The sequence below is a fragment of the Nelumbo lutea genome, chromosome 6, assembly GCF_056320005.1.
Source record: "Nelumbo lutea isolate HS-2025 chromosome 6, American lotus-T2T, whole genome shotgun sequence".
Taxonomy (NCBI): Eukaryota; Viridiplantae; Streptophyta; class Magnoliopsida; order Proteales; family Nelumbonaceae; genus Nelumbo; species Nelumbo lutea.
Window position 1 is genome coordinate 25151356 of NC_142689.1, and position 72089 is coordinate 25223444.

A 72089-nucleotide genomic window follows, 5' to 3' on the forward strand; every position below is an offset into this window, starting at 1 on the left:
TGTATGTGAACTTTTGAAGGCTATAACTTCACGATCAGATGTTCAATTGTGATGATATATTTTTTGGTAACTTTTTGAGATCTGTGTCGGAAGGTGCTTTTTTTTTGTTATTTTTGTGAAAAAACCTTTTTTGCTTAAATTGCAGTTTTTAATATTTTTTATAAATAAAAAGTTTAAAAATGAATTGAAAATATACATTAAATATAAAATAATGCACATATTACATGTAGAATATAATTATGCATTATTTATTGATAAAATGTGTTTATACACACATTTATAGTGATGATGTGGCATGTTTTGACCTGTTTGACTTGGTGGTCGAATTGGTGACCCATGAACTGGAGACAAAAATAGGGATGTCAATGGGTTGGGTCTGACTCGATGGACCAGATGGACTCGAACCAATTGAGCCAGTTTTGGTTCTAGGATTTGGAACCGATGGGTCGGTTTTAGGTCTTTATATAGTGTCTCAATTATTATCAGTTCGAAACTAGTTCCACCTAGTCTCGAACCGATTCAGACCTGACCCGAGCTATATACATATAATATATAATGTATAATATATAATATAATATATATATATATATATATATATTAAATAATGTGTATATATTATAATTGGGTCTGTTGGGTCAGACCCGATTGTCCTGAGAACCGACAATTCGGGTTTGAGTCTAAAAATTATATACCCTATTGGGTCCAGTTCGGTTCTGGGTCCTCAATATTTCACGTCGAGTCGGTTCCAGTTATAGTTGGTTCCAACCCAAGCTTGACCCGTTGACAGCACTAGGCAAAAATGGTTTGCCTTTCAGGTCAGTTTTAAAAACATTGGTCTAGAGTGTCCATCAGATGGCACACTCTTTACTTTCTATTTCAAGACTCAAAATTCTATTGTTTTCTTTTCAAGTTAAAAAAAAAAAAAGTGATCCCAACTTGGAATTTGTAAAACCAATAAAACTCATTTTGTGTCCCACCAAGACCCCTTATTCATGGTCGCCACCTATTAGGGTTGTTCACGGGGCGGGTTGGGTCAGTTTATTGGCGTTTTTTCAACCGACCCAACTTGGTCGGTTTACCTAGAAATGAAACCGAAGCCAACCCAATACTAAGTCAAACCGCCCTGGTCAATTTGAATCGGTTTGGGGCGGTTTTGTGAATGATTCTTTCAATGTGAACGGTAAAGGATTCAAGTCTAAAAAAGTAAAGGCTGGATGCCTGGAAATTAAAATTGATATTTTATATATCAGAAATAGTAAAACTGAAATATATCATATATATATATATATATATATATATATATATATATAAAAGTCGGTTCGAGTCGAACTAAACCATCAATTTATTTATTTTTAACCCGAAACCAACCAGTGATAAAGAAAAACCGGCCAACTCGGATTGGATCAGACGGGATTGATCAATTTGATCGGTTTGGATCTTGTTATGAACAGCCCTATCAGTGGCTTGCGTGCATACTCCTTCCGAAACAATCATTCATAATTTCTTCCAAATACTTATCTTGGGAATTAGAGTAAAAAACTTCACTTCCCAAGCTGCTACTTATCAATTGGGTAAGAGTAAGACCTAGATGCGCATCTCTCCATATCTTTCTAAAATCCCTTCTGATTTGCTAACCAAAGAGACCTTCCTTGAGGTACAGTTGGATTGAAGTATTGAACCAAGTATTTCTTTCAAAAATTTTGAAAAAACGTATATTAATTAGTAAATATTATGGTTGTTATTTCCCTCCCTTTTCTAAAGATGATAATGATACCAGCTTTTGTTAAAGTTTCAGGCATGACTATTACTCTTCTATACCACTAAATAAAATGTAGGCTGTAGGCATTTTATTTAAACACTGGCGGACTATACATGAATTCCCACACAACTCCAATATCTCATTAGAGCCGATGGACATGGGATTCCCACACAGGTCATCCAGACTAAATTATGAGCTGGGTGTATGTTGTATTTGTTGATTCCTTGTGTATTGGAAACATCTATGTTGTATTTGTCGATTCCTTGTGTATTGAAAGCATCTCCTCCATGAATGACAATATGCATATACAGAAGTAGCTCCTGAACTTTCCATTTACGGATGCTATCGACTATCAATTGTCAAAAAACTTAAAAACATAAGTGATTTTTAAAACAGTAGGGTAAGTTTTAGTCATTTGCTAAAATATATGGGATAGTTTAAATATTTTATTAATTTTTATATTATTAATAAAATTTGGTGAGCACTCTACTCCAAGGCCCTATTTCTTTTTCGATAAGTTATTTATCTGGGTAAATGTAATTGTTTGGGTAAGTTTTTTTCTAGGAAGCACTTGTACCTATGTTCTTTTATTTCTCAAGTAAATAAGATAATGACCATTTTAACCATAAAAATCCATTATTAAAAAGGGGCTTTTTTGTCTCATTCAAGTGTTGACAACTTTTCTCTAGGTGGGAAATAGGTATCACTTATCCGGATAAATGATATCGAGAAAAATAAACTTTTCCTAATCCTCGCATTAATATAAAAAAATAACATAAAATTCATGGTGAATGAAAACCAAAGTCCCATTCACCAACTTTTGCCCTCTTAAAATCCAAAGAAAAAAAAAACGAACGCTTGCAAGGGTAATTTTATGGTTAAAAAAAAAAAAGAGTTAATACCAAACGACCAATTGCATCTGAAAAGGAAAGTTTTTCAAGGGTCAGTAACTGATTTGGCGTTATTAAACGCCCCCAAGTCTAATTGACGAGACTGAATATTAACTAAATGTAAATAAAAAAAAAAAAAAAAGAGTTTTGGACTGCACTCCCCTCAGAAATCTTTTTTGCACTCTTCTCCCGGTCTAGTAGTAACCCCCTACAAACAACATCCCCCATAAATCTTTTTTGCAGCCCCCTCCTAATCTACTAGTAGCCCCCTATAAATCACATCCTGCCCCTGAATTTTTGCATCAATCCAAGAGCAGTCCACCCCTAGGTGGAGGTAGGTTTTATTAGGGGTGGACTGAATGTGGGGAGTGAAAGGTTTATTTGATAGTACAATATGTATATGATATGGAAAGAGTTTTGACCAATCAAAACCCACGAATTCTGATAAATAACACCTGGTTTTCTATAATCTGTATTGATGTAGCACAATCCGGACACTCCTAACTGGTTGTTGACCGCTGACTGGCTCCTTGTTGGCAATGGACGGCACCTGAGAAGATGGAAATGAAGGATTCCCGGGGATTTTACCAAGTGGGAATACTCCGATGCTTAAGTTAGAACGCAAGAAAGAAGGAAAAGAAGAGTCGGTAGCTAAGAGTGTAGGTCGCGCTTTATCATTATACTCGAGAGATTAGAGGTCTCAAGAAGAAGTTTCTCTTCTACCTTGAGGGCTTTTATAGGGGCATTCTTGTCAGATCAGGCATAATCGCCATTGGGCCCCTGCCACAACCATTACCTGTCAGGGCTGCACAGGTGGCCGTTGTGACGTACTCCTCGCCCGGGTGAGTGACACGTCTCCAAAGTGACAAGCACGCCTCCACCTGGTAAGAGACGTGGGTGCAGACTGTCGAAAGGACAGGGACTGCACCGTCAGTAAGGGACGTGGCGCAGTCTGATCGGTACGACCTGTTAGATAGAAGCTTCCTGAGGAATGCTCGTGCGGCCCATTTGCAAGCTACTTTGTAGTGAGCTCAGAATACTTCAGGAGTACCCTTAGTAGAATTGGTCCTCGGGATGACTTGTCTACTTGGGAGCTCGGGCGAGCTGGTTTTCTTAGCTCGCGAGCTAAAGTTGCCTCAGAATATCCCTTTAGAGGTAGCTCGGGGAACCCGGAGCTCGTGTTGTGGCGAGCTCCTCCTTTGGCGCGCTACGATGTAGCGAGCTGCCTTATGGGCCCGTTACTTGGTTGTACTGGGCCACAATGTTGAGTCATCGCTTATGTTGAGTCAGTGTCCATGTGTCGCCGTTTCATAGGTCGGGCCAAATCGTCCTCCATCCATTGCCCCCCACTCCTTGAGCTGAGAGCATTGCCTTAGCGCGAGCAGTTCATGAAGCGTGGTGGACTGATTCGATCGAAATTCAAACTTGATTGACTACTCACATTAAATGCATTTGCGGGAATCAAGAGATTTTCTGACTTTTTGGATTCCGAAAACGTGCTGAAGTAGCTCTTAACTCCGAACGTTGTACAACCGCCATTACCTTAATCATGGAAGACATACCACCAATCACCTTCGGTTTTCAAAAGGCGTGCGGTCAGTGCGCCTACGAGCCGTTGGATCTACTTTGATCCGGGCCGTCGATTTAGAGACGTGGGAGCTATAAATAGGAGGGCCTTCTAGGCCTCGTTTCCCTTCACGCCATCTTGCTGTCTTCGGATCCTGAGGTCGCGCACCTGTCAAGTCTACTCGAGTTCCTCAACTTATTTCATCTTGTCCCCTTTCGGTGAGTCTTACTTATTGTCAATCATGTCGGGATACCCGTACAATGTTTGTCACCAGGGCAGTGACCAGGATGATGATGCTCCCTCGAGCTTGGGGGGAGCTTGGGAGCAGGTTCTGGGGGCCAGGGAGGTCTCTGGCGAAGGAGCTTCCACTTCGCGGGGAAGGGAGCCCGATACTTTCGGCCCTTCCTCCATGACAGAGGGGAGACTTAAGTCTCTGATTAGCTATTTCCACCTTCCTAGGGACCTCCTCTACTGCATCCCCACTGGTAACTTTCCGTGGGAGCACGGTCCCAACGATATAGTCATTTACCAGGAACAGCTCGAGGCTGGCCTGCATCTTCCCCTACACCTCTTGATAGTGGAGGTGCTAAACCACTTCAATGTCACTATTGATCAACATCCCAATGCCATCCAGAACTTGGTTGGGATGATATCCTTGTGTTGGGAATACTATCTTCCCTTGAGTCTGGACAACTTTTCCGCTATCCTCTGTATAAAGAATGCCACTCTCAGGGCTCCACCAGAGAGGCGTCTCTACTACTTCTCTCCCCATCGTGGCTACAAGCTCTTGCATGAGCTCCCGAAGAAAATCCCCGCCTGGAAGCGGGATTAATTTTTGGTCCGCAACCCCGAAGGGTGGCCCTTCCCTACTTCTTGGAGGGGCGCCATCCTGGACTCCGGGGTCGAGCTGGACCCTGAAACTCAGAAAACAATGTTGTCCTGGGCATCAGTAGGCTTCCTCTGTTCGGACTACTTGGCCGAGGAGAAGCTCGTGCAGGCCGGCCTGAGCCCGGGTAGGTTATCCTTTTAGGTCGCGTGGTTTTTGTCACAACATTGTGTTCATATGCATATATATCTCATTCTTACCGAACTAATACTGTGATTTCTTCTTGGCAGCCATCATGTCTGGTATCAACTCGCACCGCCTTCTTTCAAGCAACCAGTGGACTCCCACCTCGGGGGGTACTGAATTCGGATCTGCCAAGCCGACTTTATCCTCCCCTCTTCCTAAGATCCCGCCGCCTGAAATCCCACCACCTCCATCCAAGGGAGCTAGTGGGGCTGGTCTCGAAGGGGGTGAGCTCCCACAGCAGGGGGTGACTCCCCATAACCCTCTCCAGCCATCCCCTTACCCTCCGTTCCCAGTGGGGAACTGGGAAGGGATGAACGACTATGCCATGGCTTGACGGAGGAGCTGGAAGGTGATTTGCAATGACGAGGTCGCCCATTGGGGGAATATGGAGACCGGGGACCTCGCCGTGTTTGCCTCCTCTCACTGCATGGTGGTAAGTGATTCTTTCCTTTCTTCTCTCATTTTGCTTCCTTTTGTTGTCCTCTGATCCTCTTTTTGTTGGCAGGTGAATACCACCAGCCATGCTATGGCCCTCCAGATGTGCCTCCACCACGTCGATGCCATCGACCAGCGGGATACTAATCAGAAGCTCCAGGGCGAGCTCGAACGGATTCGGGGCGAGCTCCATCACACTCGCAAAAGGAGTGAATCTCAGGAGCTGCTCGTCCGCGACCAGGAGGCTCAAATTGCCTGGCTTTCTGATGAGAGCAAACGAGGGAGGAGCCGTCGAGGGTGGCAGTGGAGAGGGAGCTCCTTCGGCAGCAGATGCAGGACTTAGAGTCCACTCTTCTAGATCGGACTCGAAATTTTGACTAGATGGTGGAGGTCGAACGAGAGAAGGTGGTCTGGGATTTCAAGGACTCCCAAGAATATCACGACCTCCCGGTGGAATATGGCTCGAGTACATACATCTCTGGGTTTAAGCTCTGCCGGTGGTTGGTTCGGAAGAAGTTCTCCGGGCTCAACCTCGATGGCATCACTATGAAGGGCCTGTCTCCCGAGACGACGGACCAAGTGGAGGAAGAGGAGCCTGACTCTCCGGAGGACGAGGATGAGGAGGCGGATCCCTGAGGCGGTATTTTTCCTGGACTTCTGGTGGCTCCCGGATGCCATAAACCCAGTCTTTCAAAGATCTTTGGTTGGGCGATTTTGCCCTATGGTTGTCAAACCTTCCCGAGCTGCTTAGCTCGGTTATTGCCCTGCCATTTTTCTCTTTCTTTCTTCTTCTCTTCCTTTTTTTTTTGAAATGGTAATGAAAGTTCTCCCTTTTTCTTCCAAGTATGATGTGCTCTCTTTATCTTTGCTAAGGCGATCTCAACACCCAAGCTATCAGAGCTACATACCCGAAGTAGGACTTCTCGATAATCGTTGTCTCGAACTGTCCCTTAAATCATTTAAGGCATCTCTATGGTGCACGACGAAGTGGTTACCACGTGTGCCCAAACTATACACTCGTCGGTTATTCTTTAGTTCAATCATCATACTGGAATGAGCTATGCTTGGCTAGGTTTAGGCCCGAGCTGCTCACGCTTTTCATACTTTACCCGCATCGTCAAAATGGCTAAGTCTTTCTTGATGCCGAGGTGTTGGTTAGCTCAGTGCCTTAGCCCATAATCCGGGGGTGACTCGTGGTCTGCCCTTGAAGTTCACCCGTCATGGAGATGATTGGGTCTTATTGCATCGAGGTCATGTTAGTTCGGCATTTTGGCCCTTAGGCTCTAGGAGTGACTTATAGCCCACTCTTGGAGTTTGCCCATGCCATAAAGGCGACTGGGTCCTACTGTGCCGCGGTCATGTTAGCTCGGCACTTTGGCCCTTAGGCTCTGGGAGTGACTCGTAGCCTACCCAATTATCACAGATAATATTGCCTTAAGTTGACAATGTTCCATGCCCGAGATACCTGTTTCCCTTCGAGAGTCTTGAGCTCGTATGTTCCCTCCCTGAGCACTCGTTTCACTCAGTAAGGTCCTTCCCAGTTGGACCCGAGCTTGCCAGTGCCAGGCTCAAGTACCATAACTTTACGAAGGACCAGGTCGCTCACGCAGAGGTTCCGCTTCTTGACCCTGGTGTTATAGTACCGAGCTACTCTCTGCTGGTAAGCTGCGGTCCTGATGTACGCGAGGTCCCTTACTTCGTCGAGTAGATCGAGGTTACTGTATGATTCCAGTCGCAGCGTAGGTACTTCGATCTCTACGGGGATAATTGCTTCGGTGTCATAGGTGAGGTTGAAGGGAGTTTCTCCTGTGGCGGTCTTTTTTCGTGGTTCGATAAGCCCATAGAACTTTGGGTAGCTCGTCTGCTCACAACCCTTTAGCTCGGTCCAACCGTGCCTTCAGTCTGTGGAGGATGGCTCTGTTTGTGACCTCTGCCTGACCGTTTGCTTGAGGGTGTGCAATTGAAGTAAAATTCTGTCGGATATTGCTTGAGGAAGCAATGAGTGCTGAGTTTTCAGAGAAAAAAGAATTGTGAAGGTTTAGAGGAAGGCTTTTAGAAGCGTTTCCCACAGACGGCGCCAAATGATGCGGCACAATCCGGGCACTCCTAGCAGGCTGCTGACTGGCTCCTTGTTGGCAACAAACGACACCTGAGAAGATGGAAAGGAAGGATTCTCGGGGATTTTACCCAGTGGGAATACTCCGATGTTTAAGTTAGAACGCAAGAAAGAAGGAAAAGAAGAGTCGGTAGCTAAGAGTGTAGGTCGCGCTTTATCACTATACTCGAGAGATTAGAGATCTCAAGAAGTTTCTCTTCTGCCCTGAGGGATTTTATAGGGGTGTTCTTGTCAGATCGGGCATAACCGCCATTGGGCCCCTGCCACAACCATTACCTGCCAGGGCTGCGCAGGTGGCCGTTGTGACGTACTCCTCGCCCGGGTGAGTGACACGTCTCCAAAGTGACAAACACGCCTCCACCTGCTGAGAGACGTGGGTGCAGACTGTCGAAAGGACAGGGACTACACCGTCAGTAAGGAACGTGGCGCAGTCTGATCGGTATGGCCTGTTAGATAGAAGCTTCCTGAGGAATGCTCGTGCGACCCATTCGCGAGCTACTTTGCAACGAGCTCAGAATACTTCAGGAGTACCCTAAATAGAATTGGTCATCGGGATGACTTGTCTGCTTGGGAGCTTGGGCGAACTAGTTTTCTTAACTCGCAAGCTAAAATTGCCTCAGAATATCCCTTTAGAGGTAGCTTAGGGAACCCGGAACTCGCGTTGTGACGAGCTCCTCCTTTTACACGCTACAATATAGCAAGCTGCCTTATAGGCCCATTACTTGATTGTACTGGGCCACAGTGCTAAGTTGTCGCTTATATATTGAGTCAGTGTCCACGTCGTCCCCATCATGTATGATTCTAGTTTATTGGTCACTTCTTTATCGGATATCATATTTTTTCCATATCATAATCGAACCCTAACATAAAATATGGCATTTCTAATACCAGTTTGTATGCGTATACAGTTTTTCTTCATGGAATGAGTATCGTGACGGGAGGAATTGCACAGGTAGTTTTCCACCTGTGCTTCTTCGCCACAGATCCCTTGAAAATCCTATATGATATTAATACTTTTGACCTTGATCATCACCAAAACAAATGGATAAATTGACTTCCCATTTTGCTTTTGTTGGACAGAATTGTAACAGCACCAAAAATAAAAAGGATAGGCTCACAAACATGTCATAAAGAAACAACTATCTATACATACAGGAGGGTGACGACACATGCACAAAAACTACTTCAAGAAATGGAACAATAAAAGCAATCGTGTTTGGCAAAAAACATTCCTTTTTTCCGAAGGGATATTTGAAGGTTAAAAGAAATTAGGGGTAGTAAATTCTTTTATGTCGGCTTTGCTTTTTAGCCTCTAAGCTCCAGTAACTTGAGGTTGTGGAAATGCTTTTTTTGGTGAAGTCTTACTACCTTCAATCTTTATTTCTCTCACATCACCATCCTCAATTTCTATATCTCTCACACCACTGCAGCTCTCTTCTACCACCTTGTCATCATCCTCGTCAGATTCATCACTTAAAGATCCCTTCTGTTGGAGTGCTTTCACCTTTCGATACTCGTCATAATGTGCTCTCCTCTGTTCCCTAAAGCTCAAACCGCTCTTATCAGTTTCAGAATCTGAGAGAAGGTCCAAACAAGCAAACAAGAGGGTTAAAAACCACAAACTGCTGTTTAGAAACAATTAACTCTGGCTTCTACTGAACTCCTATTCAAATAAAAAACCAAGTATAGATCAGTAAAAGAGGCATCTGCTTGATTTTCTTTGAGAACATTGAAACCAAGACACAGAACAGATTATCATTAAAAGCATGTCCATGCTACATCTTTACCAAAAAAAAAAGTAGTCAAAATAACTGAGTAAGAAACTTAATTCAGAGGATAACATGAACACAATATAAGCTTATGGTAAAGGACACAAATCATGGCTGTTAAAACCATTGAACAATCTGCTTGGTGAAATAGAATTGTTCAAGAGGTGAAGAACAAGTCAAACACAAGATCTATCATGACAAGGTAAAAGAAGGGTAGATGAGACCAGAAATGCGGTAAACATCTAGCTAATTCATAAAGTTGAAAATACTTGGCAAAGTTAAGAACCTTCATCTTGTTCCATGGCATCTGCCTCATCCTCAGAGGATGTCCAACCCCCAGAACGCTTTGAGTTATTTCTACTCGAGGAAGCTACATCGTTCAAAGCAGTTCGAATAGCTTCAGCATGCATAGCATCACCAATGCATTCAGCAAAACCCCTCTCTACAGGAGATAGGGAACCTACATGAGAAGACACTATCAAATTAATACTGACCAACACCATCCAATATAATATTCATGACATAGAGTAACTCAGTGGACACACACCATCTTCATCAATCATATGGTGGTATGGAGTCTTGGGCTCGGTGATTTTCTGCCTTACAGGTTTGTTCGCTTCAATTTCATACAAGTTAGTCTCATCCCATCTTACACGTCCTCTGATCCACCAACAAATATAAGAAAAAAGAAAGAATGTACTATTCCTTAGAACTGATTCAGAGATACAAAAGATAAGAGGTGGTTAGAAAACTAAAATACAAATCTCGCAATATTATGGATATTCAAGCAAAAAAAAATGTCTGGACAGTAGGCTTAAGGCACTATCAAGTATGAACTTTTAAATCAAGAAAAGCTTGGGTGTAGGGGAAAAATAGCCTGGGCTGTTTTGAAGATTTCTGAAAATGACATTTTTATTTGTGATGAATTGCAAATGACATGTTATCCCACTTAATTCTTTATTTGTCTTTTTAATTAAAAGAAATATTGAATGCAATTACTCTTTTAGCCCACACCCATGTTAACATGTTATGCACATGAAGCTTCTTCAAAACAGCCCAGGCTGGTTTTGACTTTTTTTTTTCCCAAACCACCAAACTTATATTCCCTTTAAATCATTCAGAAGTGAAATATCCTCTCAATTCACTAACACTTGCAATGAAATATTGAAAACTTGACCACCATGATAGCAACTGTTACAACCATTTCACAGGAGAAATAGAAAAGCCTAACCTTTTAAATAGTCATTAATAGTATTTATTCATGAACTTGGTAAGAATATGATTTTCATTGATGATACTTACAAAGGATGGCATGCAGGTCCAAGTTACCTATGTATAGATCTTGCACAATAATTCATACTCCAAGGTCATAAGAATTTTAAAGAGCCAAACCTTTAGATTAGACTGCGCAAGTTACCTCATTTCTTTTGAACACCAATATGCTTAACTGACACAGCAATCCTAAGCAATAGCTGAAGACTAGTATTACAGAAAAAAGATCAGTATGTCAGTTTCTCTTTTCCTGACATTTAAAAAAAAAAAAGACTATAATATATAGCAAGGTTTTCTATTTGCTAAATACAATCCAGATGCTAATAAGACAAGTTTACTACATTTTGCAGCTATTATGGCAGACCAAAGTCATTCGTGTGATTCTCCATTGCCTTCTTTATATTTGACAAATTTTATCCAAACATCCCTTGCACATGGGAAAAGACAATATTTATCCCTCACTTATCTCAACTCAAAGAATAAATAAAGGGGAGAAAATGCAACACAAAGTGGGTACGAAGGGAAAAACTGATGAAGACACCAACAGGTGACTAATTTAGAGGGTCTCTTATAAGATTAGCTATCTCTATAAGCATGACAATGCACCATTCTCAGAAAACCCCCTTTGCTGTAGGATCCAGTGCCAGTAAAGATTGAATAGAATGCATTTCCCCATATAGTAAACTATTCCTTCTAAAATTAGAAAAATTGAGATCCTTGCAATGATGAAAAAGCAAAAGTAACAAAACCATAAAGGAAAAAGATGTCTAAATGAACAAAAAAAATGTTTAAATGAAGTTATTAAGTGTCGTCTAAGTATGTATAGGAAACTTGAAAGCAGTAGGATTCAAACATAAGGAAAGAACGCAAAAAAAGACAAAAGATCCAAAAGTTTAGCATAATTCCTCAAATAATGAGAAACATTTAACCAGAATGTACACCCCAAATAATTAAGATAAGACATTATATGCCAAAAGTAGTGACTCCAAAGCTCAGTTTCAAATGTAGTACAAGCTTTTGATTTGACAGATTTTGGTCATTAAGTGCTCATGAAGAAACATCTATGGCTTGGTTATAAATAAATTGAATAAAGTTCTTATAGGTTTTTAGAATTAGAACTAATGCAAAAATCTTTCCAGTAAGCTCCACATCACTTCAAGGAGTTTTAGAGGCACCTTTCTGCTGGAACTGCAAAATAGTGCAAACAAAGGAATAAAAGAGCCAAATGCTAAAGTAAGAAAACTCTTTTCAATAGCATAGGTTGTACAAACTGTAATATAATGTACAAGATGGACATCAATAGGCAAAAAATATTAAAAGAAATTAGTGGTATCTTTCTTTTATTTCCCACTAAATTTCATGTCTGACCTGCTTCTGATGTTAATGTTTCTTCTTGAATCTTGATGCACCTGGATTTCTCCTGATTACCTTTTCCTTTTCTTTTTTCAGATAAACTAATGGATTATAATTGGTTTTGGGGTTCCAATGTCCTATTTATTTCTCTTACTGAAGAAGTAAATATCATCTTATTTTTCCTTTTTATTTTACGTATGTTCTGCCAATGCCCTATTTATCGACTAAAATTATTAGTGTTATTATTTTGCTGAATGTTGATACATATGTTATCCATCTTAAAGGGTTCTGAACTCCTTGTTGGTTTCATGGATAGTACACAATCCTTCTCATCTGCATACCTGTTGGATTTCAGATTGGACTCAGATGTGGTTAGATCCAATCTGAGTCCAACTCAATTACAGATCTAATGCAGATGACTGACTAGCACATTGTCAAGTTGAAATAGGAGAGGCAGCCATTACCAGAAAAGTCCTAGCTGTACATATAGGTCATTTCTGCTTTACACATAGAACCAATTGAGCACATCCTAATTCTCGTTACAAACAAGGATGCAGAAGATAATGTGGCCAAGAAAGTTCAGTATGCTATGAAGCATAGACATTAAATCAGAATCCTGAATCAAGAAATGATCATGAACGCTTTGATCTAAGAGCTAGTCTTCGCTCCAAAGCTGCTGCATTGGAGGAGCTGCACGGGCCTGTTAGGGAGGGCTTCATCTTTGATTGCTTTCACCGGAAAATCGTTTTCTTGGCTGAATGAAAGCATATGGGGGCTTTCTGGGTTTCTCACCAAACATAGATTCTAGGCTTTCTGTCTGAAGCCCACCTTGCAAAGCCAGAAGCCACTGTGTGAAAGCCCTCCCAAAAAGGCACTTTATGTCAATGGATGTGGGAAAGTGCCTGCAACCAAGAACACTCAGCAATGGACAGGAAGAACTCAGATTTCTAAAGAGATCAGCTTCTACTCAAACTGTTATGGCAACAAGAGAAGAATAATCCATTAAAATTTGGAGTCGGTGTAAATGCTGGCTTTAGAGCAAAAAAAAGGATGTTAGGACTTAGGACATTGCTCTCTGGGATGATGCCACTTAAAATTAATGGCCCTTCAGTCGAGAGAAATAACTTTAGTAAGAGAGTAAAATGAAATGATCGAATACAGAGAGATCTAAGTTAATAAAGAAAAAATTGAAATAGGATACATTTTATTCTTTATTAAATATTGGGTTACCTAAAGGCAGTTGTGTCACTTGATAATTTGAAGTTCCGATTTTGATAATTTGATCTGCTTTTAATGGTAGAGGCAATGGATGCAATAGATCCATAAAACATTTACCATCGAAGCAAAATGGAAAACAAAAGGGAAAATATGCAAATTTATTAAAAGAGAAGTATGGATTTGCAAACTCTTCCACCAAAAAATAAAAATAAATAAATAAATAAAAACAGAGATAGTGTATCGGGTGGAAGAACTGAAACAACCAAACTCCAACTTTCACAACGTTGCAGACAGAACAGTATACTTAAATAGGAATAAGTTAAATAACGAAGTTTGGAGGGGGAATCTGATCTAAGAAAAAGCCACGTTAATATCAATTGCCTGCAAAAATTTCCCGAGGAAACAGCTCAAAGCAATAAGGAGGAAAAAATGATAACTGCAACTTTGCGAATTCGAAATGAAAAGAAAACTGTTTGGCGTTTTATTCGGAACCTAAAAGGAGAAAACCCGAACGGCAGTGAGGAAACATAACACATGGAGATTCTTAAACAAGGCTAAAAATAATGGATAAGAATACTTGCTTCTCCTGAGAAATACGGCATAAAATTCGAAATACAGCAATATTAGACGTAAACATCTAATTTACAGCACCATATACCTCACAAAAGGCGTCTAAAATTCCAGAAAAGAAACACAACCAAAGCAGCGTCAGAAGAAACCCTACCTTTTCCAGAACTGCTAATATCCGATTCCATTGAAAAGAAATAATATGCATCCAAAATCCCAGAAAAAATCAATACTTTTCATGGATTAATTCTTTGTTCTCAGAAACCATACGTATGGGTAGAAAATCCATTAAAACAAATTTAGAATTCATGAACAACAATCTGTAACCCAGTTCAACAGATTATATATTTGGTGAAGTCGTATACAGACATCAATTACAACCTTCAAAGCCAAGAACGTGGAAAGTGAAATCTAAAACCCATGAAGTAAAATCTACAACCTTCAGAGAAACAGAGCGCGAAAAAACATACCTTGAAACAGAGAGGGAGAAATCTGGAGGAGGAATTGGAAAGAAATAGCCAGCGCCCAGCGGATACTTCAAATGGAAAGAGAATGATTATGAAGGATGACGTATCAACCCAAAAATTTGCCCTTCTCTGTTTCAACGGCCGTACTTCTTATTTCCTAAAATACCCTTACTCTTGCTATATAATGTCAGATCTGTCCATGATAACTGATGACTATTAGATGAGCATGGATGAGGTGGTGAAATTCAATCGAGAGGAGGGATACTTTCGGCATGATAAATTTGACACGAGGGAAATAGAACATTGAAGGATTTGTAGTCCAGAAGCCGGTAAAAGGAAGAGGCTTCTGAAATTTCTCAACATCTCATGAACCCGTTATTCCTTTCAAGGTATGGATCTGTGTCTCTTCTAATATTTCGAACTTTCAATTAACGATCAGTCTCCTGTATCTGTATTACCTCTTTGTTAATCTTCTTTCGACTTTTTTTTTTTAATTTTTTGGTTTTCTATTATTATGGTTCATGAATTTCGAATATTTAAATCGATTGTTTTTCCTTTTATTGCTGTTTACCTCTTTTGCTGGAATGGTTGGTTGTTTCCTTTAATTGGAATTTAGACAGTGATTTTCTTGATTCAACTTGTTGTGAATTGTTAGAGGTCTTGTCATATTTCTCATTTGTCCATGTGAATATTCGTGATTTTTATTTTCTTTGTGTCAGTCTTATCTTTCTTGGTGGAGTGCGGATTATGGTTGCATGTTATTTCTTGTTTTGAGATTCAGTTTCAAATTTCAGTTATTAGCAATGTTAATGGCAATAAATTATCTTAAGTACCATGAAACTATAAGCTCTCGAATGGGAGGAAGTAGCAATTTTCTGAACAAGAAAAAAAAGAAAAGAAAAAAAAAAAGAATAGAAAGTAACCATCATCTAATCTAATTAGCAAGGAAGCAATTGAATCCGAATGAGTCTAAAACTAGTAGTGAGCTAAAAAAGAAGCACAAGGGTATAGTGGAAAACCAAGCTCCACAATGCTTTTGAGGATGCAAAAGTTCAGATCAACCTTCACTATCTTTACCAATTTGGCTAGGACATAGCTTTATTTCTCTAGTTTCCATTTGATATGCAATTGAAAGCATGTGCAGACAAAATAATAAGTCGATCGTGACCCATTTGCCTTCAGAATTGCATTTAGAGTTGGTTTCTTCTGTTTTTCTCTGGCCTTCTCTTTTCCTTGTTGCAAAACTTGACCATTCGCTTTATGTGTCCAGGACTTTGAGATGATGAAAACTAGCGATCTTCTGGTTGCTATAAAGTCTACGAATGTTAAACCTTGAAGTCCTCATTGGAGCAGATAATAAAAAGTAAAAAGAAAAAGGAAGTGAAAGAGATGTTTTCATTGTTTTATGGACTCTGGAAGTATATTTTCAGTAAAACGGAGTTTCATGTTCTTATTTTCGGAATTGACAAATCTGGAAAAACTGTAATATGTTTTTCTATTTTCTTTACAAACTCTATTTAGTTTATTACTAATTTACTGCTGACCTCCTTTGTGTAATAATTGTTGGAGCTCATTGTCTGTTGATTTTGTGTTATATTTAATGGCTCCATGTATCATTTTCCTGTTAATCTGAGGTCCTAGAATATAAAAGTATCAAAAGCTTTCCTAGTTGCAATTCTCTCATGTATGTCAGAATGGTGTTTGGATTGTAGTATTATCTAGGAATCTAACCAACCTCAGAGTGTTTTGAGGGTGCCTCACCTAGAGGTGTGCCTCTAGGCATATGCCTCTCACGCCTTTTTAGAATATGTCTACTTTTCACTGACTAGTCAGCACCTAGGCACCACTTAAGCATTGCATCAACTAGAGAGGCCAAAACAACTAGTCATTGCCTTACTGCATTTATAAAACTGCATGGCTTTGCTATCTCTAATTCTCTTTTCACATTACTAAAAAATTAAGTCTATCATTTTAATTGTAAATTTTAAAGATTCAAGTAGTAATTATGTTTGACGTGTTAGAATGCTAAGCCCACCTTGCTGGAATTTTGTTTTCCCTTGTCAACCAGACTAAACAAAGCCACTTTCTTTCAATTTTTTTTTATTCCATTTTTCTTCACAACCAAATATAGGGTCCATTCATTTTTTGGTAAATGGAGGGGGGAGTTGGGTAATGGGAAATTTGACCAACTTTCACACGTTCGCTCCATGGTAAAGGTGGGTCCCACAGTAAATGAAGTTTCCCTTGGTAAGTGATACTTATCTCCCAGACGGGTAAGCAATTTTCCCACCTTGGGAGGAAATATGCTAAAACTAGAAAAAAATTGCCCATTAAACAGGCTTTTAAAACAAATAAGGGTGAAATTGATAAAGCAAAAAGTTACCTGGTCAAAAAAGAACACAGGTAAATGCACTTAGCTGGGTAAACTTACTTGGGAAACACTTACCTAGGTGAGTGCATTTACCTGGGTAAATGACTTGCCCAAAAATGAACCTGGCCATAGTGTTTACCATGACATAGGGACAGCAAGAATAGGTTATATAAAAAAGGAAATCACCATTCCATCTAGACTGAGTGGTTTTTATTTGTTATTTGCCTTTTCTTGATGATCATAAAAATAGCAGGAATGAGGTTGTTACTACCAAAAGAATGAGGATATCGAGATGGGTGAATGGTAAAATAAAAAAGATGGAATCAGAAATGGATCATTCTTGAGAACCTAGGGATAGGTTCAATGAGTGGCAAATGGGGGGAAAGTACAGTAAGATGGTTTTGGAATTGTAAATCATGACAATTCCGAATAAAATTGGGTTTTAGAGATCAGGGGGATGGTCCTGTGTTTTTAGAATTTTAATGGTAGTTCAATTGCTTCAAAACAATTTATGAGAGGCTAGTGGTCATTGAGAACTATAAAGTAATCTGTACAACATAAAAATGATTAAAATAATTGAAGATAGTATTTCCTTACTAGACCACTTATTTTTGCAATATTCAACTGTATGGGGTTGGATGCATGAATCTAGTTCTGCCATTCTTCTATGTGCAGTGCCATATTGATTGTCAAATTATCAGCCCTCAAATGATTTCTCATCATTTCCCATCTCTTCAAGACCCTTCAACTTACGACAGATCACTTCTTACCAGTGCCGTAGATGGTTTGCTGAAACCATTTCTCACTACTTCAACCCATTTTTCCATAACTCTTATAAATCACATTTGAACCATCATGAATTTATTGGATAGATAAGTATTAAACTTTTGTTGATGATTGGATAAATAAGTAATAACCATCTTGGACTCACTGAATGGGTGGCTCTGTTTTTGTATGTTTTTATGGGTCTAGCTCTGTCGCAATGAAGTTGTACTTTATTTGTTCTAAAAAAAGGCTTTTCAAACTTGGGTGTGGTGTTTTGATATAGAAACCAAGACCAAAAAAGCCAGAATCTTGATTTTTGTTCCATTTGTCGGTTTACGTTCAATTAAATGGCCCATAAACCTAAATTTAGGGTTTCATCTCCTCATCACTTTTTCACTACTAAAAAATTCTCAATAGAAGTTAGAAGAAATTTACTGGTAAAGAGAAAAAATTTCATGTTCTAACATTCAAATGAAGGATTGAAGGAGGCAAATGGTTCCTCATAGGAAGAGATGAAACAGGATTTTATTTTATTTTTAATTTTCAAAAACTATCATTACGTTATCATGTAATGTGTTTGATGTATAGGAGTTATTTTGATGACATTTGCTACCCACTCTGTTCACAAAAGTAAAGATCACTAATTGCAGATTTAGTCGAGTTTCTTGTGAAGGAAAGGGGGGGGGGGGGGAAGATGAAGATTTCAGCAGTAGAGAAGAAAGGAGAAGAAGAAAAGAGTAGGAAGTCAAACATGATTGTTAAATCAACCCTAGCCGCCCCGCTCTCATTATATTTATACTTAACTTAAAAGGATGAGATATTACAAGGATGCCCTTAGTAGGGCGGCTACTAAAAGCTGAAAAATCACAACTTAAAAAAACATAAACTAATGGGCCTAAAGCCCAACAACTTCCTAACTAAATAAAAACAAACTAAACCAACTCAACACTCCCCCTCAAGTTGGGAGTAAATGTCACACATTCCCAACTTACGTAGATCATGCTCCAGCTTGTTCTTTGCAACACCTTTGGTGAGAACATCAACGAGTTACAGATCAGAAGCAATGTATGGAAGACAAACTTTTCTAGAAGTTACCCTTTCTCTGATAAAATGTCTATCCACTTCAATGTGCTTAGTTCAGTCATGCTGGACTGGGTCATGGGCAATGTTAATTGCTGCCTGGTTATCATAGTATAGCATCATAGGTTCTTCTGCCTGTACACCAATTTCTTCTAACAGGGAACGGATCCAGAGAAGTTCTGAAACTCCATGTGCCATGGCCCTGTATTCGGCTTCAACACTTGATCTTGCCACCACTGTTTGTTTCTTACTCTTCCATGAGACAAGGTTACCCCCAACTAGGGTGCACACTCCTAAAGTTGATCTCCTGTCATCAATGCATCCTGTCCAATCTGCATCTGTATAAGCCTCTAGTTTCAACTGTCCATGATTAGTAAACAATATGCCTCTACCTAGGTGTCCCTTCAGATAATCAAGAATCCTGTCAACTGCCTCCCAATGCTGGACTCGTGGAGCATGCATGTATTGACTTACTACACTTACTGCATAGGAGATGTCTGGTCTTGTCATACACAAGTATAGCAGCCGACCCACAAGTCTCTGATATCTCCCAATGTCCTTTACTGGTTCACCTTCTGATGCATTGATTTTATGGTTCTGTTCAATAGGGGTGCTGATTGCCTTTGTTCCAAGCTTCCCTGTCTCTTGAAGAAGATCCAAGACATACTTCCTTTGTGAGATAAAAATTCAATGTTTTGATCTTGCAACTTCAATGCCTAAGAAGTATCTCAGTTCTCCAAGATCCTTAATTTCAAATTCTTTATGTAGGTTTTTTTTTCAGACTATCAATCTCACTTAGATCATTCTTGGTGACAACAATATCATCCACAAACAATTAGAACTGACACCAAAAATCCCCTTTGCTTCACAAACAAGGTGTGATCGGATTGAGTCTGAGTGTAGCTAAAAGCAATCAAGGCCTATGTGAATCTGTCAAACCATGCTCTGGGAGATTGTTTCAAGCCATAAAGTGACTTCTTAAGCCTGCATACCTTTCCCTTTTCAGTATCATAGGTCTGTGTGTACCCTTTTGCAACAAGCTTGCCTTGTACCTTTCTATACTTCCATCTGCCTTATATTTTACTGTGTAAACCCATCTGCATCCAACTGTCTCATTGCCTTCTAGTAGATCCACAATGTCCCATGTCTGATTCTTAATCAAAGCTGCCATCTCTTCCTGCATAGTTGTCTTCCACTCAGGTTTGGAGAGAGCCTCACTAACACCCTTGGGTATAGACACTGAATCAAGAGAGGAGAGAAAAGCACAATAGGAAGGAGAAAGAAAAGCACAATAGGAAGGAGAAAGTCCACTGTAGGATAAGTATTGTGAAATACAATGAACAATACACTTTCTCTTCCCTTTTTTGAGAGCAATAGGGAGATCAAGGTTATCTGTAACAGAGTTAGTAGGATCAATGGGAACTAAAACAGTAGCGGGACCAAGAGGAATACCTGAATCCATAGCAGCCGAATCTGGAGTCTCCAAGGAATCGACAGGAAGTGATGTGAGTTCTACTGCAGTGGAATCAACCTCCTTGTGAAGTCTCTGTCGTAAGTAATGCTGAGAAGCAGAACGCAAAGAGGTGGCAAGGTAGGTGCCACAGGGTGGTGGTCAAGCATAGGAGTAGACACAGGGACTCGAACTGGGAGAGGAATAGATTGTGACTCACTTCCCCAAAACACTCCCCCTGAGAAGGATTCTTTGAGAAGAAGTACATGGATTCAAAAAAGGTGACATCCATGGTAACATACCAGCTCCCAAAGATTGGATCATAGCAGTAGTACCCTTTCTGATTCTTTGCATATCCAAGGAAGACACACTTCTTTTCCTTGGGATCAAGCTTCGAGCGGTGAGGACCAAGGATATGTGCAAAGCAAACACACCCAAACACCCTGAGAGGAATATGAAATATCTCCCCCTGAGGAAAAAGAAGACTGAATGGGGTGTTGAATCCAAGTATACGAGAGGGCACCCTGTTAATCAGATATACTGCTGTGAGAACTGCATCACCCCAAAACCGAACTGGAACTGTAGATGTGATCATCATGCTTCTTGCAGTCTCAACAATGTATCTGTTCTTCCTTTCTACAACACCATTCTGCTGTGGACTGTAAGGTCAACTGCTCTGATGGACAACACCATATTCTAACAAATATGAGGCAAGATGTCTTTCAAAATACTCCCTGGCATTGTTAGATCTGAACACCTTTATTCTTGTTCCAAATTGTGTTAGTACCATCTGATGAAATTGCCTCGCCAAGGATGGTACCTCATCGCGGGATCTCATCAAGTAAATCCAAGAGTGTCGTGAGAAATCATCCACAAATAAGAGAAAATAGTGATAGCCTCCCATAGAAGGAACATGGTAAGGGCCCCACACATCCGAATGAATAGCATCAAAAGAAGAAGATCTTTTATTACTAGGTTTAAATGAATGTCTACAATGCTTTCCAAGTTGACAATCTTCACACTCTAGACTTGACAAACTAACAGACTCAAAAAGTTTTGGAAACGAAAAACTCAAAGAAGAAAACGGTAAATGACCCAAACGATTATGCCAAAGCATAATTTGACTCACAGACCCTGACTCACTATCCCTACTGACATGATGACTCTGATGAGAAGGTAGTACGTCCAGGAGGTAGATTCCATTCACTTCACGATCACTCCCAATCGTCCTCTTTGAATCCAGATCCTGCAAAATACAACGACCAGGAGAAAAAATTACTGAGTAGTTCAAGTTCTTAGTCAAACTACTAACAGATAACAAATTAGTGCTCAATCTGGGAACATGAAGGATAGAGGGTAGAGAAATATAATCACTAATATTGACAGATTCCTTCCCAGCAATAGGAACATGGGATCCATCAGCTGTGGAGACCCTATCTCTGCCAGAACAGAGCTAGTAAGTTGAAAAAATAGTAGAGCTCTGGGTCATGTGCTCTAAGGCTCCAGAATCTATAATCCAAGGAGGTCCCTCCTTACCTGAAGTGGAAACATAATTTGCAGTGATGTGTTAACTACCTGTGTGAACAAAGGAAGTAGAGTGGACTCCACCAGTGCCACTTGTACCTTGTTGTTCGCTTGCGGCTGAACTGGAACTGGCTGTATCCCGCTGGTTCAGAAGTAGCCCATACCTCCCAAGTTTGGCCCTTACTGCAGCAACTGCAACAGACTCTAGAGCAGTTGTAGTAGGAGGGGCCGGAATGTCACCAGTAACTGCCATGTGCGCATTTCCCTTCTTATCTTTCAATCTAGTCGGCACAAGATGTGGGTGAAGCTTCCAGCAAGTATCTCTTGTATGTTTAGGCTTCTTACAGTAGTTACAAATCAGATCTCTTTTATCTTCCTTCTTGATGTCATTGCCACTTTGTTTAGGTTTCACAGCACTTACCATGGTAGACTGATCAGAAATAAGGTTTTTCACCATCACATCTCTCTTGCACTGCTCCCCTGACACAAAGGCATATGCTTGGGAGAGAGTAACACTATCCTTGGAAAGAAGGTGTTGTCGTGCAATATCATACTCAGGATTAAGGCCAGCAAGGAATTCAAACACCCTATACTTCTTTAGATGTTTCTGATAGGTAGTTGCATCCTTAGTGGTTTCCCAAGCAAATGTCTCTAAATGGTCAATCTCTTGCCATAGGGTTTTAAGGACTGAAAAATAGGCTGTAACAGATCTATCTCCCTGCCTTGTAGCAATAATCTGATTTCTCAATTGATAAGCCCTAGCAACATTCTCCCTCTGTGAATAGGTTTCTGCAACCCCATCCCATATTTCCTTAGTTGTATTTGCCTATAAAAAATTTTTACTTATATGTGGCAACATGGAATTACACAACCAAGTCATCACCATATAATTCTCCTATACCCACCGGGAGTTGCTAGTTTTGGGTTTCACCTCTTCACCAGTGATATACCCTAATTTCCCACGAGCACCAATGGCCATCTTTGCAGATTGTGATCATTCTAAGTAATTTGCACCATCCAACCTAACTGTAGTAATGGTTCCAGCCCCGAAAGGGTCTCCAGCACCTCCTCCCACTGGTCTCATTTCACTCCCGGGCTTATTTTCAACTCCGTGGCCCTCCATGCTTCTCAAAAAATGTAAACAGAATAACTGAAATTTGTAGCAAGATCAAACAAAACACCTTTTGGAACCAACAACACCTTTCTGGTGTCCTAGACTTTCTTCCCACAAAAGATTCTTTTTCAGTGGGACGGAAGAAGAGAGAGAAGAGGCAGCTGCCCTCTCTAGAAGCCTCCAAATCAGGCAGGACTTGAATCGCCTCTTATAAAAAACTCCAAGGATCCCTAAAAAGTTAGGGCGTCACTTCCTAGGTCAAAATTGAAGAGTCCAACAGAAACAGGACTCTTCCCCTTTCTCCAGATTTTCCTGATTTTGATGAGAAACCCTAGACCAGCTACAGGGCACACAGATCCACCAAAAAAATCCAAAAACTGGGCTTACCTGAGAGCTTCGATCAGCCTCTTAAATCATCATGCAGTCGGCCGATCTAGGGCTGCATGAGAGAACAACTTCAAGGAACCTTCGGCCTACTCTGATACCAAGTAGAGATCATAATTGCAGATTTAGTCGAGTTTCTTGTGAAAGAAAGGTGGGGGGGGGGGGGGGGGGGAGATGAAGATTTCAGCAGTAGAGAAGAAAGGAGAAGAAGAAGAGAGTAGGAAGTCAACCAGGATTGTTAAATCAACCCTAGCCGCCCCCCTCTCATTATATTTATACTTAAAAAGATGAGATATTACAAGGATGCCCTTAGTAGGCCGGCTACTAAAAGCTGAACAGTCACGACTTAAAAAAACATACACTAATGGGCCTAAAGCCCAACAACTTCCTAACTAAATTAAAACAAACTGGACCAACTCAACAACAAACATGTACAATTTGGTATTTTTAGAGTTTTATTCATTGCCCTTATAGATGCATCAGAAAATTAAAGAAATAATATCTGTTTGATGAAAATCTAGTCTAATAAATTATACCCTCTACACCAAAATTCTAAAAATTTAATTTTGACATCAATTTGGAAATTGAAACAAAATAAATGAACTATTCAAATAATTCTCAGGACTTCATGGAATGATGGAAATACTAGAAATTTTGAATAGGCCTTGGTTGAAATTTTGAAACAATGAAATTCTCGACACTGCTCAAAATCTAAACAAAATCTTGACATTCTCAAAATTTCATCCAACACTTGAGCGTTTTTCATACACAGAAATATTTGTGTATTTGTAGTTTATTTTCTTCAACTTTCTCATCCTTTTTTTATTATTTTTTGTTGTTCTTTTTCTTTGGTCCCTTTGCCACATCAGTTTTCTATCCCCTATCAAATACATTAACTGAAACTTCACATGGACTCTGCTATTTATGGATTTGCAGACTTTGCTAGAGAAGTTGAAGGCATTGTACTTAAACTTGGAAGGACTTCCCCCAGATCGAATAGTTCCAACTGTTGGCCTCAACATAGGTCGTATTGAAGCATCAAATACAAAACTTGTCTTCTGGGACTTAGGAGGTCAAGTATGTGAAATTATTCCTTATCCAACCATCACATATTTGTCACATCCCAGCATTATTTCTAGGTTGTGTTGTTTCTTGTATCCATAGTGGTAATATCTATTATGGTCGTCCAACAAGACTCTGTTCAAATTTTTATCAACTCTCCACCATTATTCCTGTTTGAAAATATTAGTGTTGCATTTAACTTAATGAATGTGGTTTGACCGCTTGAGAGATGAAATTAGAATTAAGAGCAAATTTTTTAATTTGTCATGTGATCCTGTTTTCTTTGATCAATGTCATGTGATCCTGTTGAATGACAATAATGATGGAACTGATGAAATTATGAATCCTTTGTGGTCATTATTATGTTTTTACTCCACTTTTCTTTTCTTGTTCATATATTAATATCTGTGCAAGCATGCTTTTCCTCATGTTTGCACACTTATATTTCTCACAATTAATGGAAAAAGGTTGATCACTGACTTATAACTGGCCAAATGAATAATGTATGACGTATAGGTTTTCTTACGAGTTTAAGAAATAATCACTTTTCCCAATATAATATGAAACTTTTCCATTTCTTGGGTAATGAAACAGAACCTATATGCAAGAATCCTTTTATATTACTAAATATTTCAGCCGAATTGTAATCGTTGAATCATGTATTGATGACTTGGTGTGTAATGGAACATCAACAAAACAATAACATTTCAAATTTTCTACACCCAAAACATGTAGCCTATTCTTTTTCGTTGTCAATTCTTTGAGCCCATTTTCCTCTTATTTTTATGGTTATTGCTTGACTCTGACTATTTTCTTTTATGGCAAATTTCTTAAAGTACCCCTATGTTTTAGGAAATTGACTAACTCCATCCCTACTGTTTACATATTGACTTAAAGTAACCCTAAGTTTTCTGACAATTGACTAAATACTCCCCTGCCATTAGTGTCTGTTAATTTGGTCGATTTTGCACTCCACTATTCTTTTTTCAAACTATAATTCAACAAAGTCCAAAAGAAATTTCAGCTTGGCATCAGTGAGGTTTATCGTTTCCCTTTTATTTGAACTCAACTGTGTTAATTTTCCCTGATTGGCTTCCCAAATAAAAAAAAAAAAAAAACAAACTTTACTCGGAGCAGCAGTGTATCTTCATTTGGAAAAGTTGGGCATGCATTTCTGAGCTTAGAACCTGAAAAAAAGAGCTTGTCAAGAACTTGTCTGAAGCCTTAACTGTAGCTTCTATGGTCCAAATGATGTGGAGAGAGATAAACCTCTCTAAGGGAAGAGAGGAGTCTCAAAATGTCTTGGGCTCCGGTCACATGTAGGGGTTTATGTCAATGAAGATTCCAAGAAAGGAAGGGGGGGGTGCAGAATGAGGAATAAGAATAGAAGCAGTGGCATATCAAAAAGTCTAAAAAGACAGCGGAAGGACATGGATAGGGGCCTGTTGGGCCACCAAAGATCAATCAAGAACCTAATACAGTGTCTATTGCCTATCTACAGTGTATAATAAAAAGAGGGTGTATGGTTGAAATACCTTTCAAAGGGACTGGGAGCGCACTCTGTTAGTGTGGAGGCTATAAACCCAACCATTAGCAAACTGTCCCTACCTGCTTTTCGTGACTCTAGCCCATGGCTGCCTTCAAAGAGGATACTGCCTGAACCATCTCACTCTGCCCTCTCCCAGTCTCCCCTCTCACTGATTTTGCCCGGCCGGGGGCACAGTCGAAAATAAGGTTAGTAGTTTCAGGTCAAAGATAATATCTTAATGTTATGCCAGTTCAAGCCCGATAGTGAGGTCATCTGAGGCAATATGGCAACTAAGGCAGTCTCCCCAGATGCATCTCACCACATGAATGCCTCCAAAACCAGCATAAAACTAAAAAGAAATTGAAGAGATGATCATCAGGGGTATGTGGCAGTAGGTTTGGTGCTTGCATTTCTGTTAACGACAAATTTATTCAAATGTTTCATTTTGAAAGTTCAAAGAAGAATGTTGGGTAAAATAGTCTTTTCCATCTTTCCGTTAACAGACACTAATGGCAAGGAGGATTTAGTCAATTGTCAGAAAACTTAAGAGTACTTTAGGAGTTTAAGACAATACGTAAACAGTAGGGGTAGAGTTAGCCAATTTCCTAAAACATAGGGGTACTTTAAAAATTTTGAAATTTCTCTTAACATCTTAAATTTATGCATAATAATTATTGTGGCCTAATTTCAATTTTTACATTCTCTTAGCTTAAAAATCATATTAGCATTTGATATCTAGTTTTTCATACTAACTCAAAAAATAGTATAATCAGTAACATGTTACACCCCAAAATCATAATGGTCTCATTTGTCTATTTATATTGTGTTTCACCAGTTTACAGTGCACTCTGATGCCAATTCTCAGTTTCAAATCTTGAGCTCATTTTTCGTTTGAATTTTTTGGGTTTTGTTTTTGAAAAAGGTAAAGTATTATATTAAACAAGAAAAGGATAGATAAATTGAAACATAATAGGATAAGAAGATAAATAACAATATAACATATTAGTTGTTACACCAATTCAAGTCATATAGGTTTTGTTGGTCTACATCCCTTGTGTTTCACTAGTTTATAGTGATATGGCCGCTTAAAGAATGCATTCATGTTTTCTTTTACTGATTTGTATAACATGTAACTTTCAATACATTGTTTCCAAAATTCTAGCCATGTTACCTATTTTTTGGTGAAGGATATTCCCACCAATATGGGATTTTTCAATTTTCTTCACCCAAATTCTAGCCATGTTACCTATCTTTTGTGCCCAAGGATCCACAGGTCAAGCAGGAATCGGAGGAGTAATCCGTGGGTGTGGGGGGAGCATCTTTTGGGCTTTCAGTGGACCAATTGGGAGAGCAGATGCTACCAAGGCAGAGATCTTACCTGCCCTCACAGGTCTCCGTTACGTCAAACTCTTTATCCATCGAAGGTGATTCAGCTAATACAATAAACTGGTTAAGGCAGAAGACTGGAGGACCTTGGAGGCTTGCTCATCTGCTAACTGAAGCTAGAGATATTCTGAATTCTCTGAATGTGAAGTTGGTTTGGATTCCAAGGAAACTAAATACAGTAGCTGACAGCTTAGCCAAATCTGGAGCCCATAGAAATATTATGTTTTCTGATGTTTCTCTGCCTATGTAATTCTGTTTCTGCCACCTAAGACCTTGTAATTTGTTAATTTTTCTCAGTTAACCTTTCTCAGAAGTGTTACCTATCTTTCAATTTTCTTCACCCAAATTATTTTACCTTAATGTGTCAACCAGTCAACCTTAACTGATGGCAATAGCTGTTTGTGCGTCCCCAAAAAAAAGTTGAGCTCCTTATCCAGTCCACCCTTCCCAAGACCTTGGATAGCTGGGATCATCATTGGATAATGGCCCTCGAGCTGTAAAGGTGGGTGACTTTGGTTTACCTATATTGGGGATGTTTGGCATCTTTGTAATTACCTCTCATCTTTACTATAATCATTAAAGTACTGTTACCAATAAATAAAATCATCGGGTAGTGGCCCTTGACCTTAACTAAGTTCTACCGCATGATTGGAGAGTTATCCTGTTTCAGGTTGCATAGTTCAAAATACAATTCTACCGCATGAGCTATAAAATGATGCTGACTGAACTAAGTCGTCCTCATCATCTTATATCTTATCCAACTATATGGGATTAGCTACATGAATCCTGTTTCTCCATTCCATCCTGTTTAATGCCATATCCATTGTTAATTTATGAACACGTTTAAATCATTTCTTACAACTTTGACCCAAGTCCTTTTTGGTCTGCCCATACCCCTAGCCATTCCATTCTGTTTAATGCTCATTGAACTAATAAGCCATAAAAACGGTGATTAATATACAAGTAACTAAGCTTGATCTTTTTTTATGTCATTTGATTTGATCTTTAGCTGAAACAAAGGAGAAAGCTATCTGTGAAAAGGTAAGATGAAACTCAGATCTTCATGACAAAATTAGGTTATCTATCGTGGGCTTAAATGTGTCCATTTGTTTTATGGCATGGGTCTTTTGTTCAATATTGTGTCTAATTTGGGAGTGCATTGGTAATTCTTTTGTGTCAACAACAGTTCTTTCACTGCACAATTAATTTTCTGCAAGATTAAGCTGTTTTCTAATAAGCATCTAAGAATTTCAGAGCACCTTAACCTTCACTGGAATTTGTTGACACCTGATTTAATTAATTATTGCTGTGTGGGATTTTTTATGTTATGTTGTGGTGTACGCATTTTATAGGCTGGCCTTCGAACAATTTGGGAGAAATATTATGAAGAGGCACATGCTGTAATTTATGTTATTGATGCTGCTTGCCCTACACGTTTTGAAGATTCAAAATCTGCATTAGGTTAGTGACTTTCATGTACCTAATTTCATGGGAGATTCCCTATAAAGTGAAGCATTTCTTTTTTTCTTGAAGAAACCCTATGGTTGCACTAATTTCTCTTTTCTCTCTTTTTTTTGGCAATTCACTAATGCCTCTAATTTTACCAGAAAAGCTACTAAGGCATGAAGATTTACAAGGGGCACCTCTTTTGATACTAGCAAATAAGCAGGTGAGATCTACTTATTGCATAGCAAAGGAATGCAACAAAATTCACAAAAATTACATTTTACTAGCAAGCAGATACTACTGGAGATTGATATCATAACTTTAGGCATTTTACAGAATAGAATGCATGGTGTTTATTTATTTATTAATTTTTTGGTCTATAGCAAATCATCAACCTTGATTGCATGACAAGATGATTTGCCTAAAAATATATTGATAGTTTCCTCTATATCTTTTATACCTGTTCTTGTTGTTGTTACTGTTTACCATCTTTCAAAAAAAAATGCTGCTATTGTTGTTGGAGCTTCGCTGAATTATCTTTTGATGGCAGGATCTTGCTGGTGCTGTGTCAGCAGCAGAACTTGCAAGGTATTTGGATCTCAAGGAGTTGGATGAAAGGCCTTACATGTTTGAAGCTGTTTCTGCACATGATGGGTGAGTTAAAAGCATATATAACACCTTGGCTTACCAAGTGCTCCCTAGAGCAGAGTCCCAAGACGCTACTTTTAGTTTTGAAAGTGAACTTCTCTTTTCAATAAATAAATTTGAAGAGTTCGAAGTGGTTTCAACTAGGTTTTCCTTGTACCTGCAATAAAACCATTTTCTCATTTGCTTAAAAATGAAAATATTCTCTTGGTTGCAGGAGGGGGATAAAGGAAGGCGTAGACTGGCTAATTGAAGTCATGGAGAGAAGTAAGAGAACAGAAATGTTAGGAGTTCGTGCAGGTGTTACTGGGCCAGTTTCTGCTTAGGATTGGGTAAACCAAAGCCTCATAGATCTATTCAAGCGTGATTGCTCTGTTTCTGCTTAGGATTGGGTAAACCAAAGCTTCGTAGATCTATACAAGCGTGATTGCTCTGTTTCTGCTTAGGATTGGATAAACCAAAGCCTCATAGATCTATACAAGCGTGATTGCTCTGTTTCTGCTTGGTAATTGGGACTGGTTAAATCAAATAGGTTTAGCCTCCTCCAACCCACTAAAATTGAAACTTTTCTGCCGCCCAGAAATTGTCTGGATATATTGTGACCATAGAATTTTCATTTATGTTATGTATATCAAAATACAGATTTAATTTTCAAAATAGCTATTTAAATGCCTCCATTCAGCTAAACCATAAATTGGCATCAAAGTCCGGGTGTACTTTGGAAGCGTTCTTTTTTGGATTTTGAGATGGGGGAAAGTTGGTCAATGGGATTTTGATTCCCGTTGACCAATAAACCTATGTTCTTTTATGATATTTATGTGGGGACTAAGGAAAAATTATTTTAAGTGATACCCATCTCTTAGGTGGGTAAATAACTTTTCTATCTAGGAGAAAAGTTGTCAGCACTTGAATGGAACAAAAATACCCTTTTTAATAATAGACTTTTATGGCTAAAATGGTCATTACCTTATTTACATGTGAAATAAAGGAATATAGATAAATGCATTTACCCATATAAGAAACTTATCTAAAAGCAACTTGATCAAATTTGCAGCTTGGGAAAGAAATGTAACAATTTGATTGGATAAACACGGTTGCTGTCTTTTTAAGGTATGCGTGCAACAGTTGTATGCTAATTGGTATTTATCAACCCAAAATGTTTCAGGTAAATACAGAAATAATATAAAACACAAGCTGAAGTAGCCAGCCTACATAGCGACTCTCCCCTGTAGCAGATGAAAATGCTTAAACAGAGGGGAAAAGATTTGGCACCTTTTCCAATACAGCGCATGTTGTGTACTTCATATGACATGACTCAGAAGTGTTTTGGTCCTTGAGGCTTGAGTTTCCTCCATACAGAGATTTTATCCAAGTGGAGCTTTCTTGTTGTAACTTCCTCCTTGAAGTTCCCTTGCTAAGCAAATAAGTAATGCATATTATATTACACAGATTTCATTGGATTGTATAGCATGTGCTGAAATATGAGAATCGACCTTGTGATGATCAGAAAAGGCAATATGAGGTGTTGTGATTTATGAAGCAGATTGAGAAGTAAATGTTTCTGTTATAGTTATCATATGAAGTGGCTTAAGAAACAAATATATCTATTGGTAGGGTGTAAATGGATTGGAATGGATTCAAATCAGGATATATCCGAAACTGATTTGACATTGTACATGGCAGATCCGATATGATCTGAAGGTCCGATCGGATTTGATAGGTAAGGATTTGAATTTGAATCCAATTGGGAAGTTGGTTTTTTGGATATGATCTGATTCGATTTGTTTTTTAATTAATAAATTATTAAAAGAAAAACAAAAATATATGTATTTTTAAATTATTTTCATCATATAATAGTATATTTATAAATAAACAACATATATACGTATTATATATATTTATATAAATAAATATATAACATATATCAGATCGGATCTTCTCAAATCTGATAGGGGTTATCCAAATTTGACCAAATAAGATTGAATCAGATCAAGATCCAATCCATTTGCACCCCTATCCATTCGAAGATAGGATTAGAGCCAAAGGTCTACATTAATTTCATTGTCATCTCACTCAAGGTATTCTTTTTGGGCAAGACATAAAAGATTTTTTCATTCATCTATTGGTTCAACAAGTAAATAACTGTGTCTATCATATGATATAAGCTAAATTGTGAGCTAATATATTTAGGCCTCTATTTATATGCTAGATATTAACAACATAATAGGAGTCCCAAAGCTCCCATAGTTGGTCCATACATATTTGCCAATACCAAGGTTTGTCCAATGTACGGTCCTTGATTCTTCTGATTAGAGCTTCTGCATCTGAAAATATGAACACCTTGAGACACCCAGCCTTTAGCTTGTAAAAAACCACTAATTGTCATGAATGAGTCATCCACAAAAATAAAGAACTGATCAGTTGATGAGGCCTCCTCTGTGTTGGAAATTTGAGATAGAATCTTTTAAGGATCTGGCTTGGCTCTACGATATATGATGTCATTACTCGCTTCCCAAATTAATCTCAGTATTATCATTAGTGCCTCAATAACAGTGTTGCATTTCTTCTGGAAGCTTATCAATTTTATTTTTCATCCATTGTTCAATCATCTTGATGAATGGGCCATGAGTTATATCCTCTGGATTTATGCCAATTCGTGCCTGAAGCCAAATTACTATAGTAAATGGGCACTTAAAAAATAAGTGAGTACTTGACTCTTGTCCCTCCTTGCAAAAAACACATGTAGCTAGGTGGGTTGTTCTTCTTGAGATACCATTGCTTCTCAAATATTACGATTCCTTCCCAACAAGCCTTCCACATAAATAATTGAAAATGAAATGGCACTTTTATCTTCCACTAATAAACGTATACATGCATTTTCACGTGACAGTATCTCTAAGGCAAAATTATTCATAATTCATAATAGTTTCTAAATGGTTATAAAGGGGCAATTTCTGAATAATTATAAGTGGGCAGTTTCTGAAGTGAGAGTAAAGGATATATATGTTCTCGTTATGTCTGTTGTATTCTTAGACAAGGGGGTAGAAAACGTTCAATAAAAAGTCCTAAAAAAACGGAGGGGGGGAGGGCATTCACTCTTTTATAGGTAGTGATGAGGGCAGATTTGGCCCTCTAGTGAAATTGTGACACGTGGCACCTCGTGACAATTAGGAAAACACCCAGCCAACAAACTTATGAAGTTGGTGACCCACCCGGGCACCAATTTGGTCAGCCTGGCGCAACCTATGCGTGGCTTGACGCGCGCCTGCGCGACCTGCGCGCGGCACACGCGACCTGTGCAGCGCGCACGTGGCCTGTGCGAACTGCGCGCAGCCTGGCGCACGACCTGCGCAAACTGCGCACGGCCTAGCACGCGGCCTGCACGAACTGCGCACGGCCCTGCGCGAACTGTGTGCGGCCTGCGCGACCTGGCCGACCTGGACCAGCCTAGCGCATGATCCGGCCAAGCCGCCCATAAGGCGCCCACCGACAAACCTGGTCTAGACACTGACCCGCCGACTGACACAGGCACTGACCAAACGATCTGGCCTAGACATTGACCCGCCGACTGATGCAGGCGCCCCCTGGACAACCCGGCCCAGGCGCCGACCTGGCCGCCTGACACAAGCGCCAACCTGACGACCTCGAGGAGTTCACCATTGTACCCCGGTTCTGACAGGATGCAACGAGTCTTACCGTTTGGAGGCTTTTCACCCACCTAGCCCGCGAGGACTCCGGTATACAAAGACATCACCCCCCAAAGGGGAGGGGGATGAAAAAAGGGAAGTAACCCTGCTCTCTAGCTCTCTCATATTATCTTCAAATCTCTCTACAATAAGAGTGCTAACTTAAGTGTCGGAGAGCCCCCGCCGGAAAAATACCCCCGAGACCTCTGATTCAGTTCTCGCAGGTCCTTCAGCTCCCGTCGCCTACAAAGAGGAGGAAAAGATGGAGTTCTCGGAGGTCCCTCAGCTCTCGCCACCTACAAAGAGGAGGAAAAGATGGAGTTCTCGCAGGTCCCTTAGCTCCCGCCACCTACAAAGAGGAGGAAAAGATGAAGTTCTCGCAGGTCCCTCAGCTCCTGCAGCCTACAAAGGAAAGAAGGCCACCTCATGTTGAGGGCAGTCGGATTGCGCTGCACCAGGGAGCTCCAGCATTCTCTAAGTCATCGGCCGCCTAGTAGGCAGTTCGCCACCGAGCAGTTCGCCACCAGGCAGTTCGCCACCGAGCAGCTCGCCACCGGGCAGTTCGCCACCAAGCAGTTCGCCACCAAGCAGTTCGCCACCAGGCAGTTCGCCACCAAGCAGTTCACCACCAGGCAGTTCACCACCGAGCAGTTCGCCACCAGGCAGTTCGCCACCAAGAAGTTCGCCACCAAGAAGTTCACCACCAGGCAGTTCGCCACCAAGCAGTTCGCCACCAGGCAGTTCGCCACCAGGCAGTTCGCCACCAGACAGTTCGCCACCGGGTAGTTCGCCACCAGCCAGTTCGCCCCCAGGCAGTTCTCCACCGAGCAGTTCGCCAGTAGGCAGTTCACCACCAAGTAGCTCATCACTAAGGCATGCCACCACCAGGTCAAATAACGAGGTACTTAGCCAAAAAATTTTACATCACAAAACATTGGTACGTGGCAAAAAACGGTTACATCAATTGACGATGTCTGTGGGAACACGCTACAAAAAGCTAAGTTCTCATCCTACAAAAGCTAAGTCCTCACTTTTTAGAAATTGAAACTATCGCTTTATAGTTTACGTTTTTTATGAACTCAGAGACTATGCAGGGAGCTAACGGACTAAGTAGCTCTACCAACCTTACTTTCAATTCAGATAATGCCACATCAGTCCTCTCCGCAAGGTCCCCCCTACAAAGATGAGCTCTTCGTGGCTTCCGTGGGAGTTGGCGGCCAACTGACTACATAGGCGCCCTTACCGGTCGAGCCTTCCAAGGCTCCCGTGTGAGCTGGCAACCTAAAGTTAGTAGTGCTGCCCCCGAAGGTCGAGCCCCTAGTAGCTTCTTGTAGGAGTAGGTGACCGGCATTACGAAGCTGATGCAGGCCAAGCCTACAGGCCACATTACTACCTAAGACCCGGTTGCCTCTCTAGCACGGGCAAAGTCAGAAAAAAGTAGACCACTAGTCACTCCAACGCCTATGGGTCGCATTACTACTTAAGACCCAGTCGCCTCTCCGACACGGGCAAAGTTAGAAAAGAGTAGACCACTGGTCACTCCCAAAGCCTACGGGCCACATTACTACTTAAGACCCGGTATATAAAAACCTCACCCCCAAAGGGGAGGGGGATGAAAAAAGGGAAGTAACCCTACTCTCTAGCTCTCTCATATTATCTTCAAAGCTCTCTACGATAAGAGTGCTAACTTAAGCGTCGGAGAGCCCCCGCAGGAAAAATACCCCTGGGACCTCTGATTCAGTTCTCGCAGGTCCTTCAGCTCCCGCCGCCTACAAAGATGAGGAAAAGATGGAGTTCTCGGAGGTCCCTCAGCTCCCGCCACCTACAAAGAGGAGGAAAAGATGGAGTTCTCGCAGGTCCCTCAGCTCCCGCCACCTACAAAGAGGAGGAAAAGATGAAATTCTCGCAGGTCCCTCAGCTCCCGCAGCCTACAAAGGAAAGAAGACCACCTCATGCTGAGGGCAGTCGGATTGCACCGCACCAGGGAGCTCCAGCATTCTCTAAGTCATCGGCCGCCTAGTAGGCAGTTCACCACCGAGCAGTTCACCACCAGGCAGTTCGCCACCAGGCAATTCGCCACCAAGCAATTCGCCACCAGGCAGTTCGCCACTAGGCAATTCGCCACCAAGCAATTCGCCACCAGGCAGTTTGCCACCAGGTAGTTCACCACCGAGCAACTCGCCACCAGGTAGTTCGCCACCAAGCAGTTCGCCACCAGGCAGTTCACCACCAAGCAGTTCGCCACCAGGCAGTTCGCCACCAGAGAGCTTGCCACCAGGCAATTCGCCGCCAGACAGTTCGCCCCCAGGCAGTTCTCCACCGAGCAGTTCGCCAATAGGCAGTTCACCACCAAGTAACTCATCACTAAGGCACACCACCACCGGATCAAATAACGAGGTACTTAGCAAAAAATTTTACATCACAAAACATTAGTACGTGACCGAAAACAGTTACATCAGGTAGTATAGATATAGATATCCCCTTCCATATTGGCGAAATCAATGCTGTGGTGGCACGTTCTAATTGAAGGAAATTATACATTGCTTTGGTTGTGAACTTGTTACTTGAGTTGTCGAATCCATGAACCATCTACAGCCAATAAATCCTTCACTTGCAAGATATTCTCTTGCCTAGTTGTTGGTACACCATCCACAAGTGTGGGCACCCAAGGATCTTGAAATGCATTCACATGCTCTCCCTCTTTAATTGCCCAACAACTATACGTCTTGAGCCTATTAACTATCTTTTTAACCTGGTTCCACTTCACCAGTTTGATTGATTTGTACGTTTTTAAAAATTAAAACCGCTGAATTGATGTTGTTATTTGGATAATACATATATATTCTTAGCATATTCTGCCCAATGGGTGTACAAGTACAACGTTTTGTGGTCAGCAGATTCGGGCGAATTGGCTCATCAATTGCGTTAACAAGATTACATTCAAATTCAAAAGACATCCACGTGGATTCCGCTGTCAAAGTCCACCATCAGCTTGCTCAATTTCTTGTTGCTGATCCTTTGCTTCAGTATCCTCGTATCCTCCCAGTCCCACCTGCATATAATATAAGCATGAAGTATGAACACCACATCACATACTTTGCACAAATCTACAGTGATTACGTCATCAAGAATATCAATCAACTGCACGCAAGGACATACACGTGGCCTGATGGATGTTCATGCTGACAGAAATGCCATCAGAGGCAGAAGAAGAAGATTTTATACCTTTGTGGTAGAGGTAGAGCGGAGGTTGCCGAAGAGAGAGTTAACGTCTGGGCGAGCTTGACGGCGTCTTCTGGACGATTGATTACATGGTTGAAGCACACGTAACGCCCGTACGCTGAGATGACTTCGTAGACGCAGATGTGGGCATCCACTAAGAACTTCAGATCCACGGTCACGAATACCCCGTCTTCGTACATCTCGGCCGCTCCTTTCAAGTATGGATTCGTGATCGACAGCTCTGGCCCCGTCAACAGTCCCGCGTTGATGGTCACCATGTTGAGCTCTCTGTCCATCGCCAGCGCCCACGCCGTCTTCTCCGCTACCGTCTTCGATAGCGCGTGCCACAGCTGATCACACAGTGAATTGGATACAGGATGAGGATACTTCTATCTATATTCTATAAGCCGCGGAGATTTTTGAATTCGAAGGAAATGACGAAAATTTCCCTCATAATGCGATCGATGGCTTGTTGCACAAAATGCATGGATATTTTGGGTACGTACCTTGAACTTGCGGCAGAAATTAACGTCGCTCCAGTTCCGTTCGTCGAAATCGGAAGTCGACTTGCGGTCTTCTCGCCAGATGACGGTTGTCACCGACGACGTGAAAACGACCTTGTCTATCGTATCCGTCTGTGCGCACGCTTCCAACACGTTGTGCGCCTCCCTCACCTCTACTTCCACCATAAATTCCGGCACCAACCCAACCCCAAGAAACAACGTTTAAGGCTAACCAAAGTCTAAAGCCCATCACTTTACGAAACTACCCTTGCATACCGTGTTAACGCACTCTTCCCTTAATCAGTTAATTGTGTGGGCTAGGGACAATATCACACTTAAAACCGTCCGATTGGAACCCAAGTATGAACCAAGGTTGGATTAGATAGAAACATGCCAGTTGGCAGAAAGTAGATTGACAAAATCTAGACGGCACATGACGTGTATTCCTTCCAAACTGAGCGTTAATAAAAATGAAAGCTCGAAATACCAAATGAGTCCTCTGTTTCAATATCAGAGGAAATTTGAACTGTGAATGAATGCGAAAGTGGCAAAATGCAAAAGAATAGAGGGAGGGAGGGAGCCGGGGGGCGGGGGGCACGTACATCGAAGGTGGGTTGGGCCTGGGGAGGCTCGAAGGTGTAGAACAAGCCAGAGCAGCCCTTCAAGGCATCCATGATGCTCTGGTAGTCAAACGGATCGGCGTGGAACACCTTTAGATTCTCGCTATTATCAGAAGAAACTGCCTTGAATGCTTGCAAATCACCTGAACAATACCCAGAAAGATAAGAACAGACGTAGAATATAGAGCAGAAGATGAAGAAGAATATGGTTCTGGACAGCAGCATGAACGGTATAGCCCCTCTGAAGGAGACGATCCACAAGGCTGGAGCCTAAGCGGCCAGAAGCGTCCATGACGCAGACAGTCTTCAATGTATCGTGATAAGGGAAAGAAGATGGTGCTGGTGCCATTTGTCTCTGTGTCTCAAAGAGAAAGGGAGAGAAAGAGGGAGATACAGGATTTTCAGTGTTTTTTGGAAGCAATGAAGTAGATGTATGCGTTTGTATATTTAAAGAGTGAAGAGAGAGAGAGAGAGAGAGAGAGAGAGAGAGAGCGTTAGCATTCAAAGAGTGTGGCAAGTAGATGGTTGGAAAATGGAAGGTGGTTTGTTGGGAAAAAAAGAGAGAGATTCCCTTGCGGAGAATCTCGTCTCGGTCTCGATCGCTAAACCCAAGTACCAACCCATTGATCGGTCATCGGTGTTCTATCACGTTTTGGCCCAGCTATCCTCTACCGACTACGGTGGCTCCGACCCTCTTGATTTGCAACTTCAGAGGCCTAGTCCTGTCACCTGTGCCCTGTGGTCTGTGGTCCAACACTTCAGAAATCTTTTATTACATAAATAGTAAAAGTGGGTGCATTTTAGCATTTATGGACCCAAGGCCCACATTCACATCAATCAGGCAATCACCCTCATGCGTAACAGCCTTTGATAACCACCGGATGTGAATATCCTGGGCAGTGGTAGCTAATGGCATGATCTGGAAGATTAGGTAGTTGATTGCAAGGAAGAACACTAGAACAGTTTGGTAGGTGCAGTGAAGCACGTTATGCACTTGTGTTGATGGCCACCTTTCACATTCACATACCGGAAACCACAACAGCTAACCACGAACCCCAAAAGCACATGAAGCTTTGAAGGGAGCTAAGTGGTCAATCTGGAGCCACCAGTGGAATGCTGGACCACAGTACTACAATAGGCCTGGGCTGGTTTAACCCTAGTTTGGAGTCGCCTGTTGAAATTAAATCCCACAATATTGATTATTTAATGACTGTTGGGAAATCTACGGGGGCGGGGTGGGGGGTGCGGGGTGGGTTTGAGGCCAACTGAATTATATTGATATATTCATATTGATGTACGCGCACATGGTAGGCTCGAGATTTTGACACGTGGCATCATTTGGATGACACATGGTAGAGCAAAGTTTTACTTAAAAAGCTAAAATAATTCAATGAAAAATGCTTAAAATAAACTGATTTGTTATTTGTTATTTATTCTAGATACCATATCATATCTAATGGGTTCTTGGTCTGTCTGATCAAACTGATTTTTTTTTTCTTTTTATGTTAAAATCTTTTTTTGTCATTTACATGCATCAAAACAAAATAAAAGTTAAGGGTGTTTTATAAAATATGGGATGTGTCTGAATGAATTCTAAAAACAAACCTCTTTATAAGAGTGAATATCAGTTCCTCGACAAACAAAAAAGGGAAAATAAATAGAAAGGCTTAGCTCCAGGTAAGGCTGCAACTTGGGTCGGGTTGTCCCGAACCCAATCCTAACCCAACCTGAAAATGTTGGGTCGGGTTGATTTTCGGGTTAGGGTTAGGTTTGAAATTCATGAGCCTGATTTTATTTCGGGTTGGATTAGGGTTGACCCTTTAGGCAACCCGGCTCTATAGTATATTTCATATATAAATATATGTTATATGTAATATATAACATACATTGATTTGTTTAGATGCATGATATTTGTATAGCCCCCACCATATATATCATGTATTTTCTTTTAAGATAATCACTTCACTTAATCCTAATCAGAAAGACTAAAACCTTAATAACATTAATTAATGTTTTTTGAAAATTTTATTCTTCATCTCCTCTATGTTGGTTGTCACCCAAGAAAGATCTATTGTAAGTCATAACACTTGTTTTTTCTGAATTTTGTACCAAAAGAACAAAAAAAAAGTCAACCAACAAATACAAATGAAATATAAGATTAATATATGTGCTGAAAATTGAGTTAAGATCTAAAGTCAAGAATTTCTATGAGGTTTTAAGGGATGAGAGGAAGGTTGGGTTGGGCCCAACCCGAGCCCAACCCAACCCGAAATTGACTTTGAGTTGGGTTAGGGTTGAAAGAATTTAGTTAGGGTTAAGGTTAGGGTTGGGTTGGTCGGTTTGAAGGTCGGGTTAGAGGTTTAGAACTTAGGGTTGGGCTAGGATTGGCCTCAACCCAACCTAACCTGGCCCAACTTGCAGTCCGGTTACCCAAAAAAACTAAATTGGCTTAGCTTTTGGGCCTTAGCCTGACCCATATTAAATTGCAGCCCAAGTTAGGCTTGTGCAATGCCATGGTTGAATACATGGTAGGCTAGACAGAGTGACTGCTTGCACTTAAGACCTTATCTTTTGCCATACTTGTAATTGAGAGGTGCAAGGCTGGCCATTGATATCACCTTTTGGGGCCAACTTTTAACTTACTTTGCTGTCTCATATTCAGATGTGCCATCTTCCATTAGTGTTTTGTTTGTTTACACAGCATTTTTCACATGACAAAACATGTTTTCTTTATTCATAAGGCTGCGTTTGAAATAATGCAAATAGAGTGTAAGTCACGGTTCATGGTAAATTTGCACTTTGATTTACTTTTGTTTGTGTTTGGCAGGCAACATTACATTTATGCAATGACAAATGGCAGGCCAATGCATATTTATTGATAATAAGATGTAAAAATACATCAATAAAAAAGAAGTAATTCTGCATTCAAGTGGTCTTTTGATAAGAAAAAAGGTATATATTTTATTGGAATTCATGTTTGTATCCATTACAGCTAAAAGTCTATTTGGTAAAAAGGTAAATTTGTCAGTATAAAACTAACCCAATTTTGTAATTTATATGGACCGTTTTACACTCTACATATTTGCATTCACGCTCATTTGCATCGTTTCCAAATGCAGCCTAAGCAAACTATATTCATCAAAGCACAACCAATGAAGAGTAGAAAGAAAACAGAACAAAAACTACAAAAAAAATAATAATAATAAAGAAAGCCTAATAATTTGAAGGCTTCCTAATGTTTATAACACAGATATATATATATATATATATATAGAAGGCAGGTTAAATGGACCTCAAATTGAAAGGAATATTTGATGGTTTAGAGAAAACCTTGGCCTATTACGTTTATAAGGATTGCTTGACTGCTGCATGCCTGCATTTCGTGCTTAGTTTTTGATAAGTGGGGGTCGCACTTGTATCTTGTATCCAGTGGGAATGGATTCATTCAATTTCAACTCTTGATAATTTGAACCACTTATGAGTTCAATATGGATGCAAAGGTCCTATTTGAATTTGTGCTAAGTTATAGGGATGTTAATGGACCAGATATTGGTATAATCCAATCCAGACCAATATGAGTTCATTATGGATGGACCAGGTCCAATCCAATCCAATGAATATTTTGAATCATTTTGGTCTGGTTCAATTCAATGTTTAGACCGTCCAAACTGTTTAAATTGGTTTTGATTTAGATTGGGTCCAACTCAAACTTGGCCTCTTGACACTCTTATCTTATGTCAATGGATCAGATATTGGTTCAATCTGACATAGTCCAATATAAATCCATTACAAATGAACTAGGTCCAATCCAATCTAATAAATATGACTGTTAAATCTGGATTAGTCCAATTTAATGTCTTATTGGCTCATCCAATCCATTCAAATTGATTTTGATTTGGATGGGACTCAACCCAAATCGAGTCCATTGACACCCCTACTCAGTTGCTAACTTGGATTATTCAATTCTATCTAATGGTATGAAAAATCTTGCAAACATGATATATTTTTCTTTATTGTTAATAGATAAAAGCTGGTTGTTCTTTCACTCCTCAACAATAGTGTTAGCACCAAATTTTTGCTCGGCCCTCCATTCGAACCTCCAACCCATTCTTGAACACCCAATTAAACCATTCCAATCTCTCTAAAACACCAAATTACCCCAGAAAACCCAAATCTCAACATCGAATCCTCAAAATCTACCGTTAACTAATACCAATTTGATGGACTCAATTAAACTAACTTTACACCATGACCATCAAATCAAACACAACCATCTAGTTTATAACCTCGGAGTATCCATCTAAATTAAATCTTACACCCAAACTCCAAACTTTCATTAATCATTAGTTAAAGATTTCATTTCAACAATATAACTGTTACCATTAAAGCTTAAAAGCCACTCCATCCCATCTCACTAATTACATCAATCCCTACCATTGAACCCAAGAGTCTATATATACCCAACCAACCCGCAAAATTTCACCGCCAAATTCTCCCTTTTGACCTGTAAACAATTCAAGATTCTATTCCAACATTTATTTTCCTTAAAGATTTGCAGTATTTTCCTTGCTTTCCTTCACTATCATTAGACTTAACCCAACTTTGTTAGGTTCTCATTAAAGAAATTACTATTTGGGTAACACTTTGTTTTTATCATTTTGCCTATAAATTGTTTTCATCATTTACAACTCTCTAAACTTGTTTCCTAAATAGTGTTAGCTCATCTCGCTTCCTTTTCAAAATCCCAATCTTCCCACATGCTTTGGTTTATAGAATTTTAACCCAAGCAATTGAGTATAGTTTCTTATTTACCAAAAACAATTGTTTGAGTGCATATAAATTATTGTAAAAAAGGTAAATTACAAATTGCCACCCTATACTTTGAGTGTAGTCACACTTAGCCTTCCGAACTTTCATTTGTATTAGTCCAACGAATTTTTATTGATGTAGTGAATTAGCTTCCCAAACTTTTATTAATGTAGTTTAGTTAGATGTTTGACATGCTGATTATGCCAAAAAGAGGAATTTTGGGTTTTGGCAAGTCTTAAATTGATTTGGTTATGTTTTCAAGTTTTGAGGTCTCAGAAAAAGGTATAAAGAGATAAGGTGAAGGGATCACACAAATATTCGGTGATAAAACTAGATGAAATCCAAAAGAAGCTAGTTTTCCTTCTTTCCCATGCTTCCCTTTTAGGCTTTGTTCATTTCCCTAGGAAGTGGGGGCAAGTAAGTTGGTGGATCTCATGGAACAAAAAATAAATTTATGTTTGTATTTCGGTATTATTAGATGTTGCAAAAAGAATGATTCCTGAGCGGCTCATTTACCTGGGCAATGAATACCTTCTTGAGATTTGGGTATACCACATTTTTTTTTAGACAAAACAACTTTACCTAGAGAATTAAAGAACACTAGTAACTGTAGCTATTCGGATAAGTGCTTCTAAACATTTGCACGGATAAGTGCATAAGCTACCGAGACATGAACAAGACTTTAGGCTATAACCTTCTAACAGTAATTCAAAAGGTGTTTGGCTTTCAAAAACAAGTTGATGAAACTCGTGGGTTGTTCCAAACTTTGAATCGAAATCGATTGATAATCTAAAAACTGACCAAATTGAGTTGGGTCAGGTCAGTTTGATCATTTTGGTTTCATTTGTGAACAACCTTAATATTCATCATTTCAAAATGTTGTCCTCTCATTTATATGAATCTCAAAAGGGCGGTTTAGTAAATTAACTTCATCCAACAATCCAATTAAAGGAAAGAGTTAAAGCGGTGGAATGAAGTTTCAAGAGGGACTTTGTCACAAATGAAAGTTTGAGGGTAAGTGACACAGCGTGGAAGCAATAAGAACCGGAGCTGGCTATGTAAGCACCAGGCGTTCGCTAGCACCTAGCGAAAAACACCGATTTCTCTAGGAGAGAGAAAAGGTGGCGAAAATAGGAAGAAGAGAACTTGAAGAAATTCTGAAAATCTGAAGTATGAATTGATGATTAACTTTGGGAAAATAGCAGTATTTATAATACATTTGGAAATTGTAAAAGAACTAGGAAAAGAAATTAGATTTGATCTAAACATCTCAAACTTGTAGATAGGATCGAACTCTTCTTGACTTGATCTCCCCCGTCCGATCTCCCTTGATCTTATCCATGCATGAATCTTGGATTATTTGAATTCTTGATGAGTTTTGAATTCTTGATGAGTCTTGAATTCTTGAATTCTTGATGGATCTTGAATTCTTGACCTTATCCTAGGAGTTGACGCCCCTAGGGGTGAGATGGGCCTTGGGATGGGCCTCCATCATTCTCCCCCACTTGGAGAGAACTCGACCCCGAGTTGTGACAAGGATAGGCAAGTGTTATCTCTGGCAGGTACCGGTGAAGGTCAGCAACATTGAAGGTCTTGGATATACCCATATGATCTGGTAGGTCCACTATATAGGCATTGTCACTAATCTTCTTCACGATCTTGAATGGACCATACTTCCGAGGCTTCAACTTGTTGTAGGTACCTACGGGGATTCTTTCCTTCCTTAAGAAGACCATAACCTCATCACCTACATCAAACACTTGAGGTCGGCGGTGTTTGTCTGCGGCCATCTTGTACTTGGCGTTGGATTGCTCTAGCTTTTGCTTCACGGCGTTTTGGACGGACTAGATCTGTTCTGCCATCTGCTCTGCTGAGACACTGGCGCTGGGTACCTTCGGTAGTTTTACTAGATCCAGCGCATGGTTAGGGACCTTCATGTACACGATGGAGAATGGGGATTTGCCTGTAGAACTATGCACTGCATTGTTATAGGCGAACTCAGCCTGGGCTATGGCGAAGTCCCACTGTTTCGGCCGTTCCCGGCATATGCTGCGAATTAAATTCCCTAAGGTTCGATTTACCACTTCTGTTTGTCCATCTGTCTGCGGATGGGCTGTACTGCTGAAATTAAGTGATGAATCAAACAACCTCCACAGGGTCATCCAAAAGTGACTGAGGAACCGTGTGTCACGATCTGAAGTGATGGTCTTGGGTACCCCATGTAAGCGAACAATCTCCCTGAAAAATAATTTGGCTGTTGCGGATGCATCTGTTGTTTTCTTGCATGGGAGGAAGTGGGCCATTTTTGAGAACCTATCAACCACCACGAAGACGGAGTCCATGTTCCTTTGGGTCTTTGGTAAGCCTAGCACAAAATCCATGGACAAGTCTTCCCATATAGTAGTATGAACGGGTAGGGGCATGTAGAGACCTGTGTTTTGGGTTTGTCCCTTAGTTGTCTGACAAACATAGCACCTGCTTACGATGGTAGACACGTCCCTTCTCAATTTCGGCCAGTAATATCGCCCCTTAACAACTTCTATTGTTTTGTCATTCCCAAGTGTCCTGCTAGTCCACCCCCATGCAAATCCCTGATGATCTTTTCGCGGAGGGAGGTGCAAGGGATACACAGTTGTTCCCCTTTCATAAGGAACCCGTCATAAATAAAGAAGTCTTCTGCTGGCTGCTTATTCACACATTTCTCCCATACCTGTTGGAAGTCTTCATCTCGGGCATATAAGTCTTTTAGGCAATCAAAACCCACGATCTCAACGCTGAGGGTCTTGATGAGAGCTACACGCTTACTAAGTGCATCAGCTACTTTATTTTGTTGTCCTGTCTTATACACAATTTTATATGGGAACTTGTCTAGGAAAGCAGACCATCTGGCATGTAAATCACTTCTTAATTGCTTTTGCCCACTAAGATATTTTAGGGCCTGGTGGTCAGTATAGAGAACAAATTCTTTTGCAATTATATAGTGTTCCCATGTTTTCAAGGCTCTTATCACAGCATAAAACTCCTTGTCATAAGTAGACCACTTTCTCCTAGGTTCACATAATTTTTCACTAAAGAAGGCAATGGATCTTTTCTCTTGGGACAATACAGCCCCTATGCCAACTCCACTGGCGTCACATTCAACTTCAAATAATTTATTGAAATCAGGTAAGGCAAGAACAGGAGCAGTACATAAACTTTGCTCTTGTTCTTCTCCCCATTGAAATTTCCCATTTTTCAAGCATTCAGTAATGGGAGCCATGATACTACTAAAATTCTTAATAAAATGCCTATAGAAGGTTGCCAACCCATGAAATCGCCTGACATCCGTGACAGTGGATGGGGTCGGCCACTCCCTAATAGCTTTCACCTTTTCCTCATCTACTTTCACACCATCCTTGCTTATAAAAAATCCCAGGAATAATAAATTATCATTCATAAAGATGCATTTATTCAAATTAGCATATAATTTATTTTCCCTCAATGTTTTCAAGACCTCCCTAATATGTCCCACATGCACAGTGATAGATTTGTTGTATATCAAAATATCATCAAAATAGACTACCACAAATTTACCAATGAAGGGGCGCAATACCTGGTTCATTAGTCTCATGAAAGTGCTGGGTGCATTGGTTAGTCCAAAGGGCATGACCAACCACTCGAACAAGCCATCTCTAGTCTTGAAGGTTGTCTTCCATTCATCTCCGGGACGGATCCTGATTTGATGATATCCACTCCTGAGATCTATTTTTGAGAAAACTACAGCTCCGCTTAGTTGGTCCAGCATGTCGTCCAGCCTAGGAATGGAAAATTTGTACCCAATGGTGATCTTGTTAATGGCCCTGCTGTCGATACACATTCTCCAACTGCCATCCTTCTTAGGTGTTAATAAGGCAGGTACTGCACAAGGACTCATGCTGATTTGAATGTGCCCCTTTTTCAATAATTCTTCTACCTTTTCTCATAAAATTTCATTCTCCTTAGGACTCATCCTATAACGTGGGAGGTTAGGTAGACTAGCACCTGGAACAAAATCAATATGGTGTTGTATATCTCTCATGGGAGGGAGTTCATTTGGTAACTCCTCTAGAACTACATCATTAAATTCATCCAGTAGTCCTTGTATTTCAGCTGGAATTGTATTTTCATCATTAACATCTTCTCATTTTACTACTAACAAATGTATCTCATGAGTATCCTTACATTCTTTAACAAATTCCGCATGATGATGGGTGATGGTAAGGAAAATTTTCTCATGTGCCTTTGGAGTATTTGTAATATTTTTTTCTACTATGGGTAACAAAGTACAACGTGTACCTTCTTTTTCAAGTTGGTAGGTATTCTTCCTACCCATGTGCCTTGCATCTGTATCAAATTGCCAAGGCCTCCCTAACAAAATATGGCAAGCATCCATATCTACAATATCACAATATGCTTCATCATGGTACTTACCAATTGAAAAAGGTAGCTTGCAGCATTCTTCCACTTGTACGCCGCCTCCTTCCTTGATCCACCCAATTGTGTATGGGTTGGGATGTTTTTCAGGAATCAGCTGTAATTGTTGGATGACATCCCTACAAATAATATTTTCTTGACTACCACTGTCAATAATTAAATTAAATAATTTTCCCTTGATGGGTTACTGGGTTTAGGAGGGTTTGAAGGATTACCTCGAGTATGTCCTCCTGTAGTAGCCTTACCGGCGTTACTTGTACTTGCCGGGTGAGAAGGTTGTACTGCCGAAACTGACTTGTTCCTGTCGACAGTTGCCGGTCTGTTGTCGCTCCCGCTGTACCGGCGATAATTATCACTGCGTGCCTTGTCCTGGAACATTAATTATGCTTTCAAGGCTAGGTTCCTTGCTTCCTGCACACTAAGAACCATCTCTACACCAATTTTATCTCTGATAGACGGTCTTAAACCGCTTAGATAACGGGCTGCCTGCTGGTTATCACTTTCAGATAATTGATTTCTTTTAGCTAATCTCAAAAATTCAGATGTATATTCATTAACACTACGAGAACCATGCGCACACCTCTGATAAGATTCAAACATATATTGTTCATAGTCAGGAGGTAAAAATCTACCTCTGATTAATTGTTTCATGCACCTCCAGGTTCGAACAGGACCCCTTCCTTCTCTCATTCGGGTCTCTCTCATCCATTCCCACCAAACAGATGCGCCTCCCTTTAATCGAAAAGCTACTAATTTTACCCTTCATTCCTCTGGTATTTCCATGTAATCAAAGAACCTATCGACTTCTGTGATCCAATCCAGAAGTCCCTCTATACCAAGATCTCCACTAAAAGTAGGAATATCTACCTTGAATTTAAATTCATCATTATTCCTACGGGGGTTGAAATTACCTTGATTGTGCCAATTTCTACCGTTTCTGTCATTGCCGGGAAGAACTGGAGCACCACCAAATTCGAAATCATCATCATTGTCGTCGTCAAGAAATGGATGTCGGGACACAGTAGCGACGGATGGTCTGTCGTGGTCGTCTCCTGCAATCTGCTGTGGATTTTCCCGGATTCGTGGGACAACCTCCCGTAACAAGGTTTGCAGTTGTTTAGTCACCTCTGCCAACTGTTGTTCGATGTTACGTGTGGCTGTATGCTGCTCTTCGATTGCTCTCCAAACAGTTGGGAACCCCTGATCTCCATCACGGGGTGGGTTGCGACTGCTACTGTCTGGGTTGGACATGACTGGGCGAATTCCCTGCTCTGATACCACCTGACGCAGCGTGGAAGCAATAAGAACCGGAGCTAGCTATGCAAGCACCGGGCGTTCGCTAGCACCTAGCGAAAAACACCGATTTCTCTAGGAGAGAGAAAAGGATGTGAAAATAGGAAGAAGAGAACTTGAAGAAATTCTGAAAATCTGAAGTATGAATTGATGATTAACTTTGGGAAAATAGCAGTATTTATAATACATTTGGAAATTGTAAAAGAACTAGGAAAAAAAATTAGATTTGATCTAAACATCTCAAACTTGTAGATAGGATCGAACTCTTCTTGACTTGATCTCCCCCGTCTGATCTCCCTTGATCTTATCCATGCATGAATCTTGGATTATCTAGAATTCTTGAATTCTTGATGAGTCTTGGATTATTTGAATTCTTGATGAGTCTTGAATTCTTGAATTCTTGATGGATCTTGAATTCTTGACTTATCTTGAATTCTTGACCTTATCCTAGGAGCTGCTGCCCCTAGGGGTGAGATGGGCCTTGGGATGGGCCTCCATCAGTAAGTGTCAATACCCCTAAAGCTCATGCCGTAATCTATACTTAACGCAAAAAAGTGAATATAGATAGTGTTTTAATGCGGGAAATGAATCAAACGGTTTCGTTTACATTTTATCGTAATTCATTCAAGATTTATGATCTGTTTGGTATTGAAATAAAAATCCCAACCAAAGCCATCTATTTCTCTTACCTGCTGGTACAAATGGGAATCAAAATTGAATTCTATAAGACAGGCATGAGTTCCAAGAAAAGTTGGCAACTTGGCATTGGGTAAAGAAAAATAGGGTTGGGAGGATTTTCAAGTAACTTGACCTTTTTTTATGCCGACTGAAATGAGAAATCTCATTCGAAGGGAGAGGGCAGAATGGACGAGAAAATAGGAATATTCGTCGAATATTTTCTATTTTCTCATGTTTGGTTTGAAAGATATGATGCGATGAGATGGGATTAGTATTATCAAAATAAGGGATGCGGGCTCTCACCAAATAGGTGCAATCCCAGTGTGAAAAAATTTTTGTTAGAGGTGGATTGTTCTTGTCTCCCACTTTACACTATTTGGTGTTTTATTCCACAAAATACCATTTTATGACGAAGGTAACTTTGTCTTCGTCTTCTCAAACAACAAGGAGACAAGACGCCATTTCACACATCATTCACGTTTTTTTTTTTTTGCATTTTTTTATCAAGAACGTTTTTCCTTCCATGTGTTTCAGGTGCTTAGTAGACAAAGAGCACGAGTTCATCTCTAGAAATTGGAGTTCTCATCCACATTTTCTCGAAGGTCAGTTTTCATCCTCATCTTCTTCCCATATATTCTACATTTGCTAAATCTTTGCTATTGAGTTGCCATATCTAAAATCCTTTTATTATTATTTTTTGTTGCTAAAAACCCCTGTTCATTATATAGATCTACCAAGTCGAAAGTATTTTGTTACAAATCTAACACGAATTTAAACTTCTCGTGGAGATCTGCTCTTGGATTTGTCAACTCTCATCAACCAAACACTGAAAGAAATTTTGTAGGATAGTGGGTCTCAGAAAACATAGTGACCAAAAATAAAAATAAAAAATAAAATTTTCCTTTCTCATCCCACTAATTCTAGGCAACCAAACGAACCATATGAAAATTGGAATCCCATACACAGCTCCTAACCAAACGGTTAGAATTCTGATTCCAAGCGGATCCTCAATGGATTAGCGGTTTCAAACATTGTCTATAAATGGGCCCATTAACATAGCCCAAACCCGAAATTTACAGATCAGGCTAGGTTAAAAAATGATCGCCCTTATTCCGTGACATTCCAAAGGCTTTCTAATCAGCCACAACGGCGAATTTCTACTCTGTATAACTGCAACTCCACTCAGCGATCGACGGTATCCCTCCGTGAGTTCCTTTACTTGCGCACAAAGTTTTTTGATTTTTGCCATTATTCAGTCCAATTTACAATTGAGCAATTTAGTTGCAGGGTGCAGATAGATTCCTTTTCTCTGAGGTTAGCTCTCCAAATCTAATGCATGCCCTTATCAGCTTTGATGTGTTTGTTGGTCTCTTTTCTTTTTCCTTTTGCGGGGTTCTTTTCTCCTGTGGGAATTTAATTGAATCTACTTTTTCATCTGTTTCGTTATTATCGTCTCTCTCTCTCTCTCTAACACCTGCATGCTGTTGATCCTCAATACATCATGCAGTTGTAATAATTTATCGCAATCTTCATTTGCAAATCTCCAAGGTCCAACCACACAGTTGATTACCTTCATCCGGTAACAAACATTGTCCTCTAATTTCATCTTTTATTTTCCGTATTTTTTTCTAAAATTTTCCTCTTTATTCCCTCTATTTGTTCTGTTTTTATGGTTAATATTTTGCTCCACATTTAAAATATAAAAAAGTAGTGCAGAAGCAGAACTACTTTGGAGTTCGGAATATGCTGGTGTGTCCCATGAAAGGAGCATAGAAGATGCGTCTCATTTCCCAGAGCCAGAGAACAGAGAGAACGATCTGGTGAAGAAAGAGGCAAATCATAGCAGATGAAAGAAACTCAAGAAGAGGAGAAAGCTACGCAGAGATCATCCAATCATTTATGCGCCATTGAAATTGGTCTGCGTTGCAGAAGAAACATCTCGCCATCTCGGTGCTTTAATTAATAAATTAAAAACATAAAAATTCCTGGGACGGCACCGCCAAAAGCTTTAGCGGGTTTCTGAATTGTTCGTCGGCAATAAAGACATGATACCGAAAGAGTTTTATTTTTTAAAGATATGGTACGGTTGCTGTTTTCATTTGACGCTGTCGGTCGAATCGGAAAACGCGTAGTGGCAAAAAGCGGATTAAGACTGAATGCGTTACGTGTTCACAACGGAAAAAATTTTAGCTGTTGAAGGCTATGAGTGCCACGTTGTGATGAAAATGGATATATTAATAATTGAGTGTGATTCGTGTGAATAGGTAAACTGCCCAGAACGTGCCTTGGTCACCGTGTGAAAAGGCAACTCCATCGACAAGCTTCCTCCCTCGTGAAGGATTTTTCACTATATTATGTTGGGAATGGCACTTGTGAATTCTGATTCCATCAATAGTTCCTCATTTCCTGCTTCCAACACTTTATCCTCAAACAACATAACAGATCGTTGTATTGTAAGTAATTACATTTCTATGAGATATGGCTTGTGAGCAGCCATATGATAGTCGCGCTGTCATCTTCAACTTCAACGTGTGTAGATCACTTATTACTCACCCCCGCAAAAGATGGCACATCGCTTTGGCTGCTATCTCTGCTATTCGACGTATGACATCCCTTGTTTTATCCGCCAAAACCCACAAACATTTCCTCCATGCTCTCTCATCCCGTTCTGTTTCTTACACCATCCTAGATATCCAGCCCAATCCTCATACCAGTGTAGATATCCTCACTAATAATGTGTTCAACCTCGATAAGATTGCTCTCGTTGAGATTGTAAAGAACAAAGACTTCACCTCCCTCAACCATCTTGGAGGTGTGCAAACTGTTTCAACCGCTCTCCATTCTGACCCAGAGAATGGAATCCATGGAGATGCTGAAGATGTCAGTCGTCGACGTGAAGCATTTGGTTCCAACATGTACCACAAACCACCTCCCAGAGGTTTGTTATCTTTTGTTTTGGAAGCTTTCAAAGACACCACCATTCTCATTCTCTTGGTCTGCGCTGCTCTATCTCTTGGCTTCGGCATCAAAGAGCATGGGCCCAAAGACGGCTGGTATGACGGTGGCAGTATTTTTGTTGCTGTCTTCCTCGTGGTCGTTGTGTCTGCCGGTAGTAATTTTAGACAGTCGAGACAATTTGACAAATTGTCGAACATCAGCAGTGACATTCAAGTTGACGTTGTAAGAGATGGTAGGCGCCAACAAATCTCAATATTTGATGTTGTCGTTGGAGATGTGGTGTGTCTGAACATCGGTGATCAAATTCCAGCTGATGGGTTGTTCTTAGACGGCCATTCACTGCAGGTGGACGAATCGAGTATGACAGGTGAGAGCGATCACGTTGAAGTTGATGGCATCAGGAACCCTTTCATGCTCTCCGGCGCCAAGATCGCTGATGGGTATGGTCGGATGCTAGTTACTTCTGTAGGCATGAACACCACATGGGGTGAAATGATGAGCTCCATTAACCATGACTCCAACGAGCGCACACCATTGCAAGTTCGGCTAGACAAACTAACCTCGTCTATAGGGAAGGTGGGTTTGACAGTTGCTTTCCTCGTGCTCGTCGTGTTGTTGGTTCGCTACTTCACAGGAAACACACAAGACGAAAATGGAATTCAGGAATTCAATGGCGGCAAGACAAAGTTCAACGACGTCATGAATGAAGTAGTGCGAATGGTCTCAGATGCAGTTACTATTGTAGTGGTGGCAATTCCCGAAGGCTTGCCGTTAGCCGTCACACTCACTCTTGCTTATTCCATGAAGAGAATGATGGGTGACCAAGCAATGGTGCGAAAACTCTCAGCGTGCGAGACAATGGGCTCGGCCACCACCATCTGTACTGATAAAACAGGTACGCTCACAATGAACCAAATGAAGGTCACTCAATTTTGGCTCGGTAAAGAAGTCATGGTGGATTATTCTTTGTCTGCAATCTCCCCGGTTGTTCTTGAATTGCTTCATCATGGTGTTGGTTTGAACACTACTGGTAGCATTTACAAACCCGCTTCAAATGCGGTTCCTGAATTCTCTGGGAGCCCAACTGAGAAAGCTATTCTATCATGGTCTGTATTGGAACTGGGCATGGATATGGAGAAGGTGAAGAAGAGCTGCACTGTTTTTCATGTCGAAGCCTTTAATTCGGAAAAGAAACGAAGTGGCATTTCAATGAGAAAGAATGGTGAAGAGACGATCCATATGCATTGGAAGGGGGCCGCTGAGATGATACTTGGGATGTGTTCGGACTACTATGAGAACACAGGTACTAAGAAAACCTTGGATGAGGATGCTAGGATGAGTATCGAGCAAACAATCAAACACATGGCAGAGAACAGCCTCCGATGCATTGCCTTCGCGCACAAGCAAATTCCTGGAGATGAAAGAGCGCAACAAAACCTTGATGAAGATGGCCTGGCCTTGTTAGGCTTAGTGGGTATAAAAGACCCATGCCGATCAGGGGTTAGACAGGCGGTGGAAGCCTGTAGAAAGGCTGGAGTGAACATCAAAATGATTACCGGAGATAATGTTTTCACTGCAAGGGCCATAGCCATTGAATGTGGGATACTCCCATCCATTGAGGTCATTAAAAGTGGAGAGATCGTGGAGGGTGTAGAATTTCGAAACTACACACCGGAACAGAGGATGGAGAAAGTTGACAAGATCCGAGTGATGAGTCGGTCCTCTCCCCTTGACAAACTGTTGATGGTGCAATGCTTAAAACAGAAAGGCCATGTGGTTGCAGTCACCGGAGACGGCACGAACGATGCACCGGCTTTGAAGGAGGCTGATATTGGACTCTCGATGGGCATTCAAGGAACCGAAGTGGCCAAGGAGAGTTCAGATATTGTCATATTGGATGACAACTTTGCTTCGGTGGCCACGGTTTTGAAGTGGGGGAGATGCGTTTACAACAACATCCAAAAGTTCATTCAATTCCAACTTACTGTGAATGTTGCAGCTTTGGTGATCAATTTTGTTGCAGCGGTTTCTGCAGGTGAAGTGCCATTATCTGCAGTGCAATTGTTATGGGTGAATTTGATCATGGACACATTAGGGGCTTTAGCATTAGCCACGGAACGACCCACAGAGGAACTCATGGAGAAGCCACCGGTGGGAAGGACTGAACCACTAATAACCAATGTCATGTGGAGGAACCTCATTGCTCAAGCCCTATACCAAATAGCCGTTCTACTGACTCTGCAGTTCAAAGGTGAGTCTATATTCGGAGTAACCAACAAAGTTAACGACACTCTTATCTTCAATACATTCGTGTTATGCCAAGTCTTCAACGAGTTCAATGCGAGGAAGTTGGAGAAGAGGAATGTGTTCAAAGGGATCCACAAGAATAGGTTATTCTTGGGGATCGTGGGGGTGACAATTGTGCTTCAGGTAGTGATGGTAGAGTTTTTGAAGAAGTTTGCAGATACAGAGAGGTTGAATTGGGGCCAGTGGGGTGCTTGTATTGGCATAGCAGCAGTCTCTTGGCCGATCGGTTGGGCTGTCAAGTGCATACCGGTTCCAGACAGGCCATTCCTTAGCCTTCTCAAGTCATTGACCCTCAAAATTCTCTTACATTGATTCATTTTCATGATTCATTCTTTTGTGTATACCTGTTATATATATATATATATTCCCCATCCCCACCTTCCAAATTCCAATGCTATCGTTGAAAGGCGAGCTCTTTTTGTTCCTTCGGTAGGTGAAACATATATAGAAATAGAAATGATTTCAAATTTAAAAAACTCCTCGTCAAGAAAAAGCAATTGTAATGTAATGTTCATTTGAAGAAGTTGGCTCATTGACCCAGTTCTTTTCTCATTTGCGTGCGGATTCTGTTCTGCTTTATAAAAACTAAATCAGTTTTCATTAACCAGTTTAAGAAGATGAGCTTAGAAATTTTCATTCACTTTACAATGACAAAAACTCAACCAGACCCTGGATATTTAATTATGATTTTAGTCATCAGTTTGAATTCTAACTTCCGTCTGGCATTTGCAGTGAAAGTTCCGACTTCTAGATGACATTGTTGGACAAGGCCAACGCAACTATTAATCTGTTATAAATGTATTAATTAGTGTTTTCCATTCAATTGATTTAATTATAGGTGTTTTTTGTTTTGAATTCATTTAGTAGCCCCAGAAAGAAAGAAAGACTGATTCTGTGATCCAGGAACAAGTAATTGTGTTTCTTCTCTCCTGGCTGCCATAAAATATTGTGAGGCGTGTTGCGCTTCATTACCATTACCAACAGGTTTGCCTTCCATGAAAAGAATGGTTGCTGGTAAAGCGATGGTTTGAATACTCTTAGCTTGTAAAACAATTAAATTAAAGTGGTTTGAATTTGAAAACATATAGCTTAGGAGCGTCAGTGGAACAGTTTTGCTCGTTGAAACTCGCCCAAATCAAAATCAATTTGGACAGATTGGATAGAGCAATAAGATATATTGATTTGGACAAATCCAGTTAAAGGTATTTATTGGATTGAACCAATATTTGTAGAAGATAAGAATACAAGTGTCAATGAACCAAGTTTGGGTTGAACCAATCTAACTTAAAATCAATTTGAACAGATTGAACAGTCCACAGAGCAGAATATTTTTGCCAACATTTTGCCTACTACTCTAGTAATATTGTGTAAATATCTCCATGTATTTCAAACTACGAATGGATGAATAGCTTTTTTTAACGAAAAAAGGGGTAAATTATAAAGACCCCATGTATTATGGGGTCTGTGACAAAGACCCCCTGTATTATAACCGTGAGACAAAGACCCTCCTCTGTTAGCCTTCTCTTGAAGTCCGCCCTTACAATATTTTTTAATCCCCACATTACCCTTATAATAACTACCCAAACATTTGGAAGAAAACACTTTCATCTTCCCCAACCTCATGTACACGAACAGAAGCGGCGGTGGACTTCAGTTGAAGTCCTCCCTTTCTCTCCTCCGCTTTCTTCTTTCCAATTTCCTCTGTTTTCCATTGTTTGCAGATGGAGAGAAATCGAACTGGGCACACCAAAACAAGATTTTTGGGTGAACATCGACACCGGAGGCAGCTTGAGTTGGGTCCGATACCAACCCTGTACTAACTGCTCCAAAATTACAGTTCAATAGCTGCAATAGCTACCGCCATTCCTGCTTCTGCTTCTGGGTTTTCCGGGTTGAACTAGTCACTTCATCCCCACCTCAGTTCTTCCCGTTGTGGTGAACATCCACCCACAACGTTCATTCTTGCTTCCCTGTTGTGGGACATGGCATATTCTCGGAGATACCGAGCCATCTGTCTCCTGCTTCAAAGCGAAATTCAAGTCCTCCAGAGAACAATGAAAATTGGGCATCGTCCAAACTAGGCAGCAGTTCATTGAACTTGAAGTCTACTTGCAATCATGCGGTTGATGGAGCTGCAGTTTTAATAAAGTTTGATCATAGCAATTATTCGGGATTGGAAGATTTCCAGCTAGGAGTCATGGTTTCTGGGATGGCAGAAGAATACAGACTGGGCTTTCGTCACAACAAGAATCTGCTATGCTATTCGCAAACTATCCAACAGCATTCGGTGATTGTTCAGCACCATAATACAGGGTAGGGAAGCAACCAGTGCCAGTTGTTAAGAGGAATGACCTGAACATGGGTTGTGTGTAAGTATTTCCAACGAAGGATTTAGATGGTATTGGGGGTTTGGCAGATTATCAGACATACAGAAGCTATGATGGAACGAAGTTAGAGCCATATACGACGGTGGATGTGAAGGGACATGGCATATTCTCGGAGCTGGAGAAGAGGAATGGATTTGAATTGACTAGTTTTCAACAACAGGGAATAAGTGCGGTGGGGATGAACGTTGTGGGTGGAAGACTTCAACGGAAGTCCGCCCCGCTGTTGTTCGTGTATCGTGAGGTTGAGAAGATGAACGGTGTTTTTCTTTTAATTATTTAAATAGTTATTATAAGGGTAATGTGGGGATTAAAAATATGTAACGGTGGATTTCAAGGAACGCTACCAGAAGGGGGTCTTTGTCTCACAGTCATAGTATAGGGGGTCTTTGTCACAAAACAAAGTACAGGGGGTTTTGTCACAGACCCCATAGTATAAGGGGTCTTTGTAATTTATCCAAAAAAAACCCCATTCACTTACTTTCTAGTAATTTTTGTTATTATTTTTTTTTGCTGATATGAGGGTTGATTTTGTTTTCAAAGACAACTAACCATACTGGAACACACCATTAAAGATAGATCTATGTACCAAAGAAGGCCTAAAGATGAGGGAAATGAAATTTAGTAGTATTTTTTTGCCTTTTTTTTCTTAGAAATTATAAGAATGTCACTCTCTACCAACTCTCTCTTTTTCTTTTTTCTTTCAAATTACAAGAATGCCACACACTCTCATGGTTTTTAAAAATGACTTGGAGGCCGAATTGGTCAGGGGTCCGTTACCAGGTCGAACGGTCCGACCGTTTGAATGAACAATCAGCCCATTCTAACAAAAAAAATAAAAAATGATCAAAATTGTTCGAATGGTTCAAACGGTTAACCGCCCGGGTCAGTGGTTTGTTGACCAAAATCAACGATTTTGGGCAAATTTCCGATTTTGGAGAAAATTGAAACCAATCACTTGACCGGTTCCCGGTTTTTTTAGTCCAATCGTCCAGTCCGGTCTAGTTTTGAAAACCATGCTCTCTCTTACCAACTCTCTTGCTTTTTCTTTCAAATTACAAGAATGTCACTCTCTCTTGCTTTTTTCTTTCAAATTATAAGAATGCCACTCTCTCTTATAAATTACAAGAATGCCATCTCTCTCTCCTTATAAATTACAAGAATGTCAGCTCTCTCCTTATAAATTACAAGAATGCCACTCTCTCTCCAATTGAGGGAGACCTCAGCTCAGCATCTCGGCTACTAGGGGACCTACAATCAAAGGTAGTCGAGTTCGAGCCAAGCCAAGTTCAAACTTCTAAACTCAAGCTCAAGTCTTTAATTTGAATCAAGCTTGAGCTAGACGACACCTCGACCACTAAGGGAGACCTCGGCTCGACACCTCAATCACTAAGGGAGATTTCGGCTCAGCACCTCGACAATTGAGGGATACCTCAACTTGGGACCTTGTCAACTAAGGGAGACCTTAGCTTGACACCTCGCCTACTAGGGAAACTACAACTTGACACTTCAGTAGCTAAGGGAGACCTCGGTTTGGCACCTCGGCAATTGAAGGAGACCTAGGCTCGACACCTCGGCTGCTTGAGAGACTTGCGATCAAAGGTAGCCAAGCTCGAACTTCTGAGCTTTTGACTCGATTCAAGTTCGAGCTCAAGCTCAAGTCTCTATTTCAAATTGAGCTTGAGCCTGATAGTTTATGAGCGAGCCCCTGCAATGCAAGGCCCCCTCTGCTAGTATGATATTAAGTAGAATAGAATGGGAAAACAGGATTCATATAGCCTACCAAAATGCATTGCTCTTTATGATGCTAGAAAGACATGATACGAGAAAGTTTTGACCAATAAATTATAAAATCCATGTGAATTTTGATGAAAACCCACCTAATTAGTTACCACTTTGATGCTAGTTGATTGGTTATAATTTTGTGCCTCATGTCTTTCCAACATCATAGTCAAAAACATTAATCAAATATACGATCAAAATTTTGACTATTTTTTTACTTCATAGGGCTACACAATCCGGGGGTGGGGGTAGCCCATCCCCCCAACCCTGGTGACAGTGGGATTTGATCTCAGGTCGCTGCTATAAGTAACCAAAGAACCTACCAAGTGAGCCACCATTAGTGGGATTTTGAATATAAAAGATCCCTTTTTCCAACAATACAATAGCCAATTTTGAAAATAAAATATCTCTCCGAAAACCATGATGACCAAGTAGGTTCGATCAGCAAGCCTAGGCAATAAGCAACTCCATGAACACTAACACCCAACCAACAAGCAACAGATGAGTGTGATGCGCGAAAGTTGTTGCAATAAGCGAGAAAACAGAAGTACAATGGCAGTGTGCTAGCACATGTAGTGTGGGACTTTACCTAGTAAAGGAGAAAAGGATTCTAAGATTTCAAATTTAAAAGACTTCTCGTCCTCAATGCCGCAATTATTCTAATTTTTCTTTTATATCTTTTTATATCATTCTAGTCGTCCTTACACCCACTTCACAACATTTACAATCGTACATTAGAAACATTTTCCATGAATAAAAACATACAAATAAAGAGTTGTCCTTGATGTGCAATTGCAACCTAGAAGGGTTGTGAGGTAAGTGTGAGAACCAATTTTGTAAGAGGAAATCCAAATTCATTCTACTCATCTATCCTTCCTTCCTCTTTTCAGGATTTGATGTGGGAGATGTGATCTCGAATCTCAATCAATCACCTTGCCCCAATTCTGCTTCTGAACTGATCCTTGATCCCTAGCTGATGTCGGGTGGTGTGCACACAATAATGCCTTCATGTATCCCAGTATTAAAACAAGTAGTGAGTTATGGTTGCAGTCTTATAGAGACAATGAACCAATGTTTTAAAAATCAACATGGAGGCCAAACCATTTTTGCCTCTAGGTCGCAAGTCACCGGTTCAATTGTCTAGGTCAAATGGGTCAGACCATGCCACATTAATTAGTATTTTATATTTTTAATTATATGTGTATAAACACATATTTTATCAATAAGTAATATATAATTTATTCTAAATGTAATATATACATTATTTTATATTTAATTTATTCATTTAGTTCAGTTTTTAATTTTTTATTCATAAAAATTATTAAAATTGTGATTTGAGGCCAAAAAAGGGTTTTTTTCATGAAGATAGTGGGGGCAATGCACCTATGACACCTTGGGATGCATAGATCTCGAAAAGTTTCCCAATTTTAAAGCAAAAAAAAATCATCGAATTGGACATTGCCTCCGAAAGTTTGCATAAATATTTAGTGTGCAACCAATGACCCGATCACCAGGTTAATGGTCCAATCGGCCAGGTTGGACAGTTTTTAACTTGGTCAATTGTTTTCAGAAATTTCTAGGTTTTCCTAGAATTCAGCCTAGAATTATGACCAAATGATGGTCCAAATAGTGCAACTGGCCAGGTTAACAAAGTTGAAAACACTACCACAAATGGTGAATTCATATTCATATCCTCTACACCGGTGGTGCAAAAGGAAGACCAATAAAGAACCTACCACACCACCCTATCTTTTTCCATTTCAAAATTAAAGTCCTTTTTCTAGATGGTGTGACAAATTGCTATTGGTTGCTTGAGAAAATTTCAACAATGAAGAGGTTGAGTTCATAGTTATTGAAAAACCCCATTTCGTTTTAGACTGAGTTAAGCAAAAAGGATGAAGAGAAAAAATAAAGAATAAAAAACAACCTTAAGATATGTATTTGGTTTAATGAAAAATAAGGGCATATTCTTTGCTATGATGTTTGATGTCTAAAAAGTGCAATTATTACACTAAGAGGTATATTGGTATTGGTGAACTTTTCTTTCCTTCAAATTCTGAAGGCAGAGAATGTTGTTTTGAGTTATGAATTATGAAAATTGTCAAATGTCCATTTTAACCCCATATATGAGAAATTTTGTTTGTTTATGTAATTCAATAAAGAAACAATATTAAAAATTATTATAATGATTAATAATAATATTAATTTATAATAATTATTATGAGTTATTAATTAATAGTCATTATAATATTAATAATTAATTATAGTAATAATAATTAATGATAATTATTATAATAATTAAGAATGAGTTAATCATTAATAATAATTATTAATAATCAGTAATTACTGATAATCATTAGAGTAATTATTAATTCTTAATAACATTATTAATTACAAGTAAAAATTAATAAAAATAATTAAATAATTATTAAATCAGTAAATAGATAATAAATAAAAAAATAAATACTAATTACATATTTGAGTAATTGAATATTTAATTAATTATTTTTGTTAATAATAATAATAATAATTAAAATCTAATGATAATCATAATTATAATTATAATAATTATTATTCTTATTGAATATGAGGCCCTTGAGTTATAAGGAATAAGAAGTATTTTGTGTTTTAGGGTATTATTAGAAAACAAAAAATTATAAGATTAGTCTTTAGGAGATAAGAGCTAAGAACAAAGGAAGAGGCCCTAAGTGAGAAAAGCATAGCATGACTCATATACTTTCCCTCAGCCTTCTTTATATTCTAAGCAGCATATCCCTCGCGGAATTAACACCTTCCCACAACTTTCCCTCAAATTTCTGCGTTCTATATCCGCTTACAGGCCTTGGGGTTCAAGTTTCTCATCATTATTTTCAATGACACTAGTACAACCAGACTAGCAGTATGACGGGCGTGGTCTCTCTAGATTGGGTTAGGCTCATAGCCCATTGTAGACACACCTTCCCCTTGTTTATATAGCAGGATTGGACTGGGGTCAGCAAGGCAAGTTGATTAAGCTAAAACAAAAATACAAAAGTACGATGCAATTGAATGCTTCTATTATTTAACTTTTACTTGACTCTAGAATGTGCTGTAGGACGTTATGGGCCGGATTTTAAGATTTGAGCGCCAACCACCTGGCTGGAAGCAAGCCCAGATTTCCTACCCACTCTCTATCTTCGGTGAGTTGAGTCACACATCTCTCAATTCATAATAAAAGATAGCGGGTAGAGAACGGACAGGAAGAGTGGTTAACAAGTAGTTGAGACCATTCAACAAAAAAAGGAATATTAGATTAACTTAACGCGGCAATGACCATGTGAGGTGGTTGTGAAACCAGTTATAACATTCCATGTCAGCTATGTTAGGGGATTCATGACCAACAAAGACATCCCATGTCTGCCATGTAGGCAGAGTGAGAGATTGGATTGTTGGAGTTTATACTAACTGGCTCCTTCTACGAAGGACCCTATCTAGGTCTTTTCCTTTTGTAAATTTCGAAGCATTCTCACGTCACCTTCAAAAAGACCAGCTTTGCTTTTAATTCCACAAATGAATTGAGTAAATTCCTTGCTACGGAGAGTGGATACATAGATCATTCCAGATAGTTTCCCTGATTCTTCGTTCTCCTTCATAAACTTACAAGCCTTAGGATCCAACAAATGATTTTAATAATGAACCCTATATGCTCAAAGCAAATGTATATAAATGGATCACGGGATCAGTGTATTTACCTCATCGCACAAAGCCACAAACATTAACAGCGCAATAGCCATATCCACTATATATTCCACTTCGTTGAATTGGTTTGTCCTTTTATTTTAAACATTCCCCTTTATTCATGACATTCGTGTCAAATGCATTGGGTTCATTGGGTTCTCTTATTGATTACTTGTCAATTGCCACCAAAAAGCTTCACCATTCACAGTCCCAAAACAGCCTCCCGCCCGCTCTCACCATATCCCATAAGAGATGGCGCATTGCTCGTACATTTATCTATTCATCTCGAGTACTCGTGACTCTTGCAATAGATGTCATAACCAGGAAACAGGACCAACTCGTCATCACCATCTTACCATCCTCTCCCTCTTTCACCACCCTAGACATAAAACAAACCACCCAACCTTCTCTGCCGTCGACCAAACAAAAGCTCACCCAAATTGTCAAGAATAAGAATTTGGACCTTCTACGACACGAGTATGGAGGAGCCCAAGAGGTTGCACTCGCACTTGATACTCACACAGAAAATGGAATCCTTGGTGACGATGATGATGTCCGCTACCGGCGTGAGGCTTTCGGTTCCAACACATACCACAAACCACCTCCAAAAGGCTTCTTACATCTTGTGTTGGAAGCTTTTAAGGATACCACGATCCTCATCCTCTTGGTCTGTGCCACCCTGTCTCTTGCTTTCGGCATCAAAGAGCATGGGCTGAAAGAAGGGTGGTATGATGGTGGGAGCATATTTGTGGCCGTCTTTCTAGTAATTTCTGTTTCAGCTGGAAGTAACTTCAGGCAATCCAGACAATTCGAGAAGTTATCAAGCATCAGCAACAACATCCAGGTCGATGTTGTAAGAGGCGGGCGACGGCAACAAATCTCCATCTTCGACGTTGTAGTTGGAGACATTGCATGTCTGAAGATTGGTGATCAAATTCCAGCTGATGGGTTGTTCTTGGATGGTCATTCTTTACAAGTGGACGAGTCAAGCATGACGGGAGAGAGTGACCATGTCGAAGTTGATAAAACCAGAAACCCATTTCTGATATCTGGGGCCAAGGTGGCCGATGGCTATGGTCACATGCTGGTTACCTCCGTTGGCATGAACACAGGGTGGGGCGAGATGATGAACTCAATAAATCGTGATTCTAGTGAGCGAACACCACTCCAATCTCGGCTCGATAAGCTAACTTCATCTATTGGGAAGGTTGGTTTGGCAGTTGCTTTCCTCGTCCTTGTGGTGTTACTCGTACGCTATTTCACTGGAAATACAGAAGATGAGAATGGAAATAGGGAGTTCAACGGTTCCAAGACGAAGATCAATGATGTGCTAAACTCAGTGGTGCGCATTGTTGCTGATGCTGTTACAATTGTAGTGGTGGCTATTCCAGAAGGTCTGCCACTGGCTGTCACACTTACTCTTGCCTATTCCATGAAAAGAATGATGGTTGATCAAGCCATGGTTCGGAAACTCTCAGCTTGCGAGACAATGGGCTCAGCTACTACTATCTGTACCGATAAAACAGGTACACTCACAATGAATCACATGAAGGTTACTGAATTTTGTCTCGGTCAGCAAACAATAAGTGACGTTTCCTCTTCTGCAATTGCACCAACTGTTCTTCAATTATTTCATCAAGGAGTAGGTCTGAATACAACTGGTAGTGTATTTAGACCAACTTCAGGGAAAACCCCAGAGTTCTCTGGCAGCCCAACGGAGAAAGCTGTTCTCTCATGGGCTGTATTGGAACTAGGCATGGATATGGAAGAATTGAAGAAAAATTATACAATTATGCATGTTGAAGTTTTCAATTCAGAGAAGAAACGAAGCGGTATATCAATGAAAAAGAAGGGGCAGAAGACAACCAACGTGCATTGGAAAGGAGCTGCTGAGATCATATTAGCAATGTGCTCAAGTTACTACGAGAGTTCAGGAAGCATGAAAACTATGCATGAAGAGGATAGGGTGAAATTCAAGCAAATAATTCAATCTATGGCAGGAAAGAGTCTTCGATGCATTGCTTTCGCCCATAGGCAAATTCCAAATGAAGAATCCAGAGACAACACAGATAAGAGAGCTCATCAAAGCCTTGAAGAAACCAACCTAACCTTACTAGGATTAGTGGGCATAAAAGATCCATGTCGATCAGGTGTCCAAGAAGCGATAAAGGCTTGCAGAAAGGCAGGAGTGAACATCAAGATGATCACCGGAGACAATGTGTTTACTGCAAGGGCGATAGCCATTGAATGTGGGATACTCGAGCCCAATCTAGATATGAACAATGGGGAAATTGTGGAAGGTGTGGAATTTCGAAACTACACACAGGAGGAGAGAATAGAGAAGGTTGAAAGGATTCGTGTTATGGCAAGGTCTTCTCCCTTGGACAAACTGCTGATGGTTCAATGCTTGAAGCAAAAGGGCCATGTGGTTGCAGTCACTGGGGATGGAACCAATGATGCACCTGCTTTAAAAGAGGCTGATATTGGATTATCCATGGGTATTCAGGGCACAGAAGTTGCCAAAGAAAGCTCAGATATCGTGATCTTGGACGATAACTTTGCTTCCATTGCCACTGTTCTAAAATGGGGTAGATGTGTTTATAACAACATCCAAAAATTCATCCAATTTCAGCTCACAGTCAATGTTGCAGCCCTGGTGATAAACTTCGTAGCAGCAGTTTCTGCCGGAAAGGTCCCACTAACAGCAGTCCAATTGCTATGGGTGAACCTGATCATGGACACATTAGGAGCTTTGGCTTTGGCCACTGAGCGACCCACTGAAGAACTCATGGAGAAGCCACCTGTAGGACGAACCAAGCCACTTATAACCAAGGTCATGTGGAGGAACCTCATGGCTCAAGCTCTATATCAGATAGTCATGCTCTTGACTCTACAGTTCAAGGGTGAGTCAATCTTTGGGGTGAATGAGAAGGTCAAGGACACCTTGATCTTCAATGTATTTGTGCTATGCCAAGTCTTCAATGAGTTCAATGCAAGGAAATTGGAGAAGAAGAACGTATTCAAGGGAATACATAAAAACAAGCTTTTTCTAGGGATCGTGGCCATAACCATCATTCTTCAAGTGATAATGGTCGAGTTTCTTAAGAAGTTTGCAGATACAGAGAGGTTAAATTGGAGGCAATGGGGTGCCTGTTTTGGAATAGCAGCCATGTCCTGGCCAATTGCTTGGGTTGTCAAATGCATACCAGTTTCAGATAACCCATTTCTCAGATCTCAAGTGGTGGGTCGTCTTTGAAGTAAAATGCAATGAAATGACTTCAGGTATTTGTTCTTCATGTTTATATGTATTAAATAGTATTATCTATTGCATTCCTTCCTTCTGTAGACAATAAAATATATTGTTCATCTTCTTGTACACATTGATGATTCCTTAATGCCACGATGTTTCTTATAAGTTATAAACCTCAACAAAATATTCTTTTTTTCTTTTCTTTTCTTGTATGGAGTAAAAATTCTATTACACAGTTTCAGAAAATTTAGTGTATGAACAAGTATAAAAGCTTCTTTTATTGTCAGAAATATCAGCACAGACAAATCCCAAGTACCAAATCAATTGTGCATGTGCATTTCCTAAATTATCTAAAAGCATAGTTAATTTTAGGAAGTTGAAATGTTCGGTGATTCAGTTAAGGAGAACGCTTTAATAAATAGGAAATAAATGTCTTATTTTTTGGGGCAATTGATATATACTGATAAGTGTGAGAAAATGGATTGTAGTCTGTGAATGGCTAAGATGAACATTGCGTAATGGCCTGTTTTTATGTCCTCACATTCCCACCATCACCTGTCGAGATGTATGATGGACCGTAGCTGATTTTGGCCTCCACTTTTGTCGTGGGATTCGACTTCTCAGGACATGGACATAGACATTAAATAATTATCCACACTCTAGAAATCAAGGCATCCATTAAACTTCAAAGAAATCTATAGTTTTGTTTACTCTTGCAGTTGAAAGTTCACTTGTACAAACCGAAGTTAAGAAGCTTTAAGTGTCCCCAGTGGAGATTTTTCACCTATAGGAAATGAGACAAGTATCATCATCATCATCCATGCCTTATCCCAACTGTATGGGGTCTGCTACAGGCCTGTTTTGCCAATCCCTTCTATTCAATGTCATATCCACTGTTAAATTATTAATGCTTAAATTATTTGTTACTACTTCAACCCTTGTTCTTTTTGGTCTAGCCCATGCTCTTAGCCCCTTCAATGTGTAACAAATCACTTCTTCTAACTGGTACAGTTGGTGATCTTCTATTCACATGCCCAAACCATCTTAGTCTACTCTCTCTCATTTTATCACCTATTGGAGCTACCCCAGGTTCCTATGGATAACTTCATTCCTAATCCTATCCTTTGTAGTTTTCCCACGCATCCATCTTTCAGACTAATTGGCTCTTTGTTGTCATGTTTCCCACATTCAGTGGATGAGAAGTTGGGGATGTTGGTACAATCAGTGGGGTTCCTGGCTGGTATTGGACTATTATCTATTTAAAATATTACCAAATATATGTACTTTAACAATATGCAGATATACTTTTTCTCTGATTAGCATGTAGATTATATTTGGGGAATTCTATTTTAACTTTTCACACAAAAGGATGAGGAATAGGCACCCAAGTGTGCTCTTAATAACTGCAGATGAAAATGCAAGTGAGAAATGAGGATCTGTTAGATATTATTTTGGGGCAGGAGAAAAATCCAGGGCAACAATTTTCCTTCTGTTAAATGGCAGAAAAATGTGTTTGAGATAGGACTAACTGATAGTTTTTTTTTTTTCTTAATACAAATTTTCTGTTCACGTTGACATTTGAATAATTTGATGTGGTGCATCGATCTAGTGCAGAAACAGGTGGTCTTGGATCGCCCCTATCATCAAAGATCGGTGATAAGGAAGATTGCAAGATATGTCAATAATCTAGTAAGACCCAGCCATCAGAACAGAGAGGAGACTAAGTTGGTGGATCTCATTGCTAACAGATGTTGAGAAAGTAAAGAAGACCTACAGACCTTCAGGGCCATGCTACCCCACCTTCAATGTAATTTCGTTCTGCTTGATCTTGTTATCAACAAAAAAAAAAAAAAAAAGAAAAAGAAAATCCTTCCTAGGGTTGGTTGCATGACACTAAAGAAACCCTTGTCAGAGAAAAAAAAAAAAAGCATTGACCTTTGGTTGCTTTTCATACCGTCCAACATACACTTCGATGAATTGATCTCCTTCATCTCTCTCTGGCTTGAAGAATTATTTGCAATAAGCAATTTGATAACAGACACCCCTTACCCTCCATTATTTTAGATACAAGCTGATCTACTAACCTTTTTAATCTCATCCGAATAGTTGGTGGTTTGGGATGAAGTTGAAGTTCCCATACTGAACCTGCTTCATTGTCAAGCTGTGAAAAGAAATCTGCATTGAAGATCAAATTTATACTTTCTAACTAATGCTCTAAAAGCAATCTGCCCCCAAACACTTCAAATGGAAATAATTACTTAGGATGGTGTCTATGATAGAGATACCTTCACTCACTTTGTTAATGAAAATTACATAAAGCAGCTGACTTGCAGTCAGCTTGCTTAGTTGAGGGAAGGAAACATGGAAATAGTGGATATATTACCCAAGAGATTTCTTCCAAATCGTCCTCAACAACCATGCAGGACTCCCTTCTCCTTGATTCATCCACATTTCTCAATTCCCAAATCATGGAGACTCAACAGCTAGGAAATTGGTCAATTGGCTGAACACAAGATTCAACAAGAAAGTCCGGTTCCAAATATGACAGAAAAAAGTGTTTGAGCATAGGACAGATCTAAACCATCTGATGTATTCTTAGTCCAAATATTCTTCAATAAGGAATTCCCACTCACCGGGTTGTTTTTCCCAGTTCAAAAATATGGGTCCACAAAGTCCTGTCAAAGGAGGCATTCCTTGCAATGGATAGTTGCACTGGATAGATGCCTCACAGCTGATTTCCTTGTTAGAAGATGTCTAATTTTGGACAATTGTCTATCCGTGATATGCACAGAATGCACAAGAACATAGGATGTGTTCTTGATGACAATTTTTTTGAAGGGGGGTTAGTGATGACAAAATCAATTTTCATACTCAAAACTTGGGTTTAGTTCATTTAGATTTTTTTTTTTTTTTTGAAAGCTATATATATAGTGATGCGCAAGTAGTTGCATCCCAGTTTTAGCCTCCACCAATCAAGTATATCTATGTATTGTAGCTATTGTTGTTATCAAATAAATACATACTAATGCAAAAGCACTTAGTGGAGAATATAGGAATAGAGGAGAAACTGCAGAGGAACCAACATGGCCCATTTCTTCTTGAAGACGACAATCTAAAATTTGAGAGAACTTAATTTGGCTCATTATGAGTGTCCTTGTTTGAATAATAAAAAAAATCAAAACAGTTCTTGTGAAATTCCAACTATCCATTAATAAGAGACGGGTCATCAAAAGGAAGGCATAGAAACTTGATATTGCTGAATCCTGTTTTTGCGTTCGTACAAAGACAGAGGAGGAGGTTGGAGGGACCTTTTGGATTGATAAAGTATATGTTTGTAGAGCTTCCGTTTATTACTAAACGTTTGTAATTGATTTGTTTTCAAAACTGATAAAAGAAATAATGTCAATCATTTATAACAAATAGGCACCACATTAGCAGAATAGTGAATAAATGACTAACCATTGGGAGAAGCGTTAAAATGATGCTTCCCCCAATGGTAGGCATGCACATAAATCAAGGTTAGCTTTTGTGAGTATTTATTTATATGGATCAACACCATGGGCTAAATGCTGATTTGGTGATGACATTGTGACACTTTAATAAATGCCTATCATAAAACACTCATAGAACAAAACACACGCAAAGTCTTAAGAGGAGTCTGGATCTCCCACAACATGTTCATACATGGTGGGTCCTATTTTTATAGTGGATCCCAATCTCATGGTAAGATGTCAAACACTGCACAATCAAACAACACCTATTTCATACTAATAGACCCATAGTTTATTTGTCCATGAATTTATGTTTATGTCATCCCAATAGACCCATAGTTTCATACTAAACCCAAATTTTGCATCGGGTTTGGATCTATGGTTTTGTCCCGACTATTAATAGGGTTGGTTTTGGATGTGCATTTTGAATCTTAATGGTGCAAATGGATCAGATCATGATCTAACCCGATTCTATATTCTTAGATTCAAATAGCCCCATTTTGGATCTTTAGATTGGATCAAACTAGATAATAGGATACAAATAAAAATTGGATCGAATTCGGATCACCCCAATCCGATTTGATATATATCTTATTTATTTATAAACCGCATGTATATATATATATATATATATATATGATTAAAATAGTTGAAAAGATACATGTACTTTTTCATTTTTAAAAAATTCATATTGGATAGGATTAGATCGGAAGATCTAACTATCTCATCAAATTTGAATTCAAATCCATATTTATTAGATCTGATTGGATCAAATATGCCCTTAATAGTGTCTGATCGGATTCAGATATACCCTGGTTTGAATATACTTCATATTTCATTTGGAATTGGATTATTTATTTTGATTGTTTATATATACTTCATATTTCATTAACTTATTTTTTATAATTAAAAGGACCTGTACAATGCACGAGAAAATAAAAAGTTGATTAATTTTATTATTAATTGATAATCTGAAAGATATCAAGGATTTTTTTTTTTTGCATAGATCAAATTACAAAAATGGCTTAAAAATTATTGCTACGTGGGGCATAAAGCCCCCAACCCTAGTGCAAGCTGGATTCGATCCAAAGTTTCTACTACAATCATAAAGAAATCTTACCAACAAATCATTTGACACTTTGTTAGGTGATGTTTACAATTAAATTAATAAAAAATCTCTATTTATTGTTGTTTGCACAAATGAAAAATGAAAAATAAAAAATAGAAATAAAAACTTGAATATCTTAAAATCCTTAGTACAAATATTGATATGAATAAATTATTTTTCGAACAAAAATAAATAAACTTTTGAATTAATATAAGTAAATGTTTCAAAATTTATTGATATGAATAAATTAATTTCCAAAAGAATTTTGAATTTATGAATATTTAATTATTGATTTTTTAAGTTTTTAGTAAATAAGATTTTTTTAAATTACCTTTCATGAAATTAAATTACCAAAAAACATGAAAATTAGTTTATGGAAATCACTAGATTAAAATTTTTGAATAAATACCAAAAACCAATGTAAATTACCAATAATTGTGGAAACTATTAATAATTACCAAATATAAATTATCAATACTAACATTCTCCAATAGCTTTCCTATTTAATAATTAACAAAAACCAATAAAAATTACCAACAATTAATTATAGAAATTATTAAAATTTTCCAATTTAATAAATTTCAAAAAGAAATATTTAGTTCTCTAAATAGTTATGGAAATTATGAATATATTTAAAATTGCCAATAATTTTCCTATTTAATATTTAACAATTTCCAAAAACCAATGTAAATCAAAATATCACTAAATAATTTTTGTTATCAAAATTAATAATTTTCTGAAATTACCTATAAACTATTGAAAATTACATAAAATATAATTTTCTAAAATTTTAAAAATAAATAATTATCTAAAAAATACTAAAATTTTTAGCTAAGAATTATCAATTCCAAATAACACACACATATATATAGTTAATTTCTATAATAATGTATTAATATATAAATATTAATTTTTTTTATTATTCAATAATTATTGATATGAATAATTAATTTTCAAACAATTATTTATTTATAAATAATTAATCAATGAAATTATCAAAATATATTGATATTGTTAACATTTTAATTATCCTACACATTTAATATTTGGGAAGCTTTTGTCTTTGTTATTGTGGTGAAGTGAAGGTAGGGTGACATTTCCAAAGTCTAAGAGCATGATGATATTGCAAAATGAAGGGCCTAGGTTGAGTGAAGGCAAACCCATACCCAACTTGTGTTTTTTTTTCATTATTTTAAAATTGAATTTAAATTGAGTTTGAATTAATAATTTTTACTTTGTTAAATTTTAATTAAGTTATGATATTATGTTAACTTTATTACTATTTAAAATGTTTAATAATGTTAGAATTTGTTATTATAAATTAACTATAATATTATTTTAATTAATTTTGAAAAAATTTATTGTTAAAATTAAAAACAGTAGTTTATTTTGAATTTTCTATTATGTGAATCATTTTTAAATTGAAATTAAGTTTTATTACTTTATAATTATAAAATTGTTACAATTAATTATTAAATTTTGTAATGACAATATGAAAATATTATTTATAATTATAATAATATTTTTAATTACTTATTAAATTTTATTATTTTTCTTATTGTATTTTTCTCTTATTAGTATTTTAGATTTTTTTTACTCATTATATTTCAATGTTTAAGTTTTAACTTAAAATATTTTTATAAAGAAAATATGTCATCTTAAACATTAACAATTTAATACATTAATGAAAAATTAAATGAATGTATTTAGAAGGTAGAGGGAGATAGAGATTGAAATAGATAGAGAGATAGGGGAGGGAAAGAGACGTTGGAATTAGATATTTATTGTGAGATAGATTCGGGGATGTTTTATGAGGAACTTAGTTTAGGTGAAATTTTAGGAGAGGCGATGATTTAGGTGATTGGGAACGAGAGAGAGAGAGAGAGAGAGAGAGAGAGAGAGAGAGATTTTAGAAATATTTTAAAGGGGAAATGGGTCTCTAATTGGTTCTTTAAAAAGTGCCATGGCATAAAAAGAAAAAAAAATTCAATAGGAGAAAGCACCATGGACCAAACAGTAATGAATTTTGTGGGAGTTTTAAACTGAAAGGCTAGTATATATTGAACATTGGAGCCCTTGTTAGGTTTCACATAGTGAAAACAACTATTTTCTCATAGTTGAACACATTAATGCAATATGATCACAAATAAGAGACAAATAAAGAGCCATTATTATTTTTATTGATGTAGCATGGAATCTTTGTGTTTCGCACTTTTAGATATACATATACACCAGTCTTGGTAAGTATGTATTTACATGTCTAAAATCCTCTATACTAAGGAGTGCAAACATTTGGAAGGCGATGGATAGGAGCCCAGATCAGCGCTCCACAATGCCCCATAGCACATCTCAACCGTTTGGAATTAAACATCTCCCGATGATTAGTATGGAAGATGTTCCCAATGTATGTTAAGATGTACATGTAGGGCACTGATGTGATCTTGATGATTGAGACATTAAAAATGAAAACAAAATATTAAAAAAAAAAAAAACTTCAACTTGAAAGTTACCAACTAAGATGAGCCTTGTTAAATACCTTTAAATTTTGACATCTCCAAAACCCAAATCTCCACTTAAAAATTCGTAAAC

At 39.3% G+C, this 72089-nt stretch overlaps 3 protein-coding genes and 2 pseudogenes across 23 annotated transcripts; 3 read left to right on the forward strand and 2 right to left on the reverse strand.

The window, feature by feature from the left end:
- Positions 1-8881: 8881 nt before the first annotated feature.
- On the reverse strand, positions 8882-14674 carry I-2 (phosphoprotein phosphatase inhibitor). Of its 8 annotated transcripts, XM_088949471.1 has the most exons (6): positions 14489-14616; positions 12698-13135; positions 11026-11087; positions 10156-10268; positions 9895-10068; positions 8882-9414 (listed from the first exon to the last, which is right to left on the reverse strand). In XM_088949471.1, exons 3-6 carry the CDS (start codon positions 11028-11030, stop codon positions 9152-9154), a joined length of 555 nt encoding a protein of 184 aa, XP_088805597.1. In that variant the 5' UTR covers positions 11031-11087; positions 12698-13135; positions 14489-14616; the 3' UTR covers positions 8882-9151. The 8 variants fall into 8 exon arrangements, with proteins under 8 accessions (XP_088805597.1, XP_088805596.1, XP_088805601.1 ...); XM_088949470.1 differs by lacking the exon at positions 12698-13135 and having other exon boundaries at positions 14489-14674; XM_088949475.1 differs by lacking the exon at positions 12698-13135 and having other exon boundaries at positions 10156-10320; positions 14489-14573.
- A 51-nt stretch (positions 14675-14725) lies between these two features.
- Positions 14726-30782, forward strand: GB1 (GTP-binding protein 1). Of its 2 annotated transcripts, XM_088949469.1 has the most exons (8): positions 14733-14874; positions 15756-15967; positions 24110-24250; positions 28502-28610; positions 28757-28818; positions 29146-29249; positions 29458-29572; positions 30406-30782. In XM_088949469.1, the coding sequence occupies exons 2-7, from the start codon at positions 15875-15877 to the stop codon at positions 29564-29566; spliced, it is 618 nt and encodes a 205-aa protein (XP_088805595.1). In that variant the 5' UTR covers positions 14733-14874; positions 15756-15874; the 3' UTR covers positions 29567-29572; positions 30406-30782. The 2 variants fall into 2 exon arrangements, with proteins under 2 accessions (XP_088805594.1, XP_088805595.1); XM_088949468.1 differs by lacking the exon at positions 30406-30782 and having other exon boundaries at positions 14726-14874; positions 29458-29927.
- A 4955-nt stretch (positions 30783-35737) lies between these two features.
- On the reverse strand, positions 35738-38023 carry LOC148848025 (cinnamoyl-CoA reductase-like SNL6). The gene is made up of 3 exons (XM_088948918.1): positions 36655-38023; positions 36152-36498; positions 35738-35978 (listed from the first exon to the last, which is right to left on the reverse strand). Exons 1-3 carry the CDS (start codon positions 36835-36837, stop codon positions 35873-35875), a joined length of 636 nt encoding a protein of 211 aa, XP_088805044.1. The 5' UTR covers positions 36838-38023; the 3' UTR covers positions 35738-35872.
- Positions 38024-49301: 11278 nt separating this feature from the next.
- LOC148848026 (calcium-transporting ATPase 12, plasma membrane-type pseudogene) lies at positions 49302-54320 on the forward strand (annotated as a pseudogene). 12 transcript variants are annotated; one of them, XR_016101316.1, is made up of 4 exons: positions 49572-49708; positions 49785-49817; positions 50011-50082; positions 50215-54320. The product of XR_016101316.1 is annotated as a calcium-transporting ATPase 12, plasma membrane-type pseudogene, transcript variant X5 (transcript). The 12 variants fall into 12 exon arrangements; XR_016101315.1 differs by having other exon boundaries at positions 50220-54320; XR_016101320.1 differs by having other exon boundaries at positions 49791-49817.
- Positions 54321-61704: 7384 nt separating this feature from the next.
- Positions 61705-65039, forward strand: LOC148848027 (putative calcium-transporting ATPase 13, plasma membrane-type pseudogene; annotated as a pseudogene).
- Positions 65040-72089: the final 7050 nt, after the last annotated feature.

Bases quoted from the DNA above. Each gene is read 5' to 3' on its own strand.
- GB1 (XM_088949468.1), top strand. From the start codon at position 15,875: ATGTTTTCATTGTTTTATGGACTCTGGAAGTATATTTTCAGTAAAACG. The intron at 15,968-24,109 runs GTAATATGTTTT...ATGGATTTGCAG, and splicing joins TTGACAAATCTGGAAAAACT to ACTTTGCTAGAGAAGTTGAA. The intron at 28,611-28,756 runs GTTAGTGACTTT...TAATTTTACCAG, and splicing joins AGATTCAAAATCTGCATTAG to AAAAGCTACTAAGGCATGAA.
- LOC148848025 (XM_088948918.1), bottom strand. From the start codon at position 36,837: ATGGTGGAAGTAGAGGTGAGGGAGGCGCACAACGTGTTGGAAGCGTGC. The intron at 36,499-36,654 runs GTACGTACCCAA...CTGTGTGATCAG, and splicing joins ATTTCTGCCGCAAGTTCAAG to CTGTGGCACGCGCTATCGAA. The intron at 35,979-36,151 runs GTATAAAATCTT...TATTATATGCAG, and splicing joins GCTCTACCTCTACCACAAAG to GTGGGACTGGGAGGATACGA.
- I-2 (XM_088949470.1), bottom strand. The intron at 10,069-10,155 runs GTGTGTGTCCAC...CTTCTCATGTAG, and splicing joins CCATATGATTGATGAAGATG to GTTCCCTATCTCCTGTAGAG. The intron at 9,415-9,894 runs GTTCTTAACTTT...ACCTTCTCTCAG, and splicing joins TGCCATGGAACAAGATGAAG to ATTCTGAAACTGATAAGAGC.